This window comes from Ambystoma mexicanum, chromosome 4q (genome assembly GCF_040938575.1).
Source record: "Ambystoma mexicanum isolate Mex_15411 chromosome 4q, UKY_AmexF1_1, whole genome shotgun sequence".
In the NCBI taxonomy this organism is placed as follows: Eukaryota; Metazoa; Chordata; class Amphibia; order Caudata; family Ambystomatidae; genus Ambystoma; species Ambystoma mexicanum.
This window is the reverse complement of record NC_090928.1, coordinates 765,932,635-766,004,723: the sequence shown is the minus strand read 5'-3', so window position 1 is coordinate 766,004,723 and position 72,089 is coordinate 765,932,635.

The following is a 72,089-nucleotide window of genomic DNA, read 5'->3' as shown; positions in this document are numbered from 1 at the left end:
CCTTTCTGCTTCTCTCTTTTTCTCCTCGGTTCGTTCCCTCATTTTGTCCAACTCATCCTTGCTTTCTTTCCTTTTCCGTGCTCCCTCTCTTTCCTCTCTCTCGAGCTGCTTGATCAGTGTATTCTGCTCATCCCTTAATTCTGCTAATCGTTCTTCCAAAATCTCTTCCTTCTGTCGTAACAGCTCTTCCCCCTTTCTTTTCCCCTCTTCCCCTTTCCTTTCACTCTTCCTGGTGTCGTCCTTGTCCATTTTCCTTACTACCTCCTCCTCTTCTTCTGTTAATGAACCTCATAATTTTAATAATACCTGCGCAGCTACCCACTCATCCTGTCCTATTCCTGTGATCCGTTCCTCGCCAATCCCCCCTTCCCCTGTGGGCATTTTCGTGCAGGCTGATCCCGTCGTGCTACTCTGCTCCCTTCCTGTGTGGCTACCTGTGGCTGTATATGGTGGTGGGCTGTATGCCGGGTTCGAGTACCCCTCAGCCGCCCTTAATTGAACCATGTCTCGTAGTTCTGTTAAAGGATATAACCCCCCTTCCTCCTTTTTCACTACCTTTGCTAGGGGTATATCGCCGTTCTGTCCCTTTTTTATTTCCTTTTCGCTTATGTTGTTACTCTTCTCTCCTCCCTCTTCTCCGTTCCCCGTGCTCTGTGTGCCTTCACTCTCTTTCTCCCCATTCTCTCCTTCCTCCTTAATCTTCTCTTCCTCCGTTGTTCCCCCCATAATAAACTTCCGTTTGGTCCTGGTCGGGACCCTTGGAACATCCTCCATAAGTTAAACACCTCCACGTGGTGCGCCAACTTCTTCCCCTTGTATGTGTTATGCAGATGGTTTAATAGTCAATGTTGGGTATATGGATCGAAGCTACCATAAGGCGGCAATGGTGTCGTCATTTTGTTGTCCGTCCCCTGTGTCCATTCTATGCTATACTTGATCAGTTTCTCCCTATGGGGTGACAATGTTTTATATATGTGTTGTAGCGGGGTAGTGAGGGTGCTCCCCCACCCTCCCGATCCTGCCCCGTATGACATAGTAGCGCTTGACTTGTTATCCTTCCCCTATTTGGTAGCGGTTGCCTTACTGACAGTTTACAATGTACAGCCTTATATCTTTACCTGGCCCCGTAAGTTTGGGGACTTGCGATAGTCTGCTAAGGAAAATTAGTAAAATATAGCATTTACATTTGTATATTCTTTTCTTTCTTTTCTTCCTTTACGGAACATCCTTACGGCCCCCTGCGGCCGAGGTGCATGTAGCCCCCTGCGGCTGCATGCCCCTTGTGGCGTTCTTATACAGCCGTCCCACTTTCACTTGCTCCTCCTCCCTCCTCTACACTTGCCGTGGCCGGCATTCTCCGTGCGCAGCCACGTCCCCCTTTTCGCCTTCCCCCAATCAACTCATTACCTTTTACCTCCGTTTCCACTCTACTACCACAACTCTCCTCCCCACCACTCTCAAAAATAAAGATGCCTTGTGCTCGAGATAACCTATGAAAGCCCTACTGGTGACGTCACCGATCTCTTCAAACTACTGGTAAGTTCTTCATATGTTTTTAAAGTTCAAAATAAACTTGCAGTCTACCCCCGTTAACCCCACAGCTGTCTTCCTGTCACGCCTGGAACAAGGTAATCAACAATATAATCGGACTGCGCATGCTGCGTCGCCTCGCGTGTGATACGCCCCTCGACAGGAGGGCTTAACCAGCCAATTATCTTCCGTATTGGGCAACCAGCTAGCTACCGCCTACAGGGAAACGTCATCTATCTATCGAGTTTCCTGCTCGATCAATAGGGATCCTCATCTACTCATTGATCAATAATTACCAAATCATAGGAAACCGCGCACTACACACCCTTACACATGGTCGTGACCTAGGCCAATCAGTGTCTCCGAGCGGCCGCACGTGATGTTTTCATGCTCCGCCCCCTTCTCTCCCGTAACGTAGCGGACTGCTCTCGCACTTGTCCGGCTACCATTCATTTCATTGCCAACACTGATTTATCAAACCTTCGCCGCGCACCCGTGCAACACCTCCCGCCTCCCGTATTCAATTCCTCCCCCCTCCCTCACAAGTTCACATTGCTCGTTGTGCGTGGCATACTCACCAAGTGCTCTTGATGCGGGGCCGCTCGACTGCCTGCACCCCTCCAAGTGGCTCGCCACCTCCCCTCGTCTGGACCACATCTGGACACTCGCCAACCGCGGGCGGGATACTTCTCAACCGGCTCCCGAAGGCCAATATCCGGATTGCGCTGTCCGATCTTCTCGCAGTTCCGCGATGGTCCTGTAGTCCTCAAAAGGGGGTAGCGGCAGAGGGGGCCGCGCCGCCGGGCCTCCTCGCAACGGGAGTACTCGGAAAAATAAAATAAAAAGCAGACCTCAAACAGATCTCAGCAGTGCCTCCAACTTGTCGGGGGGAAATTGTCCCGGGGTCAGCTGGGCCGTCCGCGGACCTCCGGGCAGGAAGGCCCCAACTCCTCCCGTATATCCCAAAAAATTGAGTATAAGACACACGCAAGAAGCAAGGTGGCTCTGCTGTTTATTAAACAAAATGGCAGGGATGGGTCAAGGATCGTACGCGTCCGTCCTGACACGCTCTCTCAATCGTGGGGCTCGCAGGCCCTTTTTACCTTAGTATGACGCGCTACTCGCGTCACCTGGGAAAGTTAGCAAAAAACCTATCGCCACTCTGGATTGGCTCCTCGAGTGATAGGGTTAGTATAGCATATGTATAGAGAGCATTATTAGTGGTCGAGGGTTAGTCAGGTGGTATACTTGGGTTGTCCCTTCAGTTTGATACATGAAAATTGTTACATGAAGACCCCTGAGGATTGGTCAATGTTAATGGCGTCAGTGATAAGAGCCCCATGTTCTGATTGGTCCACTCGCGAGCCCCCCAGTCAGGGACCATCGCTGTTCCCAGCTCGCGGTGCACCTGTCATTTGCAACAATGTTTCACTATGGGTATGTGCAGACAATGTGAGGATTTATTCATGTGCTGGAAGGCCGACTACTCCCACCGCCGCAGATGTCCATTGAGTCGCTTAATTGTATCTGCCTGTGTCTTGAAACAGGGGATCCAGGCGCCTCCCTCCTCCTGGGCCTGGCACCCTGTCAGGTTCGGCTTGGTCACGTGAAGTGGGACCGTGGTTGAGGCAGAATTCTGCACAATTAATATTGCATTTTCCACTGTGTGCCTGGCTTAATTTGCAGGTGTGACCTTGGCGTCGGCTTGCGGCATACGAGTTTGCAACATTGTGCCCTTGACTGTCTGCTTTTGCCGGGCTCATTCTGCAGGGTCAGCAACTGTACTCTTGCTCGTTCAATGTTCATGGAAGCTCTTGCTTGTGACCTACTTGGGCCTGGTGCATAGGTGGAGACATTTGATGCACGGCGCTTTAGGTTATGGTATCATATTGCTTTATCCCCAGTATCGTGTATTCGTTATATTTCTCAATATGGCGCATGGTTTAGGAGAAGCGTGAGCAAGCTTTTTAGACGAGTTCCTTGTGCGTCTTGCGTTTCTGCATTTTGAAATGCCTATGTGAAAAATAATAAAGATGCGCGTCAGTGGGTGTGTCCGTCACCTACGTCATAGCACTGAGTATGTTCTTCGTGTGGATTGGTGTGGGAGTGTCCAGTGTGCATGTTTGCACGGGTGTGCTGACCGTTGGCTAGGTCGTCATGGCATCTCTAACGATGTGTTGATTTAGTGCTGGATGGTTCAGTCGAGTCCATCCATGCCGCAGGTGTCGGTATGGGCAGGGCAGGCTGGTGGACAGGCGGGTGGGCACGCGGGTGGGCACATCCGTATGTTCCTGTACCAGGGTATTTGGTCGTCTGGTAGATGGGCAAACTCCTCTCGTGGCGGGTGCCTGGGCCGTGATCCACTAGGCCAGGGGTGAGAGGGGATTGGTGGGAGCCTTTTGTTCCATTCTCCCACTTCAGCGGTAAGGCAACAAGAGCGCCGGTAACGCTACCAGCACCATTGCTACCGTACCGCCATACTAGGAGTTCTGCTTGCGATGCCCTTGCAGCTACCAGGAATGACCTGGTGGGCGTACCAGCACCTGCGAGCAGAACATGATGGTAGCACTGGTACCATTATTAACATTACCGGTGCTACCACCCTCCCCATTCCCATTGAGCCCAATAGGGGATGGAGATGTACCGGGACCGGCACCCGCGAAGGTGCGACTACCGGGTCTGGCTGGGCCGGAATAGCCTGGTAATTGCCCAATCGCGGGTGCCGGACCCGAATGTGAGTTTGGAGGTAGCCATGCCGGTAAAACCGGCAAGGCTACCTCCAAGCTCGTAATGAGGCCCAATGTGTATGTTAAGGTGCCATGCTAATTCCAAAGAATAATAAACTGCAATACAATCTTTCATATGATCATCAAATGCCATGCAATAAAAAAAATAAAAAACATTGCCTGGGAATTCAAGGTGCTGTAAGAGGATTCAATTCAACACTACAGCTAAGTCAATGCCTAGTCTGGGATACTGAATGGAAACCCTTATTGATATATCTTTATGTCCAGTTCATGCGTTCTGGATGACTACCCCTATATAACACCCCTCCCTTGGAATCCCCCTGACCCCACTGAGCCAAGTAGTAGTTCTGTTTTGCAAGTTAAAAGGTATATTTGATAATCTAAACAATAGATATATACATATCACGCTTTAGAATAAATTAATAATTGGATATCACACTTAATCTGGTATGATAAAGATTAACAACGGAGAATCTGGCACTAGCACCCTTCTTTATAATCAATGATGAGTGGTTATAGGATGGATAAGATAGCAACAATACTTTTATGGTTTCCAATGGATGCAATGTGGAATGAAATGCAGTACAGAAAATAACTTGATAGGATTTCAGCAAAAGACAATGTAATCACTTTCTTGGACAATTCACCCCCCCCTTTTATGCAATGGAAGGAAGGCACACAATTCTCAGAAATGCAATTCAAATGTAATTCAGTTCACCCAGCAACTTAGACTACAGAAGTTTAAAACACAGGCAAAATGCTTTTATATGTGCTGGCAATAAAGTGAAAAATATGCTAAAATGCTTTTAATTCCCTCTAGAGGTTCAGGGTGAGTGGTATCTAGTTAATATTAGCTCAGGCTCACTCTAGCAGTGATGCAGGGATAGTTTTTATGAGGCAAACGATTTTTTTCAGAGGAAAGCAAAAGCAGCTATCTTTTTGCAAGTGGAGAAATTTTCAAATCGCGGCAAAATTCGCGAATGCGTCTGGCGCGATTACAGAGGAACTACAAGGGCTAGCAACTTTCATCTGGAAGCTGGGATCCTAGGAAAGCCTAGGATCCCAGCTTCCAGATGAGTTACTGCAAGTCTCTAGCACAAACGGTCACGGAGATATGAGCGATTAAATAAAGGTCGTTTTTCAGATTTGAAATTTTAAAGTTCAAAAAAGACAAGTGCAGCTTGCAACTAGAAAATGACAAGTGACAGCTTTACAAATGACAGGTGACAGTTAGGAGGCAGTTCTACTTAGATTAAAATAGCTTGGATTATATTATTTTAACTAAGAGATTGGTTCTGCAGTTTTCTAGGTACTCACACTATATTCTTGAGTTAAATGGGCCTCGCCACGGATCTGGTCAGGTTTTAGACTGGACTCTGGTCTCTGCACTTCACAGTGATCTGGGTCAGCTCTCTCTGGTTCTGCTAACAGTGGTCTGGATCAGCTCTGCTCTGCTCTGCTGGTCTGGTCTGGGTTTCTGGTTCTGGATAGATTGAAGTCTCTATGTTAGCTCTCTGGAGGTTGAGGGAGGTAAAGTATGGATTTTCCCGGCAGAGCTTCCAGCTGCAAATGGATTTGAAGGTCCCTATCTGTCCTGTCTGTCTGCTTTTATGTGTTTTCAAAATGGGTGTGTGTGTGTGTAGCATCACTAGACCCTACCCCTCTCCACTTATCATTGGCCAAGCTTTCATTTCTCCCCTGATTGGGGAAGCTAAGTTGTGTCAGAGTGATGTCATTTTACGGCCTGCAGAAAGTCCACTCCTCCTGTCAACTTGCACACAAATCTAGATTTGAACCAAATACATATTTGCAGAGGTACATATTGTTTTAAAATCATATGCACCCCTCACATATCACAGGAGGTATCCCCTGTTCAAACTCTGCTCTTCCTGGGAGCTTGCATTCAGAAATGGCAATATTTTGCACTTTTTAACTGGTTTGCAATACCGGACATTACCCCAAATTTACACACATGTGCGCAAGGAGTATGGACATTAGTTGATGAAGTGTCAGATTTTTCACATGCACACATTTTGAGTAATATCCTCTTTTCCGCTAAAACTCCCCTGAACATACCACCGGTTCTAAAAACCTCTTAAAATGTGGGCAGAAAAATCACAAGAATTATGGTATCATTTATAAAATTTTCACATGTCCGCTCTATGAGTTATTCATCTTTTTAGAGTTATGTTCTGGCCCCAAAGGGGTGTGGTTTTCCCCCAGCACAAGGTTGAATTTCTGGTTTTTCCAGTTCTGCCAAGCCAGCTTGCTCTCACAGGCAGTGCTCCTCCCCTTTACTTCAGGAGGAAGCTACTTTTACAGCCCCCGTAATAAAACCTTTGCCTGAGTCAGGACAGGGCTTTGTTCAGAGCTCCTGTATTCTGTGGGGGCTCCCCTTAATTCAATTATCAGAGAGATGGCATATCCTTAGTGTGGCCAGCAAAAGGCAGATATGCCTGGGAACACAGCTGTGACTCAAGTTTCACTCCTGATGGGGGTGGCTGGTGGGCAGAATTCAGTTCCTTAAGCCAGGTTTCAGATAAAATGTCACTTTTTGTTCCCCAGTTTAAGTCAAGACAATTTTTTTACATATGCAGCTAGAATGCTGATTCTAATTTCAAAACTATGACATTTAAACAATTGCAACCTATGTGACACTCAGAAATAGGTCGCTCATTTCTTTTAAACATTTAGATTTTAAGTGTCTTTCAGTCCAAATTTACTTAAACTGCTGAAATCCACAGCTCAGCCAGTCTTGTTATAAACCTTCAAGTCACTTCAGAATATAACTTTACATTGTATCCACCTCTCAGTAAGTCTTTCTTTGGCCTGTTTTGGGTTCATTTATTCAGTTTTCTACAAAAAAGTAAAATCTGATGGTTTTAATACGCCGGCTTTCTGATAGTGGTGAGTACTGGTACTGCACCCCTTTTTGGGATTTAAGAAAATGAATTCTCCACAGTTATGGGTTTGCTTTTGGCAATCAGCATTGCCATTCCCAATGGTTTCAGACTACTGTGTGGGTAGTCCAATGGTGGTTTTAGGCAGTGTCCTTCTGTGCCCATAACATCGGCAAAAATGGGTGGCCGCCTATTCTTCATGCACTTCCCTGGGCATTTTCTGGGAAGCTCTGGCCATCATGATGTTTTCATGTCAGTCCTGCACAGTTTTGAGGTAGGGCTCGGATGCATGGGTAAATACATCCCACAGTGCCCAAAGACGTCAATATCTAGGGGAAGGCCAGTAAAGCACTTATTGGAAAAACTCATCACAAGGGCTTCGTATTGTTAGACCACCAGCTGTAAATATGAGTCATGCACAATACTAATACGTAGTAGAGTTTATAAACAATAAAAACAAATTCTTATAAGACTTAAATCTAGACAACCTCTAAGTCTAGTGGTGATTCATAGTTCCCTTGCACTCAGGTCATGAGGCATAGTAGTGTGAAGGCGGCATGAAGCAAGACACAAACAACAGATTCACTTTTCTTATAAAAAAAGACATTATTGGTCTTTGTTTGTCAGGAGGGGGTAATGCCTAACTTGCCCTAAGCCAAGATAGTATTTCCCTACCTAAAGAAACTAAGACCAGTCTGTGTCATCAAGTTCAGCTCAAAAGTCTGTGTCCAAACCCTTGCAACTAAAGCTATACAATGCGAAGGGATGTCAGCACTAAAAGAAACAGTGTTCATAGTAAAGTTATGAACTTCTTCCAGCTCTGGCTTGGTTTCAACCTGACCTTTCCCCAGTTCAAAAAGAGTTCTAAAATGTCTCGGGGGTCCTTTCCCCAAGTTCAACAGTACTAAAAATGTCTCAGGGTTCCCTTCCCCAATTTCAACACAATTCACAGAAACCTTGGGGTTCCCTTCCCCAAGTGTAACACAGTTCACAAAGTCTCGGGGTTTGTTTCCCCAATCGGGCAGCTCCTCCACTGGAACTGCTGTGAGCCTCCTGACTTGTAAGATTGCTAGTTTACCTTTGTATCCTCTAGGCTCGTGACCCTCTTGACTTGTAAGAATGTTGTCAGTTTAACTTTGTAATCCTCTGGGCTCTTAAATGGCTCAAACGGATGCCACCTTTCACTTCAGCAATTGTCACGTAGCATAGCCTTTGTATTGTGACTTTCTTTGGTTCTTCCTCCAATTGGGCTACTCTTTCTAGGCACAGTTGTCAGACCACATGGTCCACCCATTACAGGTCACGCAACCAATTAAGCCTAGGCCCTTTGCAATGTTCTTAGTTTTTCTTGGTCAAAACAGGTTTTCTCCCTGAACATGTGTCAGTAATTCACATTCATGGTAGCTTTCACAATGGCAGTCTCTTGACTTTGCCACAATTTGTATTCAAGTCACTTTGACACTGTACTGTAAATCCTTTTTACACTTGGCTTTTCCCAATATCCATTCAAGTTCATCATCTTGTCTTTCACACTTGCGTTTCTGCTTAATTCAATAGTGCTTATTTTGAGCTTTCACTTTGCTTCACAATGGGTTTTCACAGTGTTCAAAACTGTACATCATTCGCTTTTCACTCATGCAGAATGTTTATCTGACTTCCTCATTGTTTTCTTCAATTCAGAATTCAATAAATCATGGTGCATTTAAAAAAACATTGCAGTTTCTTTGGTATGCAATATTCTTCCCTTAGGGTTCCAAACTGCACTCTTGTGCATTTTTGCTGAAACGCTACTTGCAAATGTCCAATTTCTGCCCTTGGAGTGCCCCGACACAAGTGTTCCCTCCCTCACATTCACTGATAGTCGGCTGCTCCTCCGGGAATCTCCAAAGTCTTCTCAAACTTCCACTTTCGTCCTGGGTAAGAGTGGGGAGCTCCAGCGAGCAGCGCTCACTACCGTGAAACCTTGCAGCAGCAGCCCGCAGCGGTTGTGAGTCTCATGTTCCCTAGCTCCGGCTGGGAACACGTGGCTTAGTTAGTTGGTGGGGCTCCGGTCCTCCAACGGCCAGCTCAGGTTGCGGCACCTCTCTCACCCTCTGGCAACACGCGGCATCCTCTCTGCTGGCAGGTTCGCCCTTCTCCACTCTTGGTCTACCACTTTATGCACCGGTGGCCTGTCAATTGGTCGCAGGTGCAAGTCCTTGCCTGACCATAATTATAGTAATTAATGGGACATGCCTGACCTTCCATAGTCTTCTACCTCACCTCAGTAGCACAGTGGTGAAATGACTAGAAGTGTGCATCACTCCTAGTTGCCTCTTCCTCATCCCAGGTGTAAAAGTAAGTGAATGTGGGGCAGTAGGTGCCTAGGGAAGGGAAAAGGATTAACAATACACTATGGAGGTCGGGGGAGGGTAGGACTCATTTTCAACAGGGAAAGAGGGATACCATTTCTCATCTGCAGAAATCCTCTCCCCACTTCCCAAGGTCCCTCCACCCAGTTGATCCTCCCTCACATCTCCACCCCCAGGGTCAGGATCCAAGCGCGATGGCCTTTCCCTGGCCACCTGAGAAGAGGGTCCAAGGGGAGTGATGGGAGGATGCCCTCAGGTTCCTCACAGTAATTAAATCAAATATACTGTTGGGCTCCAAATCAATGGAGGACCAAGGTAAACCAACAAGATTAACGCCAGCTAAGTGTGCCACCAGAGTCTGCCACAAACCTGGAGGGGCACTTTGCACATACATCTTAAATTAGTGCTATTCTTTTTTTTATTTTCTGTACAGCAGCACCCCTCTACATGTGTAAGAGGACTTTACTTTTCCAGCCCTGTTACACTTGCGCTGATGGGCTGTACTGTCATAATGAAGGGTTAGGTTATCTGGTTTGAATGGGATTGTGTGTTACGCAAATCAGCCGTGAACACCCATTAGCCCCAGCTGATCACCCAGAAGCATGCACAGCTATGGGGAACAAGGGCGCCTCTGGAAATGACGAAGAAAGAAGGAATAAACTGCAAGTGCCTCACCTAAACAGGGAGTCAATCAAACCAGCAAGTAGCCAGAGAAAGGATAGCCCTCAACTTCACATGAAAGTCCAACTCCTACAACACACTAGCCGTTTCACACCCAGGCAAGGCCCAAGCCTGGAGACTGTGGGCAGAACAAGAGATGCCACTGCAAGTTGAGGCCAAGGACTATCCGTTCTTGAAGAAAAAAGTTAAATGTTCATTTTCTGCTCCTTTTCCCAGCAAGCTCATTTCCCAGATACTTTCTCCCTCGCCTGATCTTTATAACTTTCACAGAGAGCTGAGAAAGGTGCAAATTGCTTGCCACGTACGTTATTGTCATGTCATACATTGAGTACCAGTCATTAATAATAGCAAATATACTGGTATTCTCTAGTGGTGTGCCTCCGTTTCAGGTAAGAGAGGAACTCCAGGCAAGTATGATGAATGCTGCTTTATCGCTCAGGTCCTCTATGCACGTGGGATAGTAAGATGGATGCACCACATCACGATAGATAGTAGGTACAGCCATCATTGGTTGCCCCACACCCTCAGCCAAGAAGGATTTGCCCTAACCGCAGCCAAACCTGTCCGGGTCCATGAACCACCTACATAAGTCGCAATAGAGCTGCTTCAACTTGGTTGAAATGCTTCCGGGGCATACCAGTCACTAAAAAGTACACCCCCGTACACCTTGCACCTCACCAGCTTCCCCACGACCGATTGCAGCAAACGGCTGGAGCCCGCACTGGGGATAACCTGGTCCATGACCAAATGAAACCGGGTGTCTGCGCTCCCCAAATGACCTTTGTGCGGAGCCCCCTTCAATCCGAAAGTCTTCCAAGTCAGGCAAAGCGCTGCCTGAAACCGCCAATGTACTGTGCGCAGGGCAACAGCTGCACACACACCAACTCCCTTACATGTGACGTGGGCACGTTCTGCCAGGACTGCGTGAGGTCACCATTCCATCCTCGGCAGCGACACTACTCGGATCTCCAATGTTGGGTATTCTGCGGCTCTCCGGAAGAAACAGTTGGCGGGAACTTGGGTGCAAGGAGTCTCTCGCACCCACTCGGGCAACACCAACAGAGCCGCCCTGACCACCGGCTGGTCACTGATTCCCTCCGGCTGCTCCGCCCAGACATCCAGCCACAACAAACATCCCATCCCCTCCAACTGCCGCACCTCCAAGCAAAACTTCACAGATTGGCCCAGAACTGTTCTCAATGGGCTGCACCGCCCGGCGCCCCACTCAGTCCACTGACCAACTGGCAGATCCTTCTGCCACTTCACAGGAACGGCACATCCCTCCTGCAGAGCCCAGTACAGGATCCACTTGGCAATGAAGATTTGGGGCCTGGATTAGATCCTCAGACCCAGTCGACCTCAGCAGCCGGAACCAACCAACCTGCAAATCCTCTGGGCCGCCAAATGGCATCTTCGGTGTGGGTTGACCACCTCAGGGGTGGGGCAACGTCTCCTCCTGCTACCCCCCCCCAGCAGACAGTCAACTCGACACCAAAATGTAGTAGTGTGCCTCCGGTTCAAGACAGACAAGAAGTCCAGGCAAGTATGATGAATGTTGCTTTATTGCTCAGGTCCTCTATGCACGTGGCAAAGTAAAATGGATGCACCACATCAAGATAGATAGATGGGTACAGCAAACACTGGTTCCCCTACACCCTCAGCCAGCTCTCCTCCCAACTACCTGGACCAACTGTCCATCTCACAACCCCCAGGACCAGAACACACTCCCAGCCACACAAGCATTCTAATGTAATCACATCACGCCAGGCCCACAGCATAGGACCAAGTCCCCAAATACTCATATCCCCGACCTGGAATGGATGAATGGTTGAGCTGGCACTGCAGGGATTCTAACCTGTGATTGCAGGTTAATCACAGATAAACAAGATAAAGTCTGAACTTGTTAGCCAGCTGATCTATAGGCCCCTTAACCATATAGCATTTATTTCACTATGAAAATCATCTACTAGCCCTACTTGCAGATGTGCCGAAGCATACGCTACATCTGGCCCTGCCTCCTCAGCAAACGGTGGACTTCACCACACACTGATTCACAGCATGTACAACATGTGACGGAAGTATGGCAACAAGAACGCCTCTGCTGCAGGGGAAGTCATCACAGTATCCGAAAGCGGAAACACACTAAAGAAAAGGCAGAACAATGATCAGGCTAGAACAGTATGCAGTCGGGATGTGACATTTAAATACCTTTAAACAACCTCTGCTTATGATGGACAAGTTTAAAGTGGCGTTGCCTTTAAACTGATCCTTTATTTAGGGGCCAGTGTAAATCAATCCGCCCTTTCTGTCCTCGGAAAGATGGCTGCATATGTGTGTCCGTCACACTCGCAGTGAGACCGTACAGGACTATGAAGTTCATACTAATGTTGTTCAGTTTGACATTTTTAACAGTTCCTAGAAATCATTTGTACTTCAATGTGCTGGTGCTTGACTTATGTTTGGTACCAGTGTGAAGCGTTCCTCACCCTTCCCACCCCGCCCCAATAACGCAGAGCAAGAAGGCCATGTGGTGCCCAGATGGCAGAGAGAATGCGATTCCTTCATGCAGTTGGCAAACAGGAAATGCCTTGGGTGACTTCACTGCTGGGATTGGGAATAATTTTACAGGGCCAGCCTGGGGCACAGGCAGATTTTTAAAATGACCCTGTAAAAATGCGTCTATACTAAAGCCTTAAAAGAAACATTCTATAGATTATTTTCTTAAATTACAGCAGCTTTCCTGCCAGCATGAGAAATTGGAAAAGCAAAGGCCTGGACACCCCCTTCCTCCAAACCCAAACCGAGAATGCGGATCCTCTTGGATATGGCGATGCAGTGTTGACCCAGCAGACATTACTCACGGTCCCTTAGAAGCACCATAAACTTGTCTCAAGAACAATGGAAGTTGCTTGATCTGCACACTGTGGACACCTGCTGTGGTGGTGCAACAGTGACGTCACCTAGAATGTGACCATCGTTTGGAATGACCAGAAGGGGTCTTTGAGAGAAGGCGGTTGGGGGTGAGCGGCTGCTGTATCTATGTGCTCACTTGAAAAAAATCCAGATTGACGCCCTAAACAATGTACCCGAGCCACAATCACAGACTGCTAGTTCTGAATCGGCAACAACAGGTTTCTGGAGACACCCACCTCCGCGTACCTGCTCCCCTCCCATGGCCCCTGGTGCTTCTCAATAACCGGCAGTCAAAAATACGAGAATCAAGTACTGAGGTCAGGGAACTGAAGTCCACAGGAATTGCGGTCAGTTTCACCTCTGGAATAGATATTTCGGCTGTGTGGAGGACAGGAATCGAAGCCTTGATGTTACCACTGGCTAACAGAGGGTATTCCCGAGCCTAACCCTACACCCAGCAATAAGACGCGTGGCTCTATAAATCCTTTTCCACTTCGAAGACCAGTTATGCAATGTATTTTCAATGTATTGTATTACTAGTTTGTGAAGACGAGCTGAGGAGGAACAGAGGAGGGTCAGCCGGAGACTATGAAAAGAGAAGGTAGTCACACAAGCCATGGGGGAGAAAGCAAGGTGACAATATCTAATTAAAGCGCGAGCAACATTGCTAATTATGCAAGACCTCATCAGCCAGCATCATACAAACTGAAAGACAATGATTTAAGTGAAAGGAACATGTTCTAATTGACTTCGAGCCAATTGATGTGTTACACATTTGTGTTGCTATGATATGATTAAGACTAGGTAGGTAAGCTCCTTTGTGATACTGATGCAGTGATGGGTTATATGCGAGGCTCTATCCCCCTCGCTTACTGCACAATGCAATCCGACACAATGAGGGAAAATAGTAACCTTGCTGAACATTTGTGAAAGTGACACAGAAATCACTTGAGAGAGACGTACTGAGTGAGCCATTGTGTATGACTGACAGCCCAGCACAAAGTGCCTCACTGGAGCATAGTCCAAGGCTGTTTGAGCACCACCCAAGAAATGGTGCATAACACTAAGGATATTCCCAGCACCCTGGACCATTCCAGCGGATGTGTTTTGGAAGTATCTCCACATATAAAGGCATATTCCTGCCATATGATGGCAGTACTCTGCTATATAACAACATTAACTGAGATGGTATTATCATCCAAGATCAGAAGTTTGATGGGCTAACTGGCACGGGAGGGCACCAATGTATTTAATTTATTAAGCGTTTTCGCCAAAGCACTTTAACAAAAGGAATTATAGCAGCACAATAAAATTACATTGATAGTGAGATTAGCAATCAGAAACTAGGCAGATGAAAGTGATGTTTTTTTTAAAAATTGGGAACAAAAACATGTTAAGTAGAAGAAGTACTGATGGATAAAGGAAGAGCTGGAGGGGAAAAGAACGCAATCGAGAAGAAGCGCAAGGTGGCTTAGGAACGGAAAGAAGAAAGAGACAGAGCAGAGAGAACGAGGAGGACTGTAAAAAGACACGAGAGCAAAGATAAGAAGGAGCAAGACCACAAAGGGCTTTACAGACCAAGCAAAGAAAATTAAAAAGAAAATAAATATCAAAACAAAGCAAAGAGCAGAGCGAAGTGTAGGCGTAACAGAAGAGCAAAAATGCAGCGAAAAGAGATCAGATAAGCACCAATTCTCATGTGGCTAAAATATTCATCTACTGTGCAGCCACACCGAGTGCCCGTTGTTGATCGGCATGTCCCCGATTTGCGTTTGTGGAGGAATAATGCTCCGGGATCAATGTCAGTACTTGGAGTTTTGGAATAGTTTTAAGGTCCTTTTCAGAAATGCCTATGGATTCTACGGCTTGTTTCAGCTAATTTCTTTGGAAATTGTGCTATAAAATGAACCGATTTGTATGAATGTGGGGGGGGGGATCACGAGTAAAGACCCCTCCCCACCCTCGGGCCATTCATAGGAAGACTTGGGCTTGCTTAAAATTAGCTTACAATGACAAAAAACATCTTCCACCTATACTTGAATCTCTGTCGTAGCCACCGTTCAAATAGCAAGGTCTTCAGGTAACGTTTTCATATTATGGTGAATTAATAAATACACATGCAGTTAATGCATGTCCATGCAGTCTGCAAGGCAGAGGAGAAATCCTCCCCATTTCAAATAAACGTTTAGTTATGTGTATACCCAATTCATCATGTAAAATAGTTGACATAAAATGATTATTCATAAGAGATCTCAACACACACCAGAGTCTTAATGAATGCATAAGCTTCTCCTTTCAGAGCCCATAGCACCTAGAGGCCATTCAGATAGCATTGGAGAGTTATAGCACACCAATAAAATAACCTAACATATAGAAATCTGAAGGGTTCCTTGCTAATCATACAATCTTCCCTGCTAATCATACAGTAGCGTGACTGATGTGCAGGGCCCTGATCTCTCATTCCAGCTGCTATTTTTACTGCATTTACTTAGGCTCCTATGGGAGGTTGCACTTACGTTTTTCTATTCTTAAGCCCTTTACCCAAGCACTTATCCATGAGCACCACAGCACCTATCCCTTACACCCCTCCCCTCTGCACTTACACGTTCTGAACACTCACAAAGCATTGTAGGTTGTCTCCCCTCCCTTTTATTCTCATTATTTGTAATATTAATTCAATTATTTATCTTTGTTGTAATTCCTCGTCTACCTTCCCCTGTCCCCTCCCTGTCGCCCTGTGGGCGCTTTGAAACAGTTTTTGCTAATTGCATAAGTACCTAACAAATGACCAATAAATAAATAAATAAATCAATAAGGGTAATTCTGTGGAGTGAATACAGCAGCCTCACTGGCAATACGAGTAATTCAAAGGCACGTGTCACCAACTCGGCTGCTGGAGACAGTAAACTTCATTGATACAGTAGCCACCACGTGAAAACACTAAATTAAAATAAACTCCTTGGAATATAGAAAAGTTAAAATGTTTAAATCTTGCAGCCATCTGTGCATTATTGCCTTGGAAACATGCTGATAAATTGCTAGCCGATAAAGTAAAAAAGGGGCCCGCTAGGACGATAATAAATTTAGCTTGGTTGGTCTTCAATCTCCCGCATCGATGTACGCGGACACAATTTTCATCTGTCTTTCCTAAAAATATGGCAAGTCACACTTCAGTGCTTATGAGCGCTGGTGTTATTAGAGCCTGCCTCCTCACCGGCGGCGTCTGCGAGGAGAGTCAGCTCTTTGAAGTTCCATCACATACGGTGAGGCAGGAGAGCCCTTACCAGGGTGAGGAGCGTGTGATCGGGACATGCCATCCGGGCCTTCAGACAAGGCCCGCCACTGAATGCTAATGCGCTGCTATGTTCTGCAACACGCATCTGCTTCACCGAGACAAGACAGCTGTCGCTGCACATTTCCTCACGCAGAGACTAACATACTATTTAAATGGCTGCACTTACATACCATGCCTCGAATGAAAAAGGATGCACAGGAACGAGGGGCACCAGAGTCATCTTATAAAGGATTGTGACACGGTCGGTGTTAAATTGTCACTTTAGTGTTCACGACAATAGTAATATCTGGCTGCCTTGAGCTCGGCAGCATGTTCGCTATTTACGGGACATTGAATATGTGACTGCATGCGTGCTTTCCCCATAGGCCTTCTCGAGGACTTGTAAATGGCCCGTTGTGCAAGAGTGGCGCCTAAGCAACCCCTGCTGTGGCTTCTACAGCAGAATTACTGATGCAGCGTTTACTTGGTATTTAAAATAGACTAGACAAAGCCTTACTTGCTGATAATCCCCACCTGAAAAATAATGGATTTGCTGTTCTTGATGATGGCACCGGGCGCGCTGTAAGCACTTGAGGACCTCAGTCAAGAGCGACTATGCCCACGGAAAGCAGTTGCCTTGTCGATCACCGCTTCTCCCTATTTGGGCATCGGAGCAATAGCCTCTCACATGAATGCAATGCATTATGAAACGAGCCTGTAACGCAGTACTGTTGTATTTGACTAGAGTGTCCATGTGGTTTTTAAGAAATGCACTCCTGGGGTGTATGCACGAGGAATCGATGTTCTTCATCTTGTTACAAAACTTTCCCTAACATTTTGACCCAAAACATTTAAATTAAAATTAGACTACCAATATAATGGGAGCTCTTGAGTAGAAATCAATGCAATTTGTACTGCACACATTTTTTAATTTATCGGTGTGACTTAGCTTCCTTACATTAAACCTTACACAACATAAAGAAGCGAAAACATATAAAAGAAAACAGCATTAATAACAAATAATACTAGTCATCCTAAAATAATCCACCCAAACCCCTCTTATTTCCATCTCCAGTCAATAAATACACAATATAATTAATATCAACACTCATTAATGGTTTCTGCTTAAAATACACAGCCAAAACTCTGGAGAAGTTAAAACATTTACATCCTGTATAAAACGTTGGAAGTAATACGCTCTTAAAAGGTGTAATTTGCTACTTTTAATAAATAAAGGTTCCAAAGTTTCGTACTTTTATTGTTCTTCACAAAATCTAGAAAGTCAACCCTGGTTGGTACTTTAACTCTGACTCCCACAATTTCCTTAGTTTGAAATAAATTGAAACGTAATCTCCAAAACAAATTTGTCCATGCCTTATTAGGAGATTTACCCAAATATCTTGGGAGAACTGACCGTCTCTTCTCCTCTATATTAATTTGATAACATTATTTGTATTGTGAGATTGGTGTTTTACCAGAGACGCAATCTGACTCCCACAATTTCTGTTACACGACCAAAGTGACTGATGATATATATATATTCTAAAATCTACAAGGCCTTCTAAATACACTCCTTCTATGATTGCTTCCATCTAGGCAAAAGTTTACTTTAATGATAGCAATCCTGCATAGAGGCCTGTGTGCACATATTTAAATGAAAACATTTAAAGTTTATTCAAAACACTTTATTTTCTTCAGTATCAAGACAAGTATGATATCGGAGAAAAGTTATCTGAACAAATAAAATTTATCAACATATATAAATTCAAATTGTTTCCCCTGTATAAGTGTAACATAGTGAATGTATAGGTTGTGTGCAAGTCATTTAAATACATTACCAATCACATATGATGTTTGCAGGTTTGGATTAGAAAAAAAAAATGATCCCAGAAAAGTGTGCTTCTTTCTGAAAAGGTGTGTGCAGTCTTCTTGGAATGTTTAAGGGCAGCTTTCTCTGGGCATGTGTCGATAACTTTCAATATACATGTGTGTGCCGCTTTAAAAACATGTATGCGCGCACAGCTTTCAATCTACTCCCATTCATTTGCCTACAACCATCTACATTTTGGGTTGGAGATTTAATATTCTCCAGTAAAGGTACACTTTTACAGCACTTTTGCCATGTCACATAACACAAAGATCTGCTTGTGCATTTCAAGATACGGGACTGTTTGGGTTTAACACTTTGCACAATTTTCAGTGAATAGAACTAATTCTCTATACTCATTTCTGTTGCACAAACATCTAAATTATGTATTATTTATGTTTTCATTTATAACGCGCACTAAGCCCGTAGGCATCAAGGTGCCATTTGCAATATTTACATCAGTATAAAAGTAAGGTAGTTCATTAGACTAAACCGGTTTTATTTCATTAGGACAAAAGTTGTGCATTTTTAAATTATGACTAGACACACAAAGGCTGCAAATATGCCTGATAACACATTAGACTATAGTGTTTTGTAAGAAAGGAATGGTATCACAAGTATGAGTGACACAATAGGTACAATTTGGAAAAACCTTTATTGAAGTTTCTGGGGTTGGAAAACTCCTACTCTGTCCTACAACTAAGATGGCAGTAGTCTCGGCCATCAAATGATAAACTAAACAGTAGAATCCGTCAAATCAAAATGGCCCATGCTTACAAAAACCTAATGCCTGCCCTATCTCTTGTATCAAAAAGTGTATAAATGGGAAATGTATGCAAAGGAAAAATCAGTGTTCAAATTAATAAAGGTAGCTAAACCAGCTCTCCTCCCCACATTAGACCCCCACGGAGTAAGGCAATCTTTGTAGGCAGGAGGACACACTCTAGCTCGGCTTTGCAGCACAATAAACGGTTCCAAAACATGGATCGAGGTCCGCCTTGCTTTCCACGTTAAAGTCTTTCCTCCAAAAGTCTTTCATACAACTGTTCCCTTTCAGTTGTACATGTAGCGAGCATTGTGCATTACACAGCAGTGCCAAAGCCGGCAGTAAAAGCAATGCTTGCCTTCCCAGGTGTTATTTTTTTATTCCAGTATTGCTCGAAGTCCACTACGATGCCGGCTCCCTATAGACCACGCCCCCAGGGCACCCCCCAAACTTCTGCCCACACCTGCCCTTGTGTTGTGGGATCCCCCAGCACATTTTTCCCATTTCCACCACTGGTTAGGCCTATATATGTTCAATACGATCAATTCCCTCCCAGCTAACACACTTTAGACCATAAGAGCAGGTCCGTGTAGAGATTCCTATGCGTTTATTGAATAGAGTTACGGAGTAGGATCATCACCCCCCCTGGATTGCATGGAATATGTAGTAAAAAACGTATTTATAACCCTCACATCCTGCAGTTATGGCATGGGTCTCCTGCAAAAATAGCAACTTGGCCTCATGTCGCTCAACATTGAGCAGGAGATTTCTGCATCTTAACAGGATTCTGTAACCACCGCAAATTCCAGCTCAAGCACACGAGTTCAGCAGTCCCTGTCCCTTACATGCCAAATGTACACTACCCCCTGACAGGGGAGTGTCATCAAAGGCACCTATTTCAAACTTCCCTTTAGAGATTGCCTGTAAAACCATTGCGCCTCTGCCACTGGACCAAGTGCATTTTCAAACCCCAACATGCCCACCCTCCCCATAACCTCTTCCTCCTCCCAACTGAGAAGTTGTATCCCCCATAGTACTGAACCCCTAAAACCATGCAACATTGCATGGGGAGGCTGGTGCAAGGGTGGTGACTCGGGGCCTACCAACCATTGGAAAAACATGCTATTAAACTAGATTATTTCTCCTGAGGTACAGTGAGGAGGATAATAAGGTGCAACAAAGAGAAACGCGTACACGGCGGTGCCACCATCATCCCATAGCAAACGGAGAGCCCAAGGAACGGTATGTCAAACATGTTATGGTTAGGTTCCGAAGCAGAACAGAGAGCATCACAACCCAGCAGAGCATGCATCCAGAAATTTCATAGCCTCCTCCGGTAATGTAAAGAAATATGGCTTGTCGCCACTCAATGCGTAGTTTGGCTGGATACAGTATTGTGTATTTCATTCAGTGATCACCAAGCCTCTTCTTTACTGCTAAAATCAACTCCTCTCCTGCTGCACCGCCACAGAGATGTCAGAATAGATAATGAAGTCTACTGGAGTAGAGGAATAGCTCTCTTTTCTCCCAGGCAGCTCGTAGGATAGCATCCCTGTCACAGTAGTTTAACAGATCGGGTAATTATTGGGCAAGGTGGCGCACCAGGTTTAGGTTTTGGTGGTAAGGAGCAGTGAGGCACACTCCACCACAAACTGAGTTGACAGTTTAGGATTGTGAAGCAAGTTTTGAATGGTTTGCTCCACAAAATCCTCCATGGAACGATCCAGGTTGTTCTCTGGGACCCCGATAATCCAGATATTCTGACGCGATCTGGATTCAAGCTCATCTTCCTAGTTATGGCCTGCACCTGCTTAGTCAGGGCAGCAACATCAGCTTTCAGAAGCGAGACATCAACCTTCCACAGTTCCCACTCTAGTTTCAGCCTCAGTCAGACCTAAATTAGGTTTTCTCCAAGCGAGTCTTGATGGAACTCATCATGCTATTCATGTCATCCAATTTCATATAAATAGCTGAGAAACCCTCCTGCATGCAGGTCCGCATCTGTTGTGTTACAGTGGGGTCGTTTAATTCCATGGTTTCTACTGCTGACGTAGCGCTGCTCGCAACCTTGGGCAGCCTTAGTAAACATGTTCATGGAGCTCTACCTCGTCCCGACGTCCTTCGTCATTTCTAGCTCTGAATCACCCAGGTGTGTAACAGCCAATTCTCACATAAAACAGCCCCCCTAGGCACAGAGGGAGCCAGAACGCAGTAATTCACAGCTGGAGTCTCGCAGTGCCAGCACCAATGTCCAGCCAGGTGACACGGAGCACTCGTAGAGGCATATACTTGACCAACCGTTAACTTTCAGGGGGGCCAACACAAGGCATAAAGATCAAAGTATAAACAGCAGACCCACAATCCATATTCAACAGGCACTAGGCAGCCTGGAGCCAGTTTTGCAGGTCACCGCACCGGGTGGGTGCAGAGAAATTGCCGCAGGCCCAACGCTGAGCCCTTTCCCCTGCGGGCCACTATGCCCAAGCCAACAACAAGATGCAATTGATAGGGGACCAGAAGTGGTAAGCGGCGCACATTATGCCTCACAGTGCGGGCCCCAGCAGTAAGGAGGTAGCCAAATACACACTCGCATGCATTCCAGGCATATGGACCTCGAGTGACAGGAGTGCAGGGCCCTGCACAGGGTCTTCATGGGTATCTTCTCGTACCAACAAGGAGGCTGCAAGCGTGAACTTCTGTAGTGCACCTTGCAACGATACCAGCATGTGCACAGTGGAGTCCATCAAAACTGATGGGGCTGCAGGCACTTGGAGACGTTTCCGCCATTAGGAGTGTTGCGAACGCAGGGCGTCGTGCCAAGGATCCATGGCACACCCGATGGTGCCAGTGTAGGCATAGGAGTGCAGAGGAGCACTCATGGGGAAAATGCAGATAATGTCAGATGCCCCTGTATTTCAGGAATGCTGCTCATCTTAGGCACCTGGCACAATGCTCAACAGTTTGGGAAGAATGTCCTAGCACTGCCGCGCCTGACACTATGCCCCCACTGCAAAAGGGTGCACCAGCAGGCAAGAGAAGGCCATGCTGGAGGAAAACATGTGTGCAAGCCACCAACCACCAGGTCAGGTCTCAGAAGGGCCCCGAACGGGATGGGTCAGCGTTGCGTGAAGGTTCCTCCCTAGACTCAAGACAGTCTCCGCACATTATAGTGCAACGGCTCGCCCCCAGCGGCACCGCACACCCTCCCACCTCTTGCCCAGACAACAGTCGGCTCTTCAGGGATCAATGGCGGGTGCCATGGTGCGGCGGATCTCTGCAATCAGATGCTCGGAGTAGAGGCAGATGGTAAATCAACGCCCTTGTGGCTGAACACCACAGAAGCCTCCACCCTCTCGGTATGCAGGATCCATCACCCTCCGGCAGAGATCGCTTGGACGCCACCATTTCTGGCCACCCACCCCTCCAAATCCTCTGCTGTCAAAAACGTCACGGCAACTTCTCATGGGGCAGCTGACAGCTCAGACTGTAGTGGGCGCCCCCCGAAGGGCACAGTGCCGTGCAAACATTGAGTAGGTGAAGTAAGGAGCGGATGTGGCGGTCACGAGCTCTGGGTCTCTGGTGGCCTGTACTGGAGCGCCCATTGTCAGTTGTGCGCAACAGCGGACCTCCCAATACTGCCTGAATTTGATCCTCAATGCCCAGTTTTGCTTTTTTGGGACATATTTCACACATTATTTTTATGACGCCTCACTCTTGGGGAGACAATTATTTTATTACCAAACATTCATTTGTAATCGAATCCCCTCATGTCACCTACACTCACGCATCACTCCACTAGTTTCCTTTTAACAGAAGAGAGGCTGCAAAAAAAAAAAACTAGTCCTTCATGGATTTTCGACAATGGCATCACTTAGAGATGCATTGTTCCCCAATGCATTAAATGAACTATTAGCAATCCATGGAGCAGGTGCAGGTTATTAAATGTTCTCCAGGTAATCCAACTGCATGCACATTGTGGCACCTTACCCACCCTACCCTGGGTATGGCACCAACAACCAATGGCTATGAGGGAGCTTGTGATTAACCAACGCAGAGTGTCACCTTGCACATCTCAATTGCATTAATGACCACCAATCATCCCCAATGCACACAGGTCCAGCCTTTAGCCATGGGCGTGCTGCAAGTTAACACTCGCCTGCCCTTCATTTCCCAATGCCTAAACTTGCAACACTCACAGCTACCTCCAGTCTTTATCCATGGACATGCTACAAGTCACAAACCTGCCTGCCTAGCAACTCACCCTGCTGCCAGATGACCACTCCACCACCACATCCAGCACTATAGCCCTGCCCCCTTATACAACGCTGACCCACCCTCCACCTTCATTTTAGAGATCCTAGCCCACCGGGCTGATATCCATGTAAGCAACCAGGACAGAACTGAACGCACCCTCTAACGAAGGCTGCCAACAAACCCAGATCTGCTAACAGGCCTTTAAGAAACCCATGCACTGGGTAAGTCCCACGTGTCAGGCCAAGTGATTCTCCAGCCTCTATTTAAGGCTCCACAAATGTAAAAACACAGAACCAATACTTCATACTAGCTAAATATGTTGCCCCCTTTCTTCCCTCTCATCGCTCCACCTCCACTGTCTAACAATGATGCATATAATAGGGTGATGAGTAGTTGAGAAATGTTGTAGGCAGACATAGGGAGTGAAGTTTGAGTAGCCAAGAGAGATCTTCATTCCACAGCAGGGACTCGCCATATTGGATTTTGCTAGGGCACCCTAACTTCCGGTCCACCTCCCCACTTCTTGAAGACAATACACTCTGGGTATGACATCAGGAGGCACAGGCCATCTGTTGCAGCAGCCTCAATTGGACCCTTAACAAGAGGCTTGCTAGAGACCAATCCCCTGTGGCATTTTGCCGATATTAGTCGATTCATCTTTAAATCACTCTTGATGAAAGATTCACGGAAACCAGATTAGGGGTACTGTCTACTAGAACGTTCTGTGCCAGAGAGGTGAAGACCAGGAGCTCCAAGGAATATGAAAGATCTCCTTAACAATACCAAGGGTCTATTTGGGATAACCAGCTGGCCGAACAAGGCATCCTTCCACTGTGATAATGGACACAGGACCTGCTCACTTGAGGTGACAGAACCCTGCACATAATCTCTCTACAAACCTTTTTGGTTGGGAAGGGCAGAGGAAAGGACCTGCATTGTCCCAGATACCCTGGACTGTCACTCCCAGTAACTGCAAAGCCCAGAAAGCAGCCATAAACTGGTCTACCACCTTAAGACACTTTCTGAGCCAGCTTGACTGTGCCTGACTCACTTCAAGCCACTACACTGCAGTGCTGCCTTTGGCACTCAAACTACTTAGCTGCCTTTCGAGCAGTCTCGATAATGACTTGGTGACTGAAGTGCTTCGTTTCATCTCAACTTCATTTGCGGTTTGATAACATGGATGCCAGCTACTCACCAGGTCTCGTGCACCAACCCGATCCATTTTGAGCCCCATCATGAAATCGTCTCGATCTTTGCTCGCCATTGGGTCAACACGACTTGACTGTCTGGACACTGACTTTACTTGCAGAAAAGCCCTTCGAATCCTTGCTCGACACTGTTCAGCCCTCAAAGACCAGCAATAAAAGGCATCTAATGTGGCCCTGTCATCTCGGTCCACCTTAAAGTTCCCTAGTTGCTTTGAAGGCCCCTTCTCTATATAAGCCCAGAGATCAATCAATAGCTGTTCTGGCCATGTCTATGAGCGGTCAGTGGTACGCTGAACGTATGTTTCTGGGTATTCCTCTGTGAACAAAGCCAGTTTGATTTCTGCATTTCGGACTGCCGTTCCTGCTGCTGAGTGCGGATATCATCTGGTGCTGATCTGAGCAGACTTGGGAGAGTGTTACAACCCACGTACCTGTCAAACTATTCCCTAAACCGCTGCTACTGCCCCCTTCTTGCGCTCTGATGCAGGAGAGACACCCAAGCTGAGGCTGACCTGCGGATCGCGTCAGTGGAGCTTCCTGGTGTGGGCAGTCCTAGTACTTTAAGAAAAGTGTCAGATGTAGACTCTCCGAAAGCACTTCCCGGTGAAATGGCAGATTTGGAAGTCACTGTTGCATGTTTATACTCAAAAACGACATCTGCCCCGTTTATAATTTTAGGGTTGTTTGTTTTAAAAAAATACAACAGTGGGAGAAAGATTGCGCCAATATTTGAAAATTGCAACAGCAACTAGCATGCAGTAAGCTCAATACTGACCTTTTGTTAAGTTTAGAGGTTTTTTGCAATTTTGTATTCAGAGCACTGGTCTTCAAGCAACCTAATAATTAATCCTTGGACAAGAGCACCATATGCGCTCCCAATACCTGGAAGCATTAATTGCTGTTAGTCAATTGCAATGCATACCTACGATTGATTTGAAATATCTCAGTAAACAACTTTGAGCTAATGAGTCTTTTTTACTTTTTTTAACTTTTAGACTCTTACAATTCCTCCTGATGAACTGCATATGAGTTATGAAACGTGTAGAGGATACAAAATGATGGACAAAAACTTGAGAGAGGATATAAATTCATGACACATGGAGTGCATTAGAAACAGAAGCGCCCAATAAAGATGCGATTCTACGGGAGAAATGTATGAACTGTATGGACAGTAAACCGGAAATCGTCCGAGGACATTAACCTCTGCAGTCCCAGAACTGCCTGGTCTATGTAGCCCTGCCAGAGGTGGACCTGAGTGCACTGCATGATGTCAATGATCGGGCGGCAGTTAGATGAAAAACCCCTCTCATGAGGGAAAAACGAGGAACAGCAAAGAAGCAAGGTTGGGCACATATGCAGAACAGGCCCCCCAGCTTCGCATGTGATCTTATCTTCACTATCATGGATATCTAGCCTCATCTCTCTACTGAGAAACCTTTGTTCCACCATGCAAATGCCCGATCATAAATATGCTTAGTGCACCTGCGCAATGCTCAAAATACCTGTGCTTGCCTATTCAGCAGTAAACTAATGAAAATGCACATAGAAAAGGAAAGCTATGCATCTGATGCCTGAGCAGCAAAGCAAGTGGAGGGACTGTTACAGGCCCCTGTACGTTTCATGGACAGGGCAGTGGTGGTTGGTGCATGTCCTTTTCTGAAAGGACGATTGTTCCCCTGCTGGTAAGGGAGGTAGTGGTGATTCTGGGACTGCAACCCAAGCACGAGTATCATTAGGTGCCAGTGGCCCTTCTAAGGCCACCATACGAGCTGCACAATCCAACAGGGCACTCCCTTGGGCGGTGAAAGACAGAGGGATTGTGTCCTGTCCCTTGCATTTGACAATGGCTAGAGCATCAGGGAGCAAACAAAGCATGCAGTAGGGCGACACATATCTTCCATTCAATATAGGGTTGTTTGTGGGTGTGGAGTATCCCCGCTGCTTCTGGAAGATTCCAAAATAGCGTACGGCACTATGAACATACCGGAGTTGGTTTAGATTGTGGCTGATCTACCCGAGCCAAGCCAAGTATGCAGGGTATTGTAGTTTCTCAGGCAGGCCTTTTAATGCACAATTTGTTGAAAAAGCGATTCAATATTGCTGCTTCAGTTTCTCATTGTTGGAGAATAGAGGATGAAAAGCATACTGTTCACACCAGTGTCTTTGATAGAACCAAGACTTTCCTAAACAAAGGCTTTGAGAATCTTCATAGTGCCACCTTTTAGTCCCTCACTGCATTGCAGAGTTCAGTGGCTTAGAATAAAAGCACACAGCCCTGCTAAACTAAACGCAGATCTATAAGCTATAAACATTCTTTTTTAAATCAGAAAGATCTAAAATGAGCAGAAATACTCCTAATATTCTGGATTCAGTTAGAGAAAAATGTGTGGGAATGTGGTTATTATGACACCAATTGACTGCCCAAGACCATGCTAATCCCTATAACCATTCCCACACACTACCTGTCCTTCCCCACCCAAAACACATCCTCCTGGGACCTCTTTGAGAAAACTATCAAGCAGTAGGTATCATACTTTGGCCTTCCAGTGTTATTTATAATCAGTCTGCTGAGAGTCAATGGCGCAATTGTACTGTAAATGTGAAACTGCTGTAATAAAAACATCTTAACTGAGCATGCCTTCAGCCACTTGATGTATGTCAGTTCCTTGCACTGAAGTCCTATTAAAACAAGCATTGACAAAGCCAATGGTTTTAGCTTGCAAATGGGTATTTGATAGGCATGTGCCCGACTGTGCTATCATCTGCCCAGGTAATCACACCACTTTCCAGCTGTTGCCAACGTATGGCCAGGTAGTACCATTATGTGGCAGCATCTGGCAAATGCCTATCCCATGCCTACACAAAAGCCAAAAGGGTTGGCTTTGCCGATACTTACTGTACTTTGCATAAGCCGGTGGCTGTTTGTGCCCAACCATTGTCATTGGAATTGTTCAGGCCCTGGCAACCTAACTATCGTCACATTCTGTTGGGTTTCTGCCAGGCTATAGTGTTTGTGTGCTCAATTTTTTAATGAAAATCCTTTGATAGGTAATCCACTCTGCAATTCACAAAATAATGTATTTTGGGTACTGCATTGTTTACAAGGGCCCATTTATGAAAAGGAAAAAGCTACATACTTCTCAGTTTAGTTTCCAGGTCTGAAAGGCGTTTCACATTATTTCTAAAAACGATTCCTGCATCCGTTATCGTCTACAAAGAAGAAAAGGAGAACACTGCAATTGAACGGGAACATTTGAGCACATAAGTGTTTTGAATGGCCAATTGCCACGGTTTGTAGTGAGTGGCCTCTTCAGAGTCAATGTACAACCTTCCAATCTGCTGCAGAAAACAAGACGGGCTGGTGTGCAGGGCTTAGAGCCCAAACCACCACATCGCATGACTGGCAGGAGGATCCCACCGAGTTAAAATAACTCGGCCCTGGGGGTTTGAGCAAGAATACACAGATATAAAATATTTGGGCTCAGAGAGTTGACAGGCAAAATAGCAATATGCTACATGTCACCATTACCAGAAAGACTAAGCAACCAAATTTGCCGACAGCATATGGAGCAACAGCCCCATTAGGGCAAGCATTAATCAGAAGCGTTGAGTGTTCCAATCAGAAGATATGAGAAAACCCAACAGAGGAACTAAGTAGATATCTGGGAGGGCTTTCAACAGGTGTTACGTCGGGAACAGCAGCACACTTGACACACAAAGAGTGAAGATGGGCACCTGTATTGTACACACACTGGAATGACCGCAAGCATTCCCTGAGGGAGTAGGGGATGCACTAGATAGAATTCAGAAAGGATATGTTCTTGTCCAATGGTGTGGGGATGGAGGCGCAACAAAACGAGCCTAAGGGTCCAATCTAAGAGGACCAAGTGGTGCAGCCTGAGTGCAGTTGCCCAGTTTACAGAAAACAAAACAATTGCATGGTTATAAGGCGCTGCTGGGGGCTTTCAGGTCACTAACAGGGGTGTTTACAGTACCCCAGCATGCGTCCTGGTCTTCTCCTAGGCTTGCTTCTTGGTGCAGATTGTATGCCCCTGCCTTTCAGGTTGCAGACACAGCATATGCCTATCAGCAGCCAATTCAGATTAGCCTTTGCCCTAGGGCTACCCAAAGGTATTACCAGTAGGAATTGCCCCTGCCCCCTACCTACCTGCCTCCCGCCTGGGTGCTTCACAGACTGAAGCTATTCATACCCAGCAGGTCATGGGACATCGTTATAAGCTTCAGTGGTCTTCTCTTCTCACTGGTTTTCTGGCTTGCACCAGCATCTTGGCTATAGCCCTACGGTGGCTAGTAAACCGGTCTACTCTCCTTGAGGCTTCCATTGCCGTTGCCAGGGTCTTGGCAACAGCCCCGAGCAGGCTCTTGGCAATGTGCTTCAATGCCCGAGCTAAGCTGCTCAGCAAGCTGCTCTCCTCTCTCCAATTGCACCCGCTCTCTAAATCTCCTCTACAACTCGCACACAATCTTACCCCTATCTGCCACCTTTTATACTGTTGTGACCATCCCAACTGTCCAAACAACCCTTGGGAATGGACTCTGGGTTCTGCCTCCACCCCACGTGTTTCTTCCTTCTGCCTCAGTATACTCATGTGGTGTGGCTTTCACCGCCTGCTGTTTGTGTTAAATGATTGACTGTCCAAGTGGGCACTGGACGAGGTCTTAAAGATTCCTGCAACGAAACGGAGGTCAGGGGAACCCGTCAGAGTAGTCCATTGTCACCCAGTTTGGCTCCCTGCAACTCCAGTGGATTGAATCTCAGCAAATCGTACAATCTCATTCCATTCTTTCCAAAATTAGGAAGTACCAGTGGGTTTGCAAGCCGGTTGCCTGCTCCACAGTCTGCCTTCCATGAGAGCACTCAACTGCTGGTATGAGGCTCAGGCAAATGTATTCCTACAGTAGCAATCCTCAAACTACCAGCAGTCTCCCTTTATAACCCCACCTTGACCTCACACCTATAGTGTGTGGGAACAAAGTGGGGTGCCCCACACCTAGTCCGTCACCCTCACGGTGGTATCCCTACACAGAAGGGTGGGGAGGGGAGAGAAGTTCTGGGGTCCACACAGTACACCATCTCCAGAAGTCGCTTTACAAAGCAGCTAAGCTTCCCATGCTCCCAGAGCCCTCTCTACCTGACCCTGACGTCGGACTGGCCATTGGCATCTTGTGTTTCATTTTTATTGTAAATGATACATATTTGTAAAATCAGTGCATATCGTATTGCTGACAAGAACTGTTCAAGCAGCTACAGTCTCGGGAGGATAGCTCCTCGGCAACATGTTCGCCTTGGAAGCAAGACGACAGGAAGGAGGACAGGTTCGATCCCCGGGTCTGCGCTTAGAAACCTCTGGGTATCAAGCGCGTAATAAATAACCTATAATTTCACAACTTAATAATCGGTCTTTTAAAAGACGTTCTGATCACAAGTGCAGCTGGGATCGCTCTATCAGATTAGTATAATGCACGATAGCTAGGTCAGAACCCCATTTTCCATTACCAAACAAAACTGCATTTTCTATGTCAAAACACACCTGCTTGACCGCTCATTATATACTTACTGTTGCTAGCGGATACATTGGTCAAAGTAGGACGGTCCAAACTAAAAAAACTTGATTCAAAAGCAACAATTAACAAAACTGTAAACATATTTAAATATAGTAATTACACGTGTGCGAATTTGCTGGCATAACACGTTCCTCAAAGAAAACCAGAGAATGATGTAAGATCTTCTTGGCAGTTGGTTTCCATTTAAACTTTTATAAGTGGATGTAGCATAGTGCGACAACACTAAGCAAAGCATGTGCACGCTGTTCCACATCAACGACGCACTCTCAATTTAAGTAATTCATAGCAACGACTACAAAAAGTACAAAACAATCACACGCAATCACTCTGAAAACATTAAAAGAAACAAGAACGCCTGGTACACAAGGACAGATGGTTAGTTTTTAAATGTATGTATTCAATCCATCTGCGCTTGAAATTTTCCTAAATACGAAAAATGAAGCTTTCCACTTTGTTGTTCTAACATTTGTTCTTCTTAGTGGGTTTGCAATCTCACTGTGTGGGAACATGGGAATATGTTTGCAGACAGATGTCACCGTATATTGGAGATGCTGCAACCTTCTATGAGTCACACACATCTCGCTTTTCCTGTGATCTGTCCAACATTTTAAGGCAGCTTGGAGTGTACCACTTCTGGAGGGTATTGACGGTACCTTCGGTGGGGAAAAAGACCAAATGTAACAAAACTGTGGTTAATGGGGCAGAATTTGCCATAATAGGGCATTGTTCTGCACCCTGCATAGAAGGTTAAAGCAGATCACTGCTCTTCCATTATAAAATTAAGCTGGCACAATCTAGGCCCGTCTGCTGATGGTAGTTGTAGTCCAGAACATTTGTAGAGCCAAAGTTTACAGACCCCTGTATTAATGGATTGTATTGTGGCATTTTGTTTCAAGCAAATGCTGTCTCCTACAGACTGAAAATATTACACAAGGATGTGGTAATATCCACTGACCATTGTGACGATCCTTCAGATGACGTCACTTCTCCCCATAGGGGAGCCCCTTTTCATGAAGCTAGGGAGGTGAAGCCGCTAACACACAGTCACCCTAGGAGTGGTAACATTCGGGAGAATAATGGGGAGGGACTCCCCCACAACCCCTCGGGACAAGGACGTGCATCTGGGAAACAGCCCCTTTATCTCGCAACCCCACAGGGTAAAAACACAGAACCCTTCCTTACCTATGGTAAAGTCCAAAACAATGTGTTACTGTAATGTGTCAGACAGGCTCACTATGATAGGTACTGGGATGAAGAAGAACCCAAGAACGCTACCGTCAAGCATGAAGAGTGTTCGATCAGCTGTTATCAAACTGATGTTACTCTGGGGCCATCCCAGCTACTTAATCTAAACAGTAAAGAAGGACAAAGATCGACATCCAGAAGGAGATGTCGTCGAGCTAGGAGGCCGCCAAAGAGCCCGCAAGATGAAAATAACCAGGTTACTCACCATAGTGACCACCTTACTCCTAGTCCATAGTCCCTTTTCCTCCATACTTATGGGACATTCCACCGTCCTGTGGGACGGGACCGGAGCACTTTGTAAAAAGCATCACATTTTTCAAAAATGTGTCCCTCTCTTTTTACACGGGGTACCACACGTGGCCGTAACCCTGCCCTTCTTAGCTCCGCCCAGCGCATCGCCCATCAGTACTTTTCTATCACCATGTCAGAGACCTTTAAGCAGTAATATAGGAACCTTATTAGAGGGGACGGTGGGTGGGCGTGCGTATGGAGGAAAGGGGACTATGGACTAGGAGTAAGGTGGTCACTACGGTGAGTAACCTGGTTATACTCCTACGTCCCGTCCCCTTTCCTCCATACTTAGGGGAGATTCCCAAGCACTCCTCACAGGCGCTACGGGTGGATGGAAACTCCCTTACTGAAAAAGGTTTTTCAAACTGAGCATCAGATCTGGGGCTCAAGTCCAAGCAGAAATGTTTACAAAAAGCCGATGAGGAGGCCCAAGTAGCTGCTTTCGCAATGGTCTCCCTCCAGGGGACATACTTTTGAAAGGCAACAGCAGATGCCTTGCCCCGTACCAGATGTGCATGAATCCCTTTAGGAGGCTGAAGACCCTGAATAGCGTAAGACTCCGTAATACAGGCAGCAATCCATCTGGAGATAGTCGCATTGGAGGCCTGCTTGCCCTGCGGGTTACCAAAGGTCACCAAAAGCTGAGAAAAACTCCTAAGTTTGGAAGTTCTGTCCAAATAGAAATTAAGGGCTCTTCTAACATCCACAAATGCAAAACCCTCTCGGATTTTGAAGTCGGGCTTGGAAAGAAGACAGGCAGCGAGATTGACTGATTTAGATGGAAATTGGAAACCACCTTTGGTAAGAAAGAAGGATTTGTCCTAAGGGCAACCTTATCCTTGTGGAAAATCAAGAAGGGATGCTCCATCAACAAAGCTTGGAGCTCATTCACATGTCTTGCCGAGGTAATGATGACCAAGAAAGCCACCTTCCACGAAAGGTGCTTAAGATCCAACGTAGCCATTGGTTCGAAAGGCTTATGGCACAAGGCCATAAGAACCACGTTCAGATCCCACGTCGGATGCGGTTTGTGAACCGGAGGGTAAAGACGCATAAGAACCGCAAAGTGCCGTTTGATCACTGGATTGACAGTGAGAAAGAGCACTGGTCTGCGGATAGTTAGGCGGCCACAGCCGAAAGATAATTCCTGCATGACAGGACATGAATGCCCGACTCTGCAAGATGAGAGATGAGAGATGAAGGACAGCACTGTGTCAATCGTAGCCACCCTGGGGTCCAACTGTTTGGCTAATCACCAGTGACAGAACCAAAGCCACTTACTCTTATACTGCGACCTCGTCGAGGGCTTCCTGGCTGCCTGAATTATGCGCATGTTTTCAGCAGACATGTTGAGATGTTCTAAAGCTCTGAACTCGGGCACCAGGCCGCCAAACTGATCGCGATTGTGGGGAGGGGTGCCACAGCTGCCGATCTCTCTGGTGAAGCAGGTCGGGAACTAGCGGAAGCCTGATCGGTGCACACACCGACAGATGTTGAAGCTCTGAAAACCAGAACCTGGCCGGCCACCACAGATCTATGAGCAGGAGAGAACAATTCACCATGCTCTTCAAGTTGCAAATCGTCCGATGAATCAGAGGCAGAGGCGGGAAAGCATATGCCCTCATGTTGTGCCATGGAATCTCGAGAGCATCCCCCAGAGAGGAAGCTCCCAGCCCGTTTCTGGAAGCATACAGAGGAAGTTTCCTGTTTGCCGATGTCACGAAAAGGTCCACTTCCGGAGTGCCCCAACACTGGAACATCTGCAAGAGGACCTCCGCTTTCAATTCACACTCGTAGCTGACCATTGTTTGTCGGCTGAGGGCATCTGCCGTGACATTCAGCTGGCCCGGGATGTGTACTGCCACCAGCCAGACACCATGCTGAACCGCCCATTCCCAAATCTGAATGGCCAGATCCACAAGAGGAGGAGACTTGGTGCCCCCCTGCTTGTTGATGTAAAACATGGACACCACATTGTCCGTGCAGACACAAACCACTTTGTTGGCAATGACTGGCCTGAACGCCTTGAGCGCCAGGAAAATCGCCAGGAGCTCCAGATGATTTATGTGAAGGAACTTGTCTTGTGGCGACCAGAGGTCGGATACCTGAAGAAGATCCAACGTCGCACCCACCTCAGGAGGGAGGAGTCTGTCGTGATCATCACCATCGGAGCGGGGTCATGGAAACCTGCACCCACCAACAGGTTGCTGAGAGACGACCACCACACCAGGACTACTCTCGATATTATCTTGGAGTCCGGATCCACAGCCGGACGACAAGAACTCCAAAGAGCCATCTGCGTCCGCCTCATCGTGAGTCGAGCAAGGTGAAGAGCAAATACACATGAGGCCACAAGGCCCAGAAGCCTCTGGAACCACCAGGCCGACATGCTCTTCGACTGCGCAAACATCCGACACGTGGCCAACAGATCCACCATTCTGTCCCTGGTCAGGTAAACTCTGCAGTCGATCGTGTTCCAACGAAAACCAAGGAAAGTCAGGTCCTGAGAGACCATCATGGAAGATTTCCGCCAGTTCACCGACAACCCAAGGTGAAACAGACTGGAGATTGCTCATGGATTTCAGTGGACAAGGACTGCGCAGCATCCAATCTTCCAAATACGGATACACATGGATACCCTGAAGCCGAAGATAAGCTGCGATAACCAAAATCATCGCCGTAAAGACACGCAGTGTTGAGCTAAAAAGGGAGCACTCGGAACTGGAAGTGCTCCTCCCCCACAGAAAAACGTAGCTATCTCCGATGCGGATTCCAGATCAGAATATGCATATACGCATCCTGGAGGTCCACCAGGCTGAGCCAATCGCCCTTCTGTAAAGAGGACTTTATCTGGCAGGGCGTGATCATCTTGAATTTCTCTTGGGGTAGATAGAGATTGAACTGGGAAAGGTCTACGATGGTGCGCAGGTCATCCTGGTTGGGTTTGGGCACCGTAAACAGCCGGGAATAGAAGACCTTCCCTCGCTCCCCTAGAGGAATGGGTTCCACCGCCCGGAGATCCAGTAACTTCTGAATCTCGGCTCTGAGGGAGGGCAACCCCGACTGCTGGAAGGGAGGATTGATGGGTGGGGTAGGGGGAACGGGTAAGCAGAAGCCCGCCCGAGCAACTGACAAGACCCACCGGCCCTCGGTGATGGTCTGCCACGCCTCCCAATGAGACGCAATGCGTCCTCCCACCGGGGTCTCGTGCGAGCGCAGAAAACCCTAATTTTGCTGGTTTGTCATTGGCAGCACCACCTGACCCTGAGGAGGAGGCCGAGGAGCGGGAGAAAAACCGACTCTGTTGCTGCCTTCAGTGGGAATTCCCTGAAGGGGTGTCAACCCTATGGGATTTCCGATCTAAAAAAAAACGTGAAACCAGAGGAAGGCTGTGGGTTTGACAACGATCTCTGTGTCCCAAACAGAGGTTTAACCAGGACAGACAAGGACTTGGTGGTCTGAGTGCTGTCCTTAGTTTTGGTCAGCTCCACATCTGTTGTAGAGTGAAAGAGCTCCTTGCCATCGAAAGGCAGGTCCAAAACCTTATCCTGCACCTCCTTGGAGAACTTGGTGGTGTGCAGCCAAGCCTGACAAGATGTATCCACACCAAGCATAAGGCCCCGGGCCGAGGTGTCAAAGTGGTGCGCCGCAGCCTCGAGGAGATCCTGTGCCCAGACCCTGGCGTCCGACAAACCCGCTTTGAAATCTTCCAGCTTTTCAGCGGGAATACACTCCTCAAACTCCGACAGACCTTTCCACATTTTCATATTCACCCCCGCTAACACCAGTTCTGCATTGGCTTGACGCAGCTGTAGAGCCGAGTTAACGAAGATCTTCCTCCCAAGGGAGTCAAGAAGCTTATCCTCTTTGGCCAGAACACCTGTGTAGCCATCGAAGAAGAGGATGACGCAGGTCTGGATTGCAAAGTGGCTGCTGCCACTACCGTGGAGGAAGGGGGCAGACACAACGCTAAGGCCACCTCTTCCGAAGAATGGAGCCTTTAACTCGTGTCAATCTTCTTATTGATTAACAGTCCAGAGTGTGGCTTCTCCAAAACTTTACGGACCTCGGCCAAAATGTCCTTCTGCAAGAAAAGCCAGTACGCTCTGATGGAGATAAGGTGAACGCCCCCGAAAGCACGCCCTCCTGCGGAGCAGGTGCCTCAGGTACTGGAACATCTAACAGACACATGTCCAGAACCCGGTCATGAAATGCTCTGACAGAGCGGGGCTGGTCTTGGCTGTCCTGATCGCCCTGTAAATCATCCGACTCCGGATCGGGTTGAGTCACATCCGGCGCCACAATAGCCTTGTCCACTGGGGACAATGGAGGCAGGGGCGGAAGAGTTGGGGGGAGGCCCAGCTGGTAAGGGTGGTGCTGGTGGAGGCACAGGCAGCGCACCTGGGACAGTCAAAGCAGGCGGGTATATCTCCCTGAACAAGCCTCAAAAGTACTCCTTCATGGGGTCGGAACGCATCAGTTTTTGAAACTTGCCGAAATAAGCATCCTCCGCCGATGAATTCAGTTTAACAGGAGGAGGCCTCTCATGAGCGGAGTAATTTCAGGGGCGTAAGGGAGAGGGTTGCCAAGAAGGCCCTTCCCCGCTGTTGTCTACATACATTAAGGGCGCTGATGCTGCAGGAAGCGAGACATTGTGCAGTAGAGGCATCCGAGCGTTCCAGTCATAAACTGGACGAAACGGATGTGCACAAGGAAACCGAAGCTCACCTGAAAAAGCACCCCCTACACCGCTGTGGTCTTGGCGGGAACGGCCGTCATTTTGTCAGCACCTGAGGAGAACTGCGGCATGTGTGAAAGTGAAGCAGGGGTCTCCACAGATGGGTCAGGGGTCTTAATTTTAGCCTTAACACAAGGAACCTCGGCAGAGCCAGTCCTGTGTGGCCTAGAATGTTTCTGTGACATTGTAACAGCCAAACCAGCCTTCAAAGGAAGGACCTGAGCACTGCCGGTAACAGAGGGATTACGGTCCAAAACCTCAATCCGTGCCCCCGCAACAGAACGGGGGTCTCTGCAAGAGCGGGAACAATGAGGAACACACCTCACTGACAAGACGTTAACAGCCTCTCAGAACTGTTGGTCACCTTAGCCTCTAAATGACAGGCCTCGGATCCGAGTCCGCTAACAGCCACCTCACAAGGGGCCTCGAACTTTCGCTCGGTGTCAACCGGGGTCTCAGGGCGTACCCCAGTGATTTTACGGGAAGCTCCAACCAAGGAGACCATGAAGCAAGCTCCAGTACCCGATGCCTCAGTAGAACTGGGCCCACAAACAGCCCCTACAGGAGGGGCCTCGGAATATAATCCGGTGTCAATAGGCCCCTTACGGATGCCCTCGGAGAAAACTCTGGTAGAATTTTTAGGCCTGGAAGGCACCTAAGGGCTAGCCCTGGTAATAGAGCTTTTGACACTCCTCCCGGACCAGGAAGACCCTGTGAAGGAGTCCCCCAGCTGAGGTGCCCTAAAATGTAAAGAACTCACTGGGCGTTTCTTTTTCTCGTCGATGAAAGTTTGAAAAAGTGCCAGGGCAGTATGTTGAAACACCTCCTCCCACCGCTCCAAATGACATTGAAGCGCCCAGACCGAAAGGGAGTCGCAATAAAAGCACAAGTCCCACCGGTGGTCCGGACCCAAACACTAAGCACAGAGGATAGGGATCTGCCCTAGTGAAGCGTCGCTGACAAGAACAACAATTTGGAAAGTCTAGATGAAACGACAGACGGACTACCACGTGACCGCTGAGCCAGAGTAAGAGAGGAGGAACTGAAAGGAAAAAAATCTTCCGAAGATGCAAGTGCGTCTTGTCCTGAGCGAGCAGAGAAATGGACTGATGGGTGATGCGCTGGGTGGAGCTAAGAAGGGCGGGGTTACGGCCGTGTGCTGTACCCCACGTAAAAAGAGAGGAAGGACACATTTTTGAAACATGTGGTGCTTTTTACAAAGTGCTCCGGTCCAGTCCCACAGGACGGTGGAATGTCAAATAAGTAGGGAGGAAAGGGGACGGGATGTAGGAGTACAAGGCGTTCGAAGGCTGTATCGAAGCAGCATTGTGGATTGACGAGAAGGGTCCGAGAGACGCCAGGAAAGCAGCACGTTCGTCGGCTGGGAGTCGACAATCCTAAAGTTGAGAGCCAGTGTGGTTGTGGATGTGACCTGTTGCGACTACACGGATACCGCCAACACTAGCCTATGCAGAGCCGCATAGGCGATTGCATGGGAAGTAGGAGGAACTGTGGTGGTTGCACGACCTGTAACGGGTGAATCGTTTGGTCTGAAACTTGCTCCCAGACTGCCTACAGTAACAGTCCACAAAGTCAAGCGGGCCGAAGAAGAGAGAAAGAACAAACCTGCGACCCCTGGCAAAACCACTGAAGAGTTCCCTGAGAAAAGGTAGCAGGAACAGTAGTAAGTCTGAGAGGGGGCTAGGAAAACCTGAGACAGCGAAACCAGAAGACACGAGAAAGGTAGATCATTTTGTGAGGCAACTCCCTGGTCAGTTCTAGAAGACTCTGCTATTGAGGAGTCAAGAAGGACTTGGGAGCCTCTTCCTCATTCCGGTGGGAGAAGTTTCAAAAAGATGGTCAAAATGTTGAAGTCAATGAGAGCAAATTGAAGGACAGTGGTAAAGTAGAAAGAACACTAAACCTGTGGAAATAATTTAAAGAATTGATGAAGAAACTAAAGTTGAAGTAACTAAAAATAAATTGAAGAGTCAAGGAAAGCTTAGGGAGTCTCCCTCCTCGCAGTGGGAGCAAGTTGAAAGACAGTGTTAAAGTCGAGAAAAGCCTTCTAAGAGCTGGATGTAAACTAGGAGAAGGGAGTCATTCTCCTTATCCCGTGATATTTGGGGAACTTTGTGGAACACGAACTGTGAGAGACTTTTACCCAGGAGAAGGGAGTCATTCTCCTGGGTTAGAATAAGAACTCTACCATTAGCTAAGTGATGTGTGTTTAAGTGACAGGAGAGGAAAAGGGAAGCGATGGAATCCAGTAGCAGAGACCAGTATCCTTTGGAAATGGTCTTTGGCAGCATCGAGACAGACCATCGAAGCAGCGTTTTCCCAACAATGGATCACCCCAAGAGTCATTTTCCATTTTTCCCCTTTATTTTCAACAAAAAGGAAGAAACTCCTAAAAATAACTAAGGGAAGCAACCAAGGCGAGAGAAAGAGAGGCCAGAATAAGAAAGACTTTCAAGCCTAAATTTAAGCTACACGCTATGAGAAGGGAGTCATTCTCTTAGCCATATAACTTTCAACCCATGAGTAGGGAGGCATTCTCCTCTGACATGGTTTTGTTGCTTTTGGACTTGTGTTTTAGTGGTAGGGATAGTTTAGAAGTTTGGTCCAGGACGCAAACCCTTTGTTCAGGCATCATGGACTTCCTGATAGACACGAGTTTAGTTTGGTTGAGGTAGGGAAACCACCTGAGTTAGGGATAGACAGGATTGCTATTTTGTGTTAAATAAAAGTTTATAGTCATAACTATAATGGCCTGGTCAGACTTCTCATTCCAGGTCACCACACCATGCACCATTAAATATTCCCTAGGACATCTTGGGGTGTCTGACACTGTCAATCTCTCCAGCCCAATCAGCGCTTTGGAGTACACTGAAGTGATCATATGGATGAATGCCAAGTTGCACAAACTCCTATATTTCAGCTAGATGAATGTTAGTTATACATTTTGGAGTCATCAATCTCAGTAATGTGGCAGAAAATATAAATGTTCAATGTAGTGCAGGAGATTCGGGTAGGAGAAAATCTCCACTTCAGATTCAAACAGGTTTCCAGGTCAACTATGCACATTGCAACACGTACACTGCACCACAAATAGTCATCATCTTGCAGACTAATATCCAAAGGCTATGTTTTACTTTATGTTTACTGATTGTGCTCAGCTCCCAAAGGAATAGTGAGGCAAATATTCTTAAAACATAAATGCACTTGGGGAGTGCTTGGTTTATTGGTAGTAGGTCTTGCGTCAAAGGACAGAAAAACGAATAATAGTCAATTTTCAACATTCACATTGGTGTCAGAAAAGGTCAAATCAAATGGAAGTAACACATTCAGTTTTTGAGCCACTGAGAAAAGGTCAAATCAAATGGATGTAACACATTCAGTTTTTGAGCCACGCCTTGCAACATTCAGATTAGTGTCAGAAAAGGTGAAATCAAATGCAAATACCAAATTCAATTTTTTGAGCCTCTCAGAAAAGGTCAAATCAAATGTAAGTAACACATTCAGTTTTTGTGCCTCGCCAAATCAAAGTTTGAGACACGCCCACACGTGTTTCGACCTTGCAAGGTCGTCCTCAGGGCGTACATTAATACTTGTAACCCAACAGATTAATTTTGAATTTTCAAATCATATGCACATTAAACATTGTTAAGGTTACTTTGGAAAACACAACTCTTTCAATCTAGTCTTAGGTCAAAAAAAAAAAGAAGAACGAACGAACAAAAGAAGGGAAGGGAAAATAAAAAAGAGATAAGATCAGCAAAGTGGAACAGAACAGAAATGTTACTTCACATTATAAAACTATTTCAAAATGAAATGGTAATTATATTTAGCCAACGTTTTTTTGTCCCAATAGTAGGATTCAACTAAGTTAGTGGTTGGTTTCAAATTTCATCTACCGTTTGTTCCATATAAACTGACCATTTCCTTTTCTTAAAGGAAAGATTACTTTCATTTTTCACCCAGAGCACAGTTAGGTTTAGGTATTATGAAATTGTGAATATCAAGAGGTTTGTAGTTACCTGTGGTTTTTTAAACCCGCGTTCTAATCAAATAAATAGGTTGTAAATTGACATTATACAGCATCCACTTTTTGCTGTTTGTATGCGTAGTCATAAACTAAAACTTGTTAACTGTAGTAATAGCGCAAATCTACGGACAAGAGAGAAGAGAGAGGGCACTGCTGTAAGTTTGAATCCTGTCATCTTTATGTTGGCTGCAATAAATACCTAACTAGGATTTCATTAATAACGTTCCTTGAATGCAAGTTTACCTGAAGGTCGCAGACTGTTATATTAATTTTCTGGCTGTGAGCGTATTATTTACAATGTGCTTGCGCTCGTGTCACCATTCTAATGAAGTATCAGGGATCTGAAATGACAAATGGGAATTATCCCCACTGCTACATGAATGCGTATACTAATATATTTGCAAAGGATTGTCCTTATTATTTGCGAAGTGTTTAGGTCACGTATACCCTAGTATCGCTTAGCTAATAAGTCGCATGATTGCGCATGTGAAAGTTTCATTCGCGAGACGCCGACAAATGGCGTGGATGCATCGACAGTGAGTGCCGGTTGCTAAGGGATACAAAAAGTACTTCTGGTCATGTGACTTGTCACATGTTTGTTGTTCTCTAGCAACTGATCTCGAGTTACCGGAAATTTATATGAAGCCGATTTTTTCTTTCGGATTCTAATATTGTGACAACATCATTTCATGAATCAAGTATATTTTGCGAAAATACCGAAAAGTATATTTTACAAATGGTTCTCCAATCGTTTACTCACCACTGGATGCCGTACAAGGGCGTGAATGTATCAGCTGTGAATGCCGGTTGCTAAGGGATACAAAAGTTACTTCTGGTCAGTTGATCTGACACGTGATTTCTGTTGCCTAGTAGCCAACAAGTTTCCCGGAAATACTAAATAAAATATGTTTCCAGTATGTGCTTCTGTCTGCAAAATGAGTGTATACCGTCCAAGATGACTGGGAGTCCTGAAAGTAATAGTATTATGACATGCGTGCGATATCTCAAATCCTGATTTTTCAGATATTGCTGACAGTTACGTGAACTGATACGCACTCAGAAAATGAGTCTTGTCTAACCACATAGTGAAGAGTCCAAATATATCTAATTAGATTTGAACATTTTGAAATTGTGAATTGGTGGAACATTTCAATTAGGATTGGTAGCATTTGGGTAACATATCAACTTGTTTATAGGAATACATTGAGGCTCATGCTCCTGATTGAGTCCAAGAGAAAGACAGCGTAATTTACATATCATTCGTGCTTCCTGTTGTCGCAGCATCAATTGTCTGTCACCACCTCTAGCATGTGGTTTTTATCTGCTTTAGTCCGATTAATCTAATGTCCTTGTGGTTGTCCAGTTGGTGACGAGTTTGCCAATGGGTGGGAAAAGGTAATCTGACGTCCTGGCTGTTAAGATTGGTAAGATGTTCACAAATTTTGATTCTCACTTCACATATGGTACTGTCAATATATATTTTCTTACAGACACATTGGATTCCATAAATTACATACTTTGAACAGCAGTTAATGATTTTTTTGATTTTAACTTGTAACCCTCGATGACATTTGAAAGTCTTAATAGGTGATAATGCATATTGACAAAAGTTACATGAGCCACATTTGTGGAAGCCCTCTGGTTGTGTGGATGTAGATAACGAGGTAGTCTGTCTGGTGGGCTCAGATTTGAGGAAAGAGGGACTAAGTAGGTTCTTCAAAGTTGGAGCTTTGGTAAAAATAATGTTTGGTCGTTCCGAAATATAAGGGATAAGGTCTGAGTCTAAGAGTAGCATGTGCCAATTTTTTTGTAATATGTGGTACAAAAACGTACAATCTTGTGAATACTTAGTAATGAAGTTCACATGTGCTGGGTAATTTTCGCGGTCCTGTTTGGTTTGTTGGCCAAGTAGGTTAGGTCTCTCAACTGTTTCCATAGCCTTAGTGGCTTTCCTGATTATCTGTATTGGGTACCCTCTTTCCTGGAATCTGATTCCAATTGACTTACATTCTGCTTTATATGTATCATCTTGGCTACAGTTTCTTCTTGATCTGAGAAATTTCGCTCTGGGTATGTTAATGACACAGCGTCTGTGGCTGCTGGTTGCATGTAAAATGGATTTCACTGCAGTGGTCTTCCTGTAAGTACGTGTTTGAATCGTATTGGAAATAATGTTGATTTGTAAGTCTAGGAACATAATTTCTGCTTCATCAATATGTCCCGTGAAACTAATTCCAAAGTTGCTGCCGTTCAGATATTGCATAAATGCCTCAAAATCATTGCGACTGCCTGACCAGACAGCCAACACGTCATCAATATACCTTTTCCAAATGATATGTTTTTGAAAAGGGTTGTTTTTGAAAATATATTTGTCTTTGAAGAAGGCCATAAAGAGGTTTGCCAGGGAGGGTGCATATTTTGCCCCCATGGCTATGCCTTTTGTTTGGGAATAGTAGTTACCATCAAAAATAAAGTGATTGTGTGTTAGAGTAAAGTCAAAAAAGTTTTCCATCATTTGTACATGCATGTAATGTGAGGCTGAAAAAGGTCTGAAACTGAAATCCATTTTTCCAAGGCCAATTTGTGCTTTATTGAAGTATATAGTGCTGTTACGTCAAGAGTAACAAGAAAATGGGTCGGTTTCCAAATGACATCATTCAAAATTTGCAGAGTATGTATGGTGTCTTTAAGATAAGCTGGTATTGCTGGTACTAAATGTTTGATGCTGCTGTCTATATAGTCTTCCAATGCTTCTGTGGCCCCTCCTTGGCCACTCATTATTGGTCGCACAGTTGGTAATTTGAGGAAAGGTTTGTGAACCTTGGGCAAAAAATATATCGTAGGCATTAGTGGTTTGAGTACAGTTAAAAATGATTTTTCCTCATCTGTTAACAATCCCCGATTATACCAATATTGTAGCATGGTTTGGAGATCTTGAACTGTTTGAGCTGTTGGATTGACAGTTAATTTCTTATAACAATTTGGGGTTGATAGGTGCTCGTGAGCCATTGTTATGTAATCTGTTTTATTGAGGATCACGATGTTGCCATCTTTATCTGCCTCTTTGATAATAATCAAATTATCTTCACAAAGGTCTTGTAGTGCTAGATGCACAGTTTTAGTAAGGTTGTTATTTTTACTGCTGAAGCTTTTTTGAGAACCATCAATATGTTTATGAATTTCTTTTGTAATTGTTTTGTAAAAAGTTTCAATGACATTTTCCCCAAAATTGGGGGGCATGAATTTGGATCTGTTTCTATGTTCTTTGATGTCGATATTTCTCTGATGAACTCCTAGCTCTTTTTGAATATCGCTGAGAGTTTTGGATTCTTCTCCAGCTAAATCCGATAATAAGTGTATATTCTCAATTTCTTGGATGCTTCTTGAACTGGTCGGCAGAAGGTTCTCTGATCGTCTGTATATAATTGGTTTGTTATGGAAGAATTTTTTCAATTTGAGTTTTCTTGTAAATTTATAAAGGTCAATCTGTACTTCAGTCATATCTGAAGTTGAACTGGGTGCAAAGGAGAGGCCATAGTTCAGACCGGATAATTGTTGTTTTGAGCGGTGCTTGTCAGATAAATTGATGACTATGTTTTAGTATTGGCTTGATCTTGCTGTTCTTGAGACTTGATCTTTTGTTTGTGTCGCTGCCGTCCTCTCTTGTTTGCTCCTCTTCCTCTTCTGAGGTTGTTGTGATATTTTGGCCTAAAGGGACATTTTTCTTGAAGCATACTTGTTTATTCATTGCATTGTAGCTGATTTGGTTACCCTTTTTGTACCTTTTGACTTGATTTGAAAAATAAAAAAGGGTAACTAAATCAGCTACAATGTAATGAATAAATAAGTACACTTTCAAAAAAATGTCCCTTTAGGCCAAACAACTTTTACAATGCTTGGTGTTTCTTCTAAAATTTTTACTAAGGTTTTGCTTCAGGAATTGAATGCATGGATCACTGACTCTAATATCCTACCATTGAATCAAATACGCTTTCGCGATAAATCCAGTACAACCGACAACCTATTGAAACTAACATCTCCAACTGAGCATGCTTGGGCTAAACAGAATTTAGATGTCTATTGTGCACACTTAGACTTCTCAGCGGCATTTGATACTATCCTGCGCAATAGATTGTGGCAAAAACTTAACTCCTGGGGAATTCCACAAGGTCTATTACGGATGTTCATGTTGCTTCATACAGATACCTCCGTAAGAATAAGATTAAATGCTGCAGATAGACTATCTAAATATATGGCAACTTGTTGTGGAGTGAAACAAGGATATACGATTGCTGTGATCCTTTTTAACCTCTATTTGTCGGATATGATGAAAGCTTTTAATTTACCTACTGCAAACCCTGTGAAAGTTAATGGTGTGATTGTCGGATGGCTTGCCTATGCCGATGACCTGTTGATACTGGATTATACCCCAGCTGGTCTACAGCATATGCTTGATTCTTTGGTTGCTTACTCCATTGATAATGGATTGACTATTAATATGGACAAAAGTAAAATTATGGTCTTCTCAAATAAACGTAGACCAAATAAATATTTATGGAAATTGGCCTCTAAAAAATTGGACCAAGTTACATCATATAAATATCTTGGTATCATTATTGATGAGAAGCTAAAATGGGAAATCCAATGGTCTGCACTAAAGAATCGGTGTCTAGTGTCCGCTAATGCTTTGAGTGCTTTTATTGGCCGAAACAGCGGCTACTCAGCCACCACGGTTATAAATATCTATCTGGCTAAAATTAGGTCAATGTTAATCTATGCTGTAGAGATATGAGGACATTCTTTTATCAAACGCATGGTGATATTTGAAGCCAAACTTTTGAGGAAGTTATTGCAGCTACCACAGAATCTTAGTGTGGAATATTTGTATCTTGAGTTCGCTGTTAAAGGTATCTGGTATGCCTATACATGCCAATGTGTTTTGTTATGAAAAGGTGGTCACTTTATCCAACGACACGATCATTGTGCTATATGTGAAAGCGTATCTATGCTTAGAAGGCGATGTGTTGGTTGGTACTATTAGGCACCCTACAAAGATTATATAGAAAAGGGTCATCTGGAAGTGTCCCTGGAATGTCAACGATCACTGTTCTAAAAAGGGGTACAAAAAAGAAAGTGTATGACCATTGGCGTGAGCAAAATGTGATTAACGTTGCCACAAAAGCAAATAGCGGTCCATACCTTGAAGAGTGTTTAAATCGAATTATGCCCCCTAAGTATATTGTAGCCTAGCCTAGCACTAACACTTTTCGTACTTGTCTCTTGATGAAATTTAACATGACGGAAGCATTGGAGACAAAAGGTGATATAATTGGAATCCCACATGAAATGACGAAATGTCATCTATGTGGCAATAATGTCTCTGAGTCACTTTTCCACCTTATTATGAATTGTGCAAGTCTGATTGAGATTAAAACTAAATCTTTTAAATCTTTTAATAATGCAATCAACGATTTGAAAATGTATTGAATGATGCATTTTAATGTGTATTGGATGTTTTTTTTTAACATTTATTTTTATTAGTTTAACAAACAAAACCAACAAACAATACAGCTTTTCGGGACGCACATAATCAATATCAAACCGTCACATTATACAGTGTTATTCTCCGTCCTCTCCCCACCCACCCCATGAACTTGAGACGGCTCTTCCGTGTCATCTACGGGAGCATTTTCGGGAATCACAGTGCTTGTAGACTCGTCTGAGTCTTCTATTTCATGGTTAACCTGGTGGGGGTTTACCGTAGAGGTCACTAATTGTCGCCAGGCTATCAGGGGGCCCACTTCCTCCTCACCCTCCTGGTAATGGCTTCAAACCATACTATTGATTCTGCTTCCGCCCATCTCAGGAGGTCAGCCCATCATGTCTCCACCCCGGGTCTGTGGGCTGCCTTACAGCCCATTGCGATCCTGCGCTTGGCCAGGATGTAAGCCAGGTCCTTCATCTTGCTTATGTGCTTTAGATTGCGTGGCCTGGGAAAAAGACCGAGCATGCGTGCCCAAGCTGACCCCACATCCAGCACCACTCCCCCACCGGCCATCTTAGTCTTTATTTCATCCCAGAATCTGTGCACCTTGGGACAGGCCCAGAACATGTGTAGCACCCCTCCTCCACCTTCCCAAACCTGGGGCATTTCTGCGTGGCCGAGCCTCCAAACTTGGCTATTTTCCCGGGGGTCAGATAAGCCCTATGGGTGACATACAACTGGATCTGTTGGAGTCTCGCATTGTGTATTGGATGTTATATTTTAGAATTGTAAATCAATTTTTAGCTTTTGTATTGGTCACCTGTAAATGTTGTATGTTCATGTGTTATACAAAGCCTTTTGGCTAGATGTATATCTAATAAATAAATAAATTACAAAAACATTGGCACATGCTACTCTTAGACTCAAACCTTATCCCTTACATTTCAGAACAACCAAACATTATTTTTACCAAAGCTCCAATTTTGAAGAACCTACTTAGTCCCTCTTTCCTCAAATCTGAGCCCACCAGACAGACTACCTGGTTATCTACATCCACAAAACCAGAGGGCTTCCACAAATGTGGCTAATGTAACTTTTGTCAATATGCATTATCACCTATTAAGACTTTCAAATGTCATCGAGGGTTACAAGTTCAAATCAAAGAATTTATTAACTGCCGTTCAAAGTATGTAATTTATGGAATCCAATGTGTCTGTAAGAAAATACATATTGGCAGTACCATCTGTGAAGTGAGAATCAGAATTCGTGAACATTTTACCAATCTTAACAGCCAGGACGTCAGATTACCTTTTGCCACCCATTGGCAAACTCATCACCAATTGGACAACCACAAGGACATTAGATTCATCGGACTAAAGCAGATAAAACCACATGCTAGACGCGGTGACAAACAATTGATGCTGCGACAACAGGAAGCACGAATGATATGTAAATCACGCTGTCTTTCCATTGGACTCAATCAGGAGCATGAGGTCAATGTATTCCTATAAACAAGTTGATATATTACCCAAATTCTACCAATACTAATTGAAATGTTCAAATAAATCCATTGTGATTTTCAAAATTTTCAAATCTAATTAGATATATTTGGACTCTTCGCTATAGAAATCATCACCAAAAGTAATACAAGGTATTTTTTTGTGTGACTGTAACGTGCTACCTTAGATATAACAATCAAGGTTGGAAATTATATGTATATATTAACTGTCACTATCCAGTACTATTAATCTCTTTCTTGTTTTTCAACCAGAGACAGCACTCTAGGCTGAGGATGTGGTTAGACAAAAGACTCATTTTCTGAGAGCATATCAGTTCACGTAAGTATCAGCAATATCCAAAAAATCAGGATTTGAGATATTGCACGTATGTCATAATACTGTTACTTTCAGGACTCTCAGTCATCTTGGACGGTATACACTAATTTTGCAGACAGAAGCACATACTGGGAACATATTCTATTTCGTATTTTAGGAAACTTGTTGGCTACTAGGCAACAGAAATCACGTGTCAGATCACCTGACCAGAAGTAACTTTCGTGTCCCTTTGCAACTGGCATTCACAGCTGAAACACTCATGCTCTCGTACGGCATCCAGTGGTGAGTAAACGATTGGAGAACCATTTGTAAAATATACTTGTTGGTATTTTCGCAAAATATACTTGATTCATGAAATAATGTCACAATATTAGAGTCTGAAAGAAAAAATCTGCTTCATATAAATTTCCGGTATCTCGAGGTCAGTTGCTAGGCAACAAACATACATGTGACTAGTCACATGACCAGAAGTACTTTTTGTATCCCTTAGTAACCGACACTCACTGCCGATGCATCTACGCCGTTTGTCGGTGTCTCGCGAATGAAACTTTCACATGCGCAATCATGCGATTTATTAGCTATGCGATACTAGGGTATACGTGACCTAAATACTCAGCAAATAATAAGGACAATCCTTTGCAAATAAATTAGTATACGCATTCATGTAGCACTGGGGATAATTCCCATTTGTCATTTCAGAACCCTGCTACTTCATTAGATTGAAACGAGCGCAAGCACATTGTAAATAATACGCTCACAGCCAGAAAATGAATATCACAGTCTGCGACCTTCAGGTAAACTTGCATTCAAGGAACGTTATTAATGAAATCCTAGTTAGGTATTTATTGCAGCCAACATAAAGATGACAGGATTCAAACTTACTGCAGTACCCTCTCTCTTCTCCCTTTTCCATAGATTCGTGCTATTACTACGGTTAACAAGTTTTAGTTTATGACTACGCATACAAACAGCAAAAAGTGGATGCTGTATAATGTCAATATACAACCTATTTGATTAGAACGCAGGTTTAAAAAACCACAGGTAACTACAAACCGCTTGATATTCACCATTTATAATATTTAAACGTAACTGTGCTCTGGGTGAAAAATGAAAGTAATCTTTCCTTTAAGAAAAGGAAATGGTCAGTTTATATGGAACAAACGGTAGATGAAATTTGAAACCAATCACTAACTTAGTTGAATCTTACTATTGGGACAAAAACGCATTAGCTAAATATAATTACCCTTTCATTTTGAAATAGTTGTATAATGTGAAGTAACATTTCTGTTCTGTTCCACTTTGCTGATCTTATCTCTTTTTGTTTTCACTTTCCTTCTTTTGTTCTCTCCTTTTTTTTTTGACTTAAGACTAGATTGAAAGAGTTATGTTCTCCAAAGTAACCTTAACAATGTTTAATGTGCATAGGAATTAAAAACTCAAAATGAATCTGTTGGGTTACAAGTATTAATGTATGCCCTGAGGACGACCTTGGAAGGTTGAAACATGTGTTGGCATGGCTCAAAAACTTTGATTTGGCGTGGCTCAAAAACTGAATGTGTTACTTACATTTGATTTGACCTTTTCTGACACTAATTTGAATGTTGCAAATGGACTATTATTCGTTTTTCTGTCCTTTGACACAAGACCTACTCACCAAGTGCATTTATGTTTTAACAATATTTGGCTCACTATTCCTTTAGGAGCTGAGCGCAGTCAGTGAGGATACTTTTCTAAAGTAAAACATAGCTTCTTGTAGGTGAGAGTGAAAAATCACCTAACTCTCCCCACGGCTGCAGCACACAGCAGTTGATGGTTGGCTTACTTAACTCAGACAGGGTTTGCGCACCTCCAGCATAGGTTTTTTTTTCACAAAAACCTACATAATATCCAAAGGCTGCAAGCCTGTCAAGTTAGAAGCACATTTCCTGTTGGCGCCAATTGTGCTTAAGGATATTCACCGTCAATCACACAGACCCTGTCAAACACTTGGAGGTTCCAGAACTCCCATCTGTAGGTTCTCCCTTACATGCAACTCAAAGGGACCAGGCAGAATACCACTGAATCATTTTCCTCTGCCTCATCTTCTGCCTCCTCCCATGTATCAACTGAGCACCCACCTCAGAGCTTTGAGAAACCAGTCAGTAGATGGAACACAACAGATTATAAAGAATAGCCATCACCCCTATTGTTTGGGGTGTACAGGGCCAGTAACTGCACTGCAAGGCACACAGAACTACACTTCCCAAGGGACTTCTAGTTCCGTGTTGATTACTTAACCCCCGACCCTGCGCAAATGCGCCTGCACGCACGGGTCAAGCCAGTCTGCATCAGTCCGCGGCCAGACAAGACCAGAAGACCCCACTCCCTATTCTACCAGGCCATGGGTATTGAGGATGTTCTAAAAGTCATTGCAGCTGAAAGAAAGAAAGAAACTTAACTCACGCTTGATGGACAAGCTCTGTAATCTTGAAGTAGGTGCGTCTATTATGTACACCTCTTTGACCTCAGATGTGGAGGGAGACCTACCCAAACCTATCAAAATGGTTAAAGCTATGGCCGATACTAACACTGTTATTAATAATGATTCTTCTGTCTCAAGGACGCATAACTTAATTGACGATTTTGCCATAGTAACATAGAACCTCCCTGTAGTAGCCGATCCCTTACAGTCTATTGATTATTCATCTGGTTTGATGGAATTTCTACAATAGAAACCTTTACCCTGTATACCCAGGTCACTAATCCTGTTACTAGCCTATTCTGCATGCTATTACACACACTTGTTGGTAAAACACGCTACGGACATAGCCAATATTATTGAGGATCAGAATTTGGACCTTTGCGCTCTTATAGAGACTTGGGGAACAAGTGCCTCTGCTTCGGCTTTCAATTTAGCCATTCCAGTAGGTTATACCATGATCCGGAGAGATGGGCTGGAAGGAAGAGGAGGAGGCGTTGCCTTCATTTTGAAGGCTGCCCTCTCTGTATGGGAAACACCGGGTCTTTTTTCTTGTGGGGATAGATTCCATTCATATAAAAATAGGCATGAATGCTGAGGCCACTATTAACCTAATTTTAGTTTATCGTCCACCTTTGTCAAAAGTAAATTTAGCTAAGGCTATCTGTAACAATCTGTTACCCCACCTCAAACCAGCTTTGAAATATATAATAATGGGTGATTTCAACCATTGGCTAGGCAAAACCAATGATCGGGGGGCCACAGACCTGCAACAGTCCCTGTGCAACTTAGGTTTTGTTCAACACATGCTGACACCAACGCACGAACAGGGCCACACGCTGGATTGGCTTACTGTATTAAACACCACCTGTAGTGAGGTAAGCACTAGCATTTATCCCTGGTCGGATCATTTCTTTGTGAACCTTTTACTAACTGTACCATTTGCAGTTAAAAAGAACCACAAGTAACCAAGCAACATGTCACGGATTCCTAAACAAATAACAGTTGCCAACATTGAGTTGCTGACCTAGAATTCCTTGGACTTCTCATCCGAATTGTCAGCTCAGGCGATGGCCGTTGCCTTAGCAAACAACTTGAATAGTATTTCAGAAAATCTTACACCAGTAAAACAAAAAAAGCTAAACAAAGAGGACAAAAATAGACCTGGTTCGCAGAAGAACTGAGAAAGCAAAAAACGGCCTCCTCAAAAGCCTTTCATGCGTGGAAACTTGAACATAAACCAAATCTTCTAGCAATTTATAAGAACACAGAGTACAAAAATGCTATTCTCGTTGCCAAAAAAACGTTCATAATCGCATCAGTAATGCTAAATCAAACACTAAAGAAATATTCAAAATACTAAAAGAACAGGAAACAACTCCAAGTCATTTAGTAAAAAATGACAGAGTGGTGTCAATTTATCCAAGATGGACTCCAAAATTAGTTGAACATCATCCGCTCGGTAATGCTTGCTAATCGAGCACTGAAAACTTGTCTGTTTAGGTAGAGGGCACTTTGTATTCTGTGGGCACTGTTCAGATCAATATCATCTGGCTTTGTTGAGGTCATCTGCGCCAATATACTATTAAGTTTGTTTGGTGCGTGTTAAAAGTACAACAAAATAAAAAATAAAAAAAGAAGCTGTCTTCTGTACTTTTGGACAATGACTCAACTAAAGTCTTAAATAGGGACCCAGATGGCCCACAATTTTATTTTCATTCAATAAGTGAATCTGGTCTAGCAAAAATGATTAAACAGATGAAACCATCGCACTGTAGAGTAGACACATGTGCATCTATGATAATTAAAACCTGTGCCCCAAGTATTATCAAAGCAGTCTGCTTGTAAATGCCTCTTTGATGGAGGGCAAGGTACCGATCGAATTAAAACAAACCATGGTCACTCCGATCATTATGAAACCGGGACTAGCCAGGGATAACCTTTTGAATTTCCGGCCCATTTCAAACACCCCTTTTTTATTGAAAATACTGGATAGTGTTGCATATGATCAAATTGCTGAGCACTTGAACCAATTTGCTATTCTGCACTCCCATCAGTCGGGATTCAGAAAATTATTCGGTACAGAGACATCTCTCCTGGAGTTGAAATCAAACCTTTTAACCCAGATGGATGAGAGCGGGCTATCTCTGCTTATATCATTAGACCAATCGGCGGCCTTCGATTTAATTTAAAACTCCATACTCAATACTAGGTTGAAAGAAGTCGCCAATTTCACGGACGCTGCAGCCTCGTGGATTGCCTCCTTTCTTGAGCACAGACATAGTAGAGTCTGTTCGGACATAGCCGAAGCTTCACCAGTTCCAGTCCTCTATGGCGTCCCACAGGGGGCCAGTACATCTCCATGTCTATGCAATCTATTCATGGCTCCTTTCTTCTTTATGTTAGAGGGGGTGTGGTTTGCTCAAATTACGCAGATGACACCCAGTGCGTAGTTCCTTTGACGGGATTCCATAATCAGGATGAGCTCGAAGACAATAGAATCTTTAGTCTCATTGAGAAATGGATGCTGGACAACTATCTTGTCCTCAATAGGAATAAGACAGAGTTAATGATTGTGGGCAGCTCACACGCCTTGCACAATCTGACTAGTCCTACAGCTCTTTCAAGATAGGGGACAATAATATAGCTCCACTCCCAAAAACTAAAATACTGGGAGTAACTCTCTTTCAGACACTTAATATGAGAGCTCATTTCACCTCGGTTGCTTCATCAGCGGTCTATTATGTAAAGCTACTGTCACATTTGGTACCGCTTATCTCACAAAAAAGTGCTGAAACCATTGCAAGAGCAATTATCAGAGCAACGATGGACTACTGTTGTAGTTTACTACTGGGTTCTTGTACTCTAGACCTAAAAAGGCTTCAGGTTGTGCAGAACCGGGCTGTGAGAGTTGTTTTGGGGATCTCTAGGTGAGAATGTATCAGAAGCCAGGAGCTCCTTTCATAGTTTGCCTATGGAATCAAGGATTAAGTTTAGGACTCTGCTCATTACTTTTAAGGGTAGGATGCAAAAAATGTCATCCTACATGCAGCGCCACATCAATGAGAAAGTTAATCCTAGCACCTTGAGATCTGGGTCACAACATCTACTGGTGCAACGCAGATCTAGAACATCCAAAGCCGAGAATGGTGTGTTCGCATTTAAAGCGCCCATTTTGTGGAACCAATTGCCAGGATATATGCGCAACCACAATTCGCTAGTAAACCTTAAGAAAGATTATTTGGTAGTGCCTCAGAACGCATAGGCCTCAAGTAGTTATCTTTGCGTTCCACTTGTCTCAGATTCTCCAGGTCCCGGAGTCTAAAGTTATATGTTATTTTTGTGTCCGTGCCTTCATGCCTCCGGGTCTATAGTGCACATTATAAATGCCATGTAATGTAACGGCAGCAAGATAAAGCTGAAGGTTGGTTTGATCAAAGTTTACAGAGCTGGTAACGGCCCGCCTGCCTGAGCCTCTGGTAGGCCCCAGTGAAGCGTACAGGGCCGGTAATGGTCAGTTCTCTCAAGCCTAAGGTAGGTACAAGCCAAGTTTACAGGGCTGATAACATCCTGCCAGCACGTGCCTATGATGGACCTGAGCCACGCGTACAAAGGCAGTAATGATACACCAGCACAAGCCTAAAAGGTAGCCGTGTGAAAAGGGAGGGCTTCAGCAAGGGCTCCGGGCTGTTACCAGCCCTGTGTGCTACCAAACAAGGAGGTGATCGCTATTCAAACCCCTGGACTCCCTGCGGGTGCAAATAGTTTTAAACTCCTTTTTTTGACAGGAGATGGGCTATCCGCATATTGTGCGTGCCCAATCTCCTGTTCACAAAAAAACCACAAAGATGGCTGTCGACGCTGAAAATAGTAAAGGAATTATATCAGCGTTGGCTTTCTATTTCAATGGCGGCACAGATGGCAAGGAAGCAAGTGTGGTCAGGAGGAAGAGGCCCCAGGGCGAGCTAAGTGGGGATGAGTATGAAAGAACGATGAAGGGCGTGGGATGCCATGGGGTGCCAGTGACAAGGAGGACCAAGGGGAGAAGCAGGGAAAAAAAACGATAATACCTGGGGGAGGTGCTCGGGTGGCCAGGAGAACACATGTAGTTACTGGCAGATTCCGTCCATGTTCTCAGACAAATTGGCTGAGCCCTCTCCACAGATGGAAATAGAGATTAACCCCAGAAGTAACAAATGACCACATAGGTAACGTTATATTGCTTCTAAGTTTGATTACTGGATCTACTGGTCTACTATTCCTGACAAATTGGTGGAGATTCTATAGCAAGAAATATGCATCTAAGTGCACGTTAGAATTAATGATGTCCTTTTTTAGGACCAATCTGCTGCTCCTTGAGTCCCTTATGGGTAGAAATTACCCACTATAATGGCCGTGATATTAAAGACGAAGACAGGCTGCGAGATGATTTGCCTGAAGAGGGATTAAAGCATTTTTTTAGGTGGTGAGGATACACTCTACGTGTTAATTTAAATGTGAGGATGTTTGTGCTTGATGTCAGGGGTATAGAGTTGCAGTGAAGTGGGGCAAGAAGGAACATAATTGATAAGAGGGAGGGAGAAAGGGGATAGTCAGTGAATCCATTTAATAATAAGAGGTAAGAATTTGAAGAGGGAATGACTGCACACAGAGAGTCAACCAGCGTGCAGATGGTAAGGGAGATAGGAGAGAAGTGAGTACATTTTATAGTGTGTGGGAGATGAAAATTAGGATTTTCTCAAAGGCTGTGAAAAAATACTGAGAGGCTCAGTAGTAGGCTGGAGCAGTAGTCTAGGTGACCGAGTACAAGAGTAGAGATGATAGCATTCACAGAGAGAGCTGTGGGGAAGGGGTGGAGCATTCTAATGTTAAGTTAAGTCTGGCTGCAGACAAAGTCAATGTAATAAAGGGCTGGAGTTTGAGGTCGTTATCCTAGAGGATGCCAAGATCACGAGTCTTGGGGGATGGAGAGGGAAAGTGAGAGGATAAGGATTTGAGTGAGGAAAAAAAGGTGTACTGTAGGCAGGGAGATAAACTACCGCAATTTGAGAAGACTTAAGCACAAGGAAGCAGAGGGCCATCCAGTGGTGGAAGGCTGAGAGGCAGTCTGATTTTGAGAGAGAGACGGTGAAGGGGATGATTTGGTTTTCGTCAGCAAATAGATAACAGAATCTGAACAGCAGAAAATTGCCTTGCATCAAGAAGTATAGGTAGTAAAGAGAAGAGGACCATTAACATAACTCTTAATTGACTCGCAAGAAGAAGAGTCCAGTCAGAATAGCACACATTCCAAGAGTTGGAGAAGGATCAGTCCGAGGGGTAGGAAGCAAATGAGGTGAGAGGAGTGTCCAGGATTCCTAGGTTAGAGGGGGAGGGGTCACAGGGTGATCAACAGGGCCAAATGATGCAGAGGCCTAGAAGGAGGAGACTGATGGAGAGGTTAGGCTGGTGGGCATAGGAGAGGAAGTAAGAGAAGTGGTTAAGGAGCATTTCAGTTGAATAGCAGCTGCAAGCCCCGATTGGTTTAGTTTGAAAAGTATCAAGATAGTGGGGTATCCTAATGAACTTCACACGTTCAGTGGTTGTATAGTAGTGGGAACAAGAGAGGCAGTTCAATAGTAGGATTGCCTGTGTTAGCTGAGGATTTCTTAAGGTTAGGTAGGATAGTTGTGGCTTAAAAAATGGGGAGGATCTCATGGGAGAATGAGAGGTTCAAATGAGAGGAATACAGATGCTATATTTTGTAGTGAAAAGGGATCAGGGGGAACAAAGTGCCTGTTGGCATTGCAGAGTGTAAGAGTACATCTAGCGGGAAAGGCAGGGAAGAACAAACAAATGCTGGCTGATGGAGGGCTAGATGAGGTGATGAAAACGGCAATGGAAACGAATTTTGGTGAGGCTGTCACAATGCCTGGACATTTTTGAGGAACAGTAAAATGTTGAAGTCACTAGCTGAGAGAGAATATCGTTTTTGATCAATCTCTTCATTGCGTCCTTGTACACTGGCACTATTTCACTGTATTTTAATTGGAAAAAGGCGCTCAGCTGCTCATCAATCATGACTTGAAATGAGCCAGGGCGGCAGAGCTCCAGATGGGTAAAAATAATAATTATTTATTTTTTATATTTTTTATTAATTTTCAAACAACCAAACACTTCAAACATTATCATAAAGCCACAATTACATGATTATTATCATTTCCCACCAACCATCCCCCTCCCCCAATCCTGCTCCTTTCCGTCTTCATCTATAATACCACTAGGGGTGTGTCCTCTACTATGAGTGGTTCCTCCTCACTAGTGTCCAGTTGGGTGGTCTCACACATTGTTGCCACTAAATGTCTCCAGGCCATCAATGCCTCCCCCGGGTCATCTCTTCCTCTATTGGCTGCTCCACACCACAGTTTCAGCTTCCACCCATTTACGTAGGTCCCGCCACCACACTTCCACCCTCGATCTGCTATTAGCTTTCCATCCCGTGGCGATCCTGCGTTTGGCCGATATGTATGCCAAGTCTTTAAGCTTACAGAAATGTTTCAACTTACGTGCTCTGAGGAACTCTCCCACCATGCACGCCCACTCCGAATCTACCTCCAGTTTAATCCCTTTCCCATTCAGGCGATGTCCCATGGCTCCCCATAATCTCCTTATTTCAGGGCACCCCCAAAACATATGCATCATCCCGGCATTCACTTCTCCACATTTAGGGCAAGTTTGTATCCCAGCGTTCTTAAATCGCTCAATCCTCCGTGGGGTCATATACACCCTGTAGGTAATATACAACTGGATTTGCTACAATCTGGCATTCCTGGATACCTTTTTATGATGTCTTTGAGCTCTTGCCCACATCCCATCACCCATGGTTTCACCCACTTCCTCTTCGCAGTCTCACAACGGAATCACCTCTCTGCCAACCCTGGTCATAAGCTGCTCGTAGATACGGGACACCTCACGTCCTCCTTCTGATACCTCATAAACCGTTTCTATTACTGAGTCAGGTTCTCCCTCCAGCACTGTTTCTGCCTATGTGTTTCTTATCATCTGCACCGGTCTATTGTATGTAATATATTGCCCCTTTTTTAACCCAGCATTTTTGTACTAGTTGTCAAATTTCAACATCTCCCCTTCCTGCCACATATCTCCAATTGTTGCAATCCCACTCGGTTTCGCATTGACTACGGATTATCGCCCTCAGTTGTTCGCCCATCCCTGTCAATGTCACCAATGGTATCTGTGGGGACCACGGGGTCGGATTCGCCATCACCTGGCAGGCTCTTTGCCATATCTTCACCCCCAGACCCAATAATCATGTGCATCCTTTCTGTCGTGCCTTCGGGCCCATATCAATTCTTTTAGGAAGAACAGCGCACATTCAGCCATTAGTAGTCTAGACTCCGGTGTCGGGTCATCTGATAACTACTTAGCGAAATACGGTAATTGGCTTGCTAAGTAATACACTTCAAAATTTGGCAACCTAATGCCCCCTCTATCATATGTATTTTGCCATTTCCACAATGCTACCCTATTTCTAGTATTGTGCCATATAAAGATGAGGTAGGAAAAAAGTTGTTTTACTCCCAGCTATCTTGTTTGGAATTTCCGAAATAATTATTTGTAACACTCTGGTTAGTACGAAAATATTCAGTTTTTTATTGGTGTTTTCTTGAGTGGTTCATTCAATAGATACATTTGTGGGTGTTTTAGAATCACTGTTTAGGACTTGGTGTGCAAGACGGTCAGCAGACACGTGTTTCGACCCATAGGGTCTTTCTCAAGGCTGAGCAATATTCAAGAGTGCCAGGTGGTATGTGGTTTGTGACAATTTTGTGACATGTTACAGTACATTCAATTGTGGTGTTTGAGTGATGTGAAATATTGGTGACAGGTTAAAAAACATAACATCAAAACACAGTGATGTGTTGTAATTAGAGAATTTGTTTTCAATTTATAGGAAAAAGGGGGGAGGAGGAAGAAAGGAAAAAAGTCAGCAAACAGTTGCGTTCAAGTATTTTGGTTACGAATGGATGAGGTAGAATGCCTCTTAGCATGTATTATTCGCTGTGTGCCCTCAATGGGGTTCTGTTGGAATTAAGACTGTCCTTACGGCAGTCTTGGCTCCTGTTGGGCCCTGGAGGGAGAAGTAATCAGAGAAATTGTGAGTGGGTTGCTTAACCCTACAATGGGGCATGGCTGGGCACTAAGTATGAGTGCCCCATGTTAGTCTCCCTTGTCGGGATTGTAGTGTGGAAGATGGAAGCCCTAGGCTAAGTGCTGCTGGCTGGGGCCATTTCCCATTAGCGGTTTGGAAAGTGTCTGCTGTTGCTTATGCGGCATTGAAATCGCACCACGGGCATTTTGCAGAGCTTGTGTGTGTTTCTCAGCCGGGTTGGCGGAAACAGGAATTGGGAGCTTTTAAGGCCGAGTCCCTGTGGAGTAAGGCTGCATACTAACATTACTAACATTGCTAACATTGCGGGCGGGTAGGCTTACCTGTGTGCGCGGTCCGGCGTCCTGGGCGGTGCTGTGCTGCGCTGCTCTTCCACACCGCACAGGGCGCCGCCATTTAAAGTAGTTCGCGTTAGCGTTGAGTACCGTTGGGTGGCTAAGCTCGCATGCGCGATCAAGTAGTGTTTCAGGGATGATCCCAGAGCTAAGACCGCGCATGCGTCGTGGATCAGTGAGAGACACTACAGTGTTCGGCTAGTGTGTATATATTATGGGATGCCATGGCACGTGCCCTGTGGGGAGCAGGGATGGATGTTGGTGGGATTGTTTTGGGAGAATCATGGGTAGTGTGGCTATGTGTTGAAATAGCCTGTTGATACTTGAATTTGTAGCTGGGATGGTTGTCCCAAGAGCACGATGGAATGAGCTATGTGAAAGTCCAGTGGGCTATGGGATGGTACACTTTATGAGTGATGGTTGGGTGAAGCCACATTGGGTGTCGATTGCCTATGTGGCATGTGTCTATTCTCTGACTGGTGGGTAAAACCTACAATTGGTGTGTGTGTGGCATGGTCGTGTGCTGGGCAGATATTGCCCAGAGGGAGGTCTAGTCATTAGTCCCAGGGGGGATAAGAAGGGGACTAGGAGGTTACAGAAAAACATTCAGGTCATGATCTTTATTCAGGCTGTTTTTAACACATCTGAAGTGACAAATCAAACGTGCTTCCTCTTGTCTCAGTTTTTGGATTCTGTCCCCTCCTCTGGGACCCAGCCGGAGAGTCTTGAGTATATATTAATCTGCCATATAAATCCTCTGCAGAGGCTGTGGAGCTTAACAACAAATCTCTTATGTATTATGTAACGTATGTTTCTGAAGAAGTGCAGCAACCTAAGCAACAATATCATTTTCAATAATGCCACTCTCCCCATCATGGTCAAGGGGAGCTTGGCCCAGAACTTCATGCCACGTTCTATATTAGCCAACGACTTCTCTGTTGTGTTTATGTTCAACCTCTGTCGTATGATATATCTCAATCCCCAGGTATCTAAAGGACTCGGTTTCCCCACTGTACTTGGAGTACTGGTAGCTCATTTTGTGGCTTCCCCTTGTACCTGCCCAATGGAAACATACACAACTTCATAGGATTCACCTTTATTTCAGAGAACGATGCATATCTGTCCATCACTTCCAATATGTATTCTAAATTCTCTTCAGGGTATCTTAGATATAACAACATATCGTTGTCATACAATGAGATCAAGTGTAGCCCTCCTTTCGTGGTTATCCCTACTTCTCGATACTGATGGCTCAGATATATCGCCAGAGGTTCTATGGCCAAGATAAACAACATCAGGGACCAGAGGCAACCCTGTCTGGTGCCTCTGCCATGCGTCCATCGATCAGAGATGATCGCACCTGTCCTGACTGGGGCCAGTGATGCGCTATATAACAGGTGTACCCATTTTAAATATACAGGCCCCAGCCCATATCCTTGCAGGGTCGCCATCAGCAATGGCCATTTGACTGAGTCAAAGGTCTTAACCGCATCTAATGACACTATTGCCATCTCCTCTGCATCCTTCTCGGTTTGCCCTATGATATGGTGGCGCCTCCTGAGGTTATCTGATATGTTCCTATGCGGGACATACCCCGTCTGATCTGGATGTATGAGTTCATTGATTGGTCTCAGCCTGTTCGCTATCACTGCAGTTAAGATCTAACTGTCTTGGTTCAATAGGGATAGTGGTCTATACGACCCACAATCCAAACCAGGCTTATACGGTTTAAGGAGCGGGATAATAACCACCTCCCTCAGAGATTCCAGCAACTATCCCTTCTCCAATGCTTCATTCAGTATTGCCAGCATCTGGAGGAGCAATTCCGTCCTATATGTTTTGTAAAATTCGCTAGGAAGTCCATCTGCACCCGGTACTTTCCCAGTGGGCAAGAGCTTAATCACTGCTTCTAGCTCCTCTAGGGTGATCAGGACCTCCAAGTTCTCCCTGTCCAGTGCCTCCAACTTTGGAAGGACAATTTCCTCCAACGTCTCCAATGTATCCTCCTCTGATTCCCCTTCCGTATCTGCATACAGTTTCTGGTAAAACTCTACAAAACCATCATTCACGCCCTCCCGAGTATCTAGCGTTTGCCCATTGGTACCCCTTATGGCCCTAATTGGCTGCTTAGGTGTTTCACATTTGCACAACCAGGCCAACAGCCTGCTCGGCTTATCACCCCCGGAGTGCTGTCTTTCTATGTACTTTTTGTATTTTAAATCACACAGTCTCCCCCAGAGGTCTTCACAGTCTCTTCGTAACCTGTTAATAGTCAGTACCTCTTCTTTAGAGTGCCCTCCTTTGTGCATGATTTCCTCCAGATTATTCTCCGCTGCGAGTAACCCTCTAGTGATCTCATCTTGTAGTCCTTTAGATTTGGATATAGCTGCCCCTCTCAACACCACTTTAAAGGCCTCCCATACCGTGCCTGCTGATTCCACACTCCCCGTGTTGTGTTCAAATTATTCCACTATCTCTTCCCTCAGGTCCTGCCTGAACCCCATATCTTTCAATGCTTCGGCTCAGAGTCTCCAGTCCGGTATTCGTGCTCTGGGCGGAGAGTACTGCCACTCCACAATCAGTGGCGAGTGGTCTGACAGGACTCTTGCCTTGTATTCTGAGCAAATTAACAAGGGGGGTCCTGGGAGTCCCTCTGCCAGACATTAGTCCTGGTTACGAGAGACTTACCCAGAGTCTTTAGCTCACTATCTTTCACAGAGAAGAAATATCCTTGTTAATTTGCATATATAAGTAACTTTGGGTCTCACCCTAAGTTACTAGGGGAATCCAGACGTGGACCCCTTGCTCACTATTCAAAAAGTCCTCTGCTGCGTCGTGGGTGGCTCTTGTTCATTTCTCCGCTGCACACTCCGTCTGTACTTCCTCGCCTGTCGGGCAATTCCTCGAGTGCAGCCACGCGGTCACATCCTCCGGCGTCTTGAAGACCAAAGCTTTATTCTTCAGGAGCACCTTCATTTTTGCCGGGTACAACAACATGTATCTGTACCCTTCTTTGCATAATCTCCTCTTCACTGCCACATAGTTCAAGCGCTGCCTCTGCACCAAGAGTGTGTAATCCGGAAACACAGTTATGGTGGCCGATGCTCTACGTATTGTTCCCCCTTTACAGAAGTGTTTCAAGAACTTCTCTCTGTCTTTATAGTTTAAAATCTTGGCGATGATGGGCCTCGGTGGGGCTCCCGGAGGCGGCCTCCTCGTCTGGGCCCGATGCGCCCTCTCCACTGCAAATCCTTGGCTCAGTGTTCCGCCTGAAATCTACTGCAGCAGCATGCTTTCTACATAGTTTGTCGGGTCCGAGCCTTCTTCCCCTTCCAGTTGCCCAACTATACGCACATTGTTTCTTCGAGCCCTTCTGCTTCTTCAGCTCTATTCTCTAAATTCTGCATCTGCTGTTGCAACACATGGACGTCTTTAGCATTTGTCATGCTCGTACTTGTGTTCTGTTTAACTTCCTTCTCCAGGGTTCCCATCCGTTCAGCCAGTGATCATACATCCTGCCGCAATAGATTCACATCAATGCTCACTACGCTTCAAGCACAATCTTCAAATCCAAAATCTTGCTGTCCCATTATGTTTTCAATTCTGTTATTGCGTCCAATACCTGTTGATTGGTGGGCACCATTTTGTCACTTTCTCATGTGTCATGTCCTTTCCCACCAGCCCCTTCGGGCATGTGTGGCGACCTAGCGAACTCCTCCATGGTGGATTGTTTTCCTTTGCCTCTAGGTAATTTCAACGCCATATCCTCTGTATGAGGGCTCTTTCTCAGTTCTTGTCTTCATGTTTGGCTTGTCTTGTTCTTGCAGGCGCTCTGACCTGTAGTGGGGGGTGCCCACCTTCCTTCGTCCCCTCACGTTATCTAGGGGTCTATTGGGCTGGCCCTCTCATCCGGTTGTACGCTGTATCATGGTTGGCTAACCGCCAGGCCCCATAACTTGTGTTGCGTCCATGTGACCCACTTAGCTTCTCTGGCTTTTCTCTGGATGTTGTGGTATCCAGGTACTTATGGCTTATGGTCACATCCACATTACTTCACAGCCGGTGTGTCTTTGCCATATTTGTGTTCTGTCTCTACTGTGCCTTTGAGCAATCCTAAGATCTCCTGTTGAGTGAGCTCTCGCCCACAGCAATGACTCCTGGTCCTGCTGGTGCACATTATATATCACGTGTACATACCTTCTTTTCACTTTCAATCTCCGCATCGTGTTGCTCCAATGTAACTCTTAGTACTGTTCATTTCGCCCTCTCGTCAGTTTGCATCAGAAACCATGTGCGCGGCTCGCCCTTTCCATTAATTATAGTCTCACCGGCCCCCGCTGCTCCTCCAGTCTGCTCAGAAGTTCCTTATTATGTTTGCGTGCTGGATACATGTATCTAGCCGTGCAACTTCTATCTCCCGTTCCTCAAACTCTACCGCTGCAGTCGCTGTTGTCTACAAAACGCACCAATGGTCTTTCTCCTGCAGATCACCCTTTGTGTTCTACGCTGCAGCTGGTCTGCAACTGTCGTGTCTTCTTACAGCGCCACTGTTCCTGGCGGCTCGTTCTTTGTATTCCCTCTGAAGCCGAATTGCTCTCCAACATGCTGTCCCTGCTACAACTAGTCGTTGCATACAGGGGTCATGTTTCCTCTGTTTCGGCTTGCCAGTTACATGTTATAGCGCCGGCACTGTGCAATCACCCTGCAGCTCTGTGCCCTTTCGTTTGTGGGTGCCTCTGCTGTGATCTTTTGCGGCGAGCAGCAGATTTTAACTTTATTGCCGGTAGAGGGGGCTTAAGCCAGCGCTTCGTATGATTCCAGATCGCCGACCCCCCTCCCCAGTTTCTGCCACACAGACCCAATTCTTCGTCTCAGTGGCCGTGTCCTCCAGTTCTTTTGTTGTCCACCATCTTGTTACAGTTGTGTATGGGCGGCCGCTTCTCCAGAGCTCCTTTACTCGGTACTCCTCCTCACGGTGTACTCAATCTTTTCATATATTGTGGAGCACATCTTCAGGCGCACTTGCCTTCCTTTCTGGAGCTTGTAGGTAATTTTTTTCACACGTTGTTGCGGATCGACTTCGGATCAGCAGGAGCTACCTAGCAAGGCACGTCCTACACCATGGCTAGATAGCCACACCCCGCAGGGTCAAATACTTAATCGCACTCTGTTTGCCTTCTGTAGTTCCCTGTTGGTCTCCTGTCCTATATGTGTATCTATCTTCGTTTCTCAAGCTCCATTTGAGTCCCTTTCCACTTGACCACTCATGTTCTCAACTTCTTTCACTCTCTGTGTAAGCCCCTCTTTTTACCAAGCCTGGGCCCTGGGAGCATGGAACGATGAAACATTGCAGTGAGTGATTCCAACCACAAGCTCACTATAATGGTATACTGTTAAGTCCTCCACTTTAAATGTGTTTTTCATCAGCCTAATTAAGCCATTTCTCAAAGGCGTTCATCACTCAGACTGATTTTGCCATGCTTTGGAGTCCTTATTGAGATAGATATACAAGAGTTAATTTAAGAGACAATGCAAGTGTGAACCAGGGTGCTCAAAGAGGAAAGCCTCCCTATAGCTCTCACAATTCCTATTGCAACTTGCCTAGTGTTATGAATGAACACAATACTTTACTGTTTAACAATCATAAGTGTCCCGTGTAAGGAAAACATAGAAACGAAGTTCTCTCACCTGGGGATTTGGAGCAGAATAGCAGCTACGGATGTAGAAAACAAAGGTACCCAGATGGAGATGTTCTAGCTTCAGATGACTATTAGAATTCCCCCCGAGAAACACCCAAAGACCCGGCACAAAGGCCCGGGCAAGGGGAGGCTCCCAGGGAAACCCTCTTGGGGAATAAAACCCTGTGGAGCTGCTAGTGAGCGTAGATTCCTGAAAACGTCCCGTGGAGGTAGATTACGCTATCCCGGGAGTATGGTGATGAAAAGGCGTGTCTTTAAAGGATAGGATCCAGAGCAGAAGAATCATATTGGCTAAAGGGAAATAGTGAAACAAAGTGATTAGAAATGATTCTGCCTAGTACTGGAAAAGACACTTCTAGAAGCGGAACCCTTACCAAGGGATCTGATTGTAGTAAGACTTAGAAATGAGAGTAACCGACGATCCGGTATGATCTGAAAGATGGATACACCGGAAGGTGTGGAACAAGGGAAAATAATGAACGAACGCTCAAGAGTAATTGGAAACCACCTAACCTCCAAGATGGGAGTAGAGAACAATAGTTACCCTTATTAAACAGAGACCCCTTCTAGCTTGATGAGTGACTGAGGTTCAGAAGAGATGAGAGTACAGGGTGTTGTGTCTGGAAGACGAAGACAAACTATAAGTCCGCAGGACAAGAAACCAAAAACGCTTATAAATGTTTCAGGAGAAAAGGATGCCTACCAAAGGAAACCCTAGTAACCCACACCGGTCGAAGGCGGATGTTGGAAACAAATTCTCCCAAGGCGAGTGGCTTGGGCGGCTCTGAGAGAACCCCCGAACGGGAAGGCAACGGAGCGTCCTAAAGTAAACACACAAACAACAACAGAGATCAATTAGTTTCAATTGAAAAATGGCAATAAGAATATATGCTCCAAAGGTAAGTCTGAGTAGAAAGAGAACAGGATTCCCTGACACGGACTCACGTAGCATTCGCAAGCTCCTTAGAGAGTAGCAACGCGTCCTTGTCTGGGAGAAGCAGGCAGATAAGCTGACAGCGCGTCGGCCTGGAAACATTGCAAGGCATTCTGGGGCGCTGCGACTAGACTGCTGCACATACTGCAGTGGACTGCAGGAGCCGCCATGTTGGGGTCAGGCATTGCGTTAGGATTAACACCGATAGTCGTGACACCTAGAGTCACAGGGCAATAGCTGCACTAATGAAAGAATGAGTTTATAGGCTGGGGTTCAGGATGCAGGAATATGACGTGATGGAAGGGCATAGAGTAAAGTGCAATGCCTAATAGGTATATAGCCTGTTTGAGTTTGGATGGAGCGAGGACTAATACTCTAGTAGCCATAGAATTTCTTGTATTCAGAGGAAATTATCATGGTAAAGAATATATTAGACAAGCATACACATACCACACTTTCATCCAAACAGGTATTATGTTGAGAGTGATTTAAGGCCTTATTTCAGCATTGCCCTTCTGAACTGATGCTCAGTGATGCACTGGAAAAAAACAACAGGGTAAATTAAAGCTCGAAGAGCCAGAGTGGCAATTGCCTTCCCAAACCGTAGGGAAATACTGATACACAGGGAACGGTTTTCTGGGGAAAAAGATTCATCAACTTGCCGGTGAGGGCAAGACCAAACAACTAATGATATTTTTGTTAACCATGGTCCTGTTCACTTAGACACAGGTGGAAAAGCTGGTCTGATGCAGGGAAGGAGGGAGGGGGGGGCAACCAGCACAATGATGTGGGGGAGTGCGAGAGGGGAATTAAATCTCGGATTCTTAAATCTAAGCAGCTAGCAGTCACAAGTGCAGAGATTGAGGCATCGGAATAGTCATGTAATTTTTATTTTAGCACAAGTGATGCACAACACATTCCTGCTATACAAACACATACAAGATCAAAAACTTGATAGGCTTTGTCTCGGGAGGATAGCTCAGGGGCAACACGCTCGCCTTGGAAGCAAGACGACATGGAGCAAAACAGGTCCGATCCCTGGGTCCGAGCTTAGAAACCTCTGGGTATTAAGCGTGCTATAAATAATTATCATATATCGCTGAGAAGTGGTTATCCAGATCACATACACCCAGTGATCACTACTCTAGTCCCATATGCTTACGCTGTTTGCACAACCAGCAGCACAGCAAAAAGCGAGGCACGCCTAGGCATCATAGCCTGGAAGCAATACCACACATTACTGTAGTATCGCAGTGATGCCATCGGTGGCAAGGGTTCCAGAATAGGAATGGGGAGAGTGGAATGCAGGGACAGAGAGCTGGCAGTTGGAGAGGAAGAAGGACCTGCAGTCCGCCGCTCTGTTCATATCCCCTTAATTATATATATGTATCTTAATAAAATATAAATATGTATCTTAATAAAATATAAATATACCTCCTGTGTATGTGGTCACTTCACGCGGCGACGAGGATCTTGCCCTCCCTATACTGTCCTCATACAGATACTCCCAGAAAGGCAATGGAGTGCAGTAACCAGAAGAAAGTGACCAATATTAGCGTGCCAGCGAGACTGCAATGAGAGTAAAAGGTACTGTTTGTGTACTTACATGATATATTATAAGGAAGAAAATTAACGAACGCTACGTACCAGTGCGCCGTATGAATGTGCAAGGCTACAGCGCGAGCGCACTACTAACAGCGCCTTAGAGTAAAGGACCCAAGAAAACGTCCCGTGTGGGCCACCATCTTTGTTTAATGCACGTTTCCAAGGCAACGCCCCATACAATACTGACATTACATTGAGCAGTGTAATGGATCACCAGAGGCACGTTTTATTTTAAAGAAATAGAGAAAGGACAATAATTATTGCGTTCAGGCATACGGAAGCCAGGCATTTGAAAAGAAAATATAGATCCTCTGCATCCTCGTCTCAGTTTTATGATCTGAGTGCTAGAAAAAAGAAAGATTTTTTTTTGTAATCAATCCTCCATTTTCTGAAGACATAATATGCACAGATAATATACAAAAGATTTTTTTTATTCTTCAATTTTATTAAAATTTACAGTGAAAAGAACAAGTACTAACAAGAGAAGTGCGACCAATAAAACAGATTTAAAAAAGGGGAAAACTACAACCATTGGTCCAAGCAGGAGACACCTCAAGAAACATGTCTATGCATAGTGTTCCACCACCAGCCATGTTTCTACCAGAGAAGGGTGAGCCAGTTCTGCCTTGAAAGAGGTGGTTAAAGTCTTTCGAACACTATGCCAGTGTAGTGTGTGGCACAAATTACAGTGTTGAGAGAAAGAAGTCACTGCTGCTGCATTGGTTAGGTCGGGCTGGCCATGAAAAATATGAGGACCTGCCAGACTTGCCAGCAGCAGAATGTGGGGATATGAATGAGTATGAAAAGTGCATAATGAAAATTAGCAAACAATATGAAAAGAAATTGAGCACTGTACTGGAGAGATATAGGGCCTCATTACAGGTTGGGCGGTCCGGAAATAACAGTGGCGGTAAACCGCCGCCACTGTTAATTCCAGACTGCCCGATCCCGAATCCTGCAGGCGGGAGGTGGCGTTCCCGCCAGGTCTGACCTGGCAGGTTTACCACCGCCTGCCTGCAGGCGGACGAGGAAACACCGGCACCATCACAAGATGGGAATGGGGATCACCATTCCGCCTCCGGAATGCCCGGGACACCAGGGTTGTAATGCCCCGGTAATTCTGGGAATCATGGAGGCGGAATGGTAATACGAGTCCAGCGGTAACCAGGCGGTTTTACCGCCTCGGTTACCGCCAGACTCGTAATGAGGCCAACAGATTTGATAACAGATCGCAGCAAACTGGAGAAACTGTTGAACAATACATAACTGTGCTCAGGAAATTGGCTAAGAACTGCACATTTGGTCAACAACTAGAAGAAAGGTTAAGGGATCAGTTTATGTTAGAATGTGGCAGCACCAAAGGCTGGGAGAAAGTATGGGCTGAAGATAATCCACCTCTAGAAGTTGTGTTGCGGATTGCCAAAGAAGTGGAGCACATGGAAAACTGTGTAAAAACATTAGAAAGTAGAGTGAAAGACACTTCAATAAAGACAGAACCATCTGTCAATGTGCTGCAACCTGTACAAAGTGACAATGTAATGCATATTGACAATCCCAACAATTTAAATACGAGAAGAAGAGAAGATGCCAAGTTTCCAATGGAGGAGGAATGAGAAGACGTGGATACAACCAAGGACGTTTCATGGGAAGTGGACGACCTCAAAGTAGCCAAAGAGGCAGAGGCAGGAGCAGAGCCTGTTTCAGATGTGATAGGGTTACTAGCCCAATGTGATGGACTGACTGCCCTGCACTACATATATGTACAAATTGTAATGGGAGAGGTCCTCTGGCGAAATGCTGCAGGATAGGGAAAAGCAACATGAATTGGATTGGAAATGAAAGTAATGATGGAGGAGATGAATGTGTTTTTGCAATATATGACGAGGATAATGAAGTGGAATTGGAAAATCCGAAAACCATTGTCATGGTGAATGGTAACCCAGTTAGAATGATGACAGACTCAGGAGCAAAGTATACATTTCTACCAGAAACAATGTGGAAGAAAATTGGTCCCAAATGGTTGTATGAATCTGACATCAATCCCAGAGCCTTTGCGGGTGCACAAATTGACATCATAGGTTGGTTCAGAGCTACGTTGGAATTCAAAGACAGGAAGGCAGTAGGAAAAGTGTATGTCTCAAAGAAGGGTGCATCGCCTTTACTTAGTTTGGCACATCAAGCATGGCTCAAAGTACAACTGGATGCCAGTGCAGAAGAATCGATATATGTGGTGCAATCTAATGAAATAGATGCAGAGAAATTGAAGATAGAAGTATTTAGAGATGGGATTGGCTGCGGTAAAGGCATTACACATCGAAACCAACTTAGGAAGGGTGCAAACCTGTTGCTCAGAAATTGAGAAGTGTTCTGTTGGCTATGAGAGAAGAAATTAAAAAGGAACTAAGAAAACTAGAAGAATAAGGAATTGGAGAAAATTGTTGCTGCATAATGGGTTTCACCTCTTGTGATTGTGATGAAAAGCTCTGAAAAAGTGAGGATGTGTATTGATTTAAGGGAGTTAGATAAATGCATAATCCCGGAGATACATCCGCTACCCAATATCCAAGAACTACTGTTAACCATGGGATCGGCTAAAGTACTGTCAAGTACTAATCAATTACTGATTAACTGTCCTACTACAGTAGATCGGGGCACAATGTCCTTAAAGACCCAGACCTCATTGAAAATGACCACCATCTGCATACTATGTTACTTTCCATCTCCACCTTCAATTCAACAACATATACAATTTGACTCCTGAATATGTGTGGCCTAGCAGGTCACTTGATTCTCACTTTACTCCCATGTACATATGGATATTGCTCTGTACCTGCCTATTTGACCTCATCTACATCGATATGTGAGCTACTAACCAGCTATGTGTCACCCTAGAGACTACTGCACAAAGGGGCCACACCTAGATTGATATCTCTTCTCCCCTCCCGTAGACTAACAGTTGTTAAGGTTTGTGCTCCAAGTTCACCTAACAATCCACTCATTTCCAGTTTCTTTTGAACACATAATATTCGGTCTAAATAGATCCTCATCATCAAGGAAAGTCTTACACCACTCCTTGCCCCATTAATAATCAGATGGGTGCCTCTCAAAATGGATAGCTTATTTATATTATGCAATATGAATGCATAACAACTCTATAACCAGACTAATACAGACAAACCAGACTAATACTCTAAAACAACTCTAATATAGCCGCAGCTACAACATGTACAACAAGAACAAGGTTTCCCTGTGGTTTACTCATGATGTAGTGTAGGTAGACAAAATAGAGTACAAGAGGAGCTAGGCCATATATCACAAACCATTCTTCATGGCCGAGAAGAACTTCTATACCACTCCAATGAATGAGTATGCTAATGGCATACGAGTGAAGGCCCCTTACCAAAACTGTCACACCTGGATCCATCGAGCTTTTTATCAGCGTTCTAACAGCTCTTGCTACCAAAACCACTAATCTAAGAGCCTCCCTTTTCTGCAATTGATACCCAGGAGAGAGGACCTGTAATCATCACCCATAATCTCATTTGGAGCTAGAAGACATATTTGACTGCTCTTCTGCTTTTCTTATGGAAGTTGGTAGTTTGATTTGCACCATTAAGCCACCAGCTCCATCACCAACCCCTTTGCATCCATAATTATGAAGGAGTTTCCCAACCCCCCGTTTTTTCCTAGAATAGGGAATATTATCAACACCTCCATCAGAGATGGTCGTTTTCCTTTAAGCTTTAAGCCTACCCTTGAATGCAACCTACTAAAAAAACAACCTCATACACTATTGATCCCCTCGCTGTCCCATTGCCGTGCTCCCCCAAATTATAAAACAATGGAGCAAATAACGCTCATTTACAATCCTTTGTCATTCAGCATAACATTCTCGACCCTTACCAGTCTAGCTTCCACCAAGGGCATGGAACAGAATACACTCTAAGGGCATAGGACGATGCTCTTTAAATACATGTGGACAGGTGCACTCTGCTCTGCCTACTGGGCCTCGCTTTGGCATTTGATAAGGTAGATAATGAGATTCTAGTACGCAGATTGGAGACATACCGGTCTATACATATGTTGAAATGGATTTCCTGATTCTTATCACGAAAAACCTAGCTGTAGGTTATTGCAGAACTATACTAAACTATACTTGCTGACTGTGGCTTAGCATAAGGCTTTCACTTTTCACTTCTACTTTTCATTCCTCACATGATAACGCTTTTCGAATGTACTCAAAGGTAGAGAGTAGCTTATAACCTTTATGCACTTTGTTGCTTCCACTCCAGAGCTCCATTGCTTCCTAACTAGGTGTGGGCTATAAAAATCTCCAAATACAAATATTGGATGACACAACGGCAAACTTTCGAATCTCATTGATAAGCAACTAACAAAGCTGGTCCACCATATGGATTCAGCCAGAGACCTTAATGCGGCAGAAAACATCTGCAACCAGACCAGCAATCTAAGCTGCCTACATGATTAGAGCATCAACAGTGACTATACCCACGCACATAGTTTGGAGCGTCCGGTACCACACAGCAACGCAGACACCAAACAGAACTGGCTTGTTACCTGTTAGGGGACACAGAGGTCTGGTTGTGAATCTGGCATCCCGTGTAAGCCGGAGAGCCCTCGCACAACTGGGGCATAGACTGTGTGTTGCTTTAGCGGGCTGATATTGCGGAGACCCAGTGGAGCCACGTATCAGAAAGGGGCAGGGCGTAAGACCCTATTTATGCCTTCACTTATCTGCAATACCTCACAGGGGGGAAAGGAAGCCAGTGGTTGGCTTGGGGAACAAGGTAAGGTGAGGGGGTAGCCAATGGAGGGGGAAGAGGATAAAAGGAGGAAACAGAATTGTGTGTGTTATTCAGATGAGTTTAACAAAGAATAAGGAGGACCAAGAGACCAGGCAGAGGACGGATGCAGCGAAGGGTGTGGAAGAGTTGCTGAAGGAGTGTGCAAGGTGAGGTATTGATAAGTGAGAGAAAGTGTTCCTTAGTTGAGTTTGTGAGTGGAAGGTGTGAGAATGAGGCTGATAGCAGGGAGGGCATGGTAGGGTAAGTGAAACAGAAAAAGGAGGTTGGCTGGGAAAGAAGGTAGTGTGGAAAGAGGGGAAGTAGTGGAATGAAACGAGGGGTAGAAGTAGAGTAGATGGATCTT